The sequence below is a fragment of the Lissotriton vulgaris genome, chromosome 2_1, assembly GCF_964263255.1.
Source record: "Lissotriton vulgaris chromosome 2_1, aLisVul1.2, whole genome shotgun sequence".
Classification (NCBI taxonomy): domain Eukaryota; kingdom Metazoa; phylum Chordata; class Amphibia; order Caudata; family Salamandridae; genus Lissotriton; species Lissotriton vulgaris.
Window position 1 is genome coordinate 981,865,077 of NC_141687.1, and position 72,089 is coordinate 981,937,165.

A 72,089-nucleotide genomic window follows, 5' to 3' on the forward strand; every position below is an offset into this window, starting at 1 on the left:
TTTGACGCTGACCTGTCTCGGAGTACGGAAACCCCTTGTCCCAAGGCTTGCGACTGTTGTATATCCCCTATTAAGGGCAATAGCGGCGGGAGTGAAGACTCTTGTAATGACAGCGCGTCTGAGGGATTCGAATTTGTTGAGTTGGACAGCTTGGGAGATCCGGTAGTTCTGCCTGCCACCCCCATCTATGAAGACCTTGGTTTTCAAAGGATGCAAATCCCGAGAAGGGCGTCGTGCAGCCGTCGGGTACACCAGTCGAAGATGCTGGGTTTTCGGAGGACATTAGCAACTCTCAGGATTTCAGAGCGGCCGCCGAGGGATGCGCCTACGGCATAACCACTGTTCAAAAAGCAGTAGAACATCCTAAAACACCAGTCTATGAAGACATGGATCTTCGTGAGCAGACGAATGTTGAGAAGGTCGTTCTGCAACAACCTGGCACAAGCGTCGAAGATGATGGGGCTTCGCAGGACATTAGCGACTCAAGATTTCAGAGCGAGCGCAGAGAGCTGTGAAAATGCGGAGGTTAGTAAGAAAACTGTTATGCACTGTCTGGTATGTAGTGTTGTATTTTATTTCTCCAGCTAAATGAATGATCCGCCAATCTTTCTTCTTTTACCCCCTAGGACGGAACCCCAAAAAGAACTAAGGTCGGAGAGTCTCCTACAAAAACGGACAGCGTGAATTTTTACTGTCTATGTTGTGCAAACCAGGCTGAAAGTTCCACAAGTCAAAGTGCTGATGTTCCTGTGAAGCGGGTCATTGTCTCTAAGAGAGACGTTGTTGTAAAAGAAGTTATTGCAATAACATACGACGATTTGAAGTTTGTTAAAGGTTTCGTAGTGGCTGTGGTGCAAACGTGTGTCAAACATGACTATTACGATCTTTGTTACGTACCTAAAGCGGATGATCCTCAGCAGGACGCGCACAATTGTCTGCTCGATGCATACAGAGACAGGGTAACCCGTTATATATGTAGTGCGTTAGACCCTCACTGGATGTATAAACTGCTAAGGGTAGTTTACGGGTTGTCAGATGAAAAGAAATATGTTCACCCTGCTATGGTTAAGATCATCATTAAGATCATCACGGCGACACTCGCGGAAGCCCAACATGACCCTCATCCCGATTTAAAACTGCTGTGTGTGCGGGCTGTGTGCACGGTTAATGATAGAAAGACTCATAGAAAGACGGGTGTGCAAGCTGTATAAAAAAATTATAAGAATAAGGCCGCTGGCTCCTCGAAGACTATTTTAAATAAATAATGTCACACCTAAAGGACCCTGATAGCGTGTTTTTTAGAATGAAGTAGTAGAATGTTACACCTTGAGGTGACTAGGGTTTAAGTCGTTTACTGTGAAAATGTAAAATACCTTCTGTTTATGATTTGTTAAGATTCACTATTTTTTTAATAAAATGTCCTTACGCAGAACAAGTGTCATTCATTGGCTGTGGTGTAGCGGTTGATATCATGCCGGGGGAGCGGTTAAGAAAATTTTATCACGATACTGGCGGGGTGGGCGGCTTGGGAAGCACCGAAGCTCTGTATAGAAGGGCTGTAGCTGAAAACAAGCATGTAACAAGAGCCCATGTCAAGACGTGGCTTTCAGGAGAAGAGGCGTATTCCCTCCATAAACCAGCCAGAAGACATTTTAAGAGACGCCCAACAATCGTTAATGCACAATTAGATTATCAGTTGCAGGCTGATATCATAAGCCTTCAAGATATAGCAAAACATAACAACGGTGCCCAGTATATATTAACAGTCATAGATGTATTGTCCAAGTACGCCAATGCAGAAGCGTTAAACGATAAAAGTGGTACGAGTGTCACGGCCGCTTTTAAAGACATCTTCGCTAGGGGCCGAATTCCTCAAAAACTGCAAACTGACGCCGGCAAAGAATTCTTAAACAAGACATTTCAGAAATTATTAAACCATCATGGTGTTCAACATTTTGTGACACACACTGAGGTAAAAGCTGCTGTTGTAGAACGGTTTAACACAACTTTAAAGTCTAAGATGTGGAGGTACTTTACGGCCAACAACACCTACAGATACGTGGATGTTCTTAAGGCTTTTTTAGATGTATATAATGCCAGTTATCACCGGACCATCAAAACAGCCCCTGCAGAGGGGACTCCTAGTAATGTTTTAACTGTATGGAGAACTTTGTACGGGCGCAATTTTGCAACAAAGGTCAAGAAGCCTATTTTTAAAAAAGGAGAGCACGTCAGGATTTCAAAATTGAAAGGAGTCTTCACGAAGGGCTACCAGCAGACATTTAGCGACGAGATATTTATAGTGGAAAGTGTGGAGCTCAAAGAGGGCCTGTATATTTACAGGTTAAAACGCCGGGGAAGAGGTATCGGGTATCTTCTACAAGGAAGAGCTACAAGCGGTACCTGATGATCCGAACCATGTGTATAGGGTTGAAAAGGTTCTGAAAAGGCGGGGTCGAGGGGTTAACAGTCAGGCATATGTCAAATGGAGGGGCTGGCCTGAGAAATTTAACAGTTGGGTGTTGACCAGCTCTCTGAAGGGCGTGTGAGCTAAGGCCCTGTTACAAGCAGCTGAGAAGATGGAGACTAAGCCCTTTTATATCACCTTGCCATCCAACTCTTCAAAGGTCATGTTCCCCGACAACCACATTTCTAACTACATCGTGAAATTGGCAAAGCCGGTGGACCTGAAAGGGGATTGGGAGGTGGCCCTAACAGAAAAACAATACCCTAGAACCTGGAATACCTTGACATCGAGCGAAGCAAAAAGTTTTTCATAAAGCGTGAGGACAATGTGAACATGCACTCTGGCATCCCGATTGGCTAATACCCATCAGTTGCAAATGTTGTCGACGCCATCAACAAATCCATAGCCGCCCTCGAAGGATATGCGAATATTCAACTGATGCTCGATCACGTCAGAAGGAAGGTGTTTCTTAAAGCCCCGACTCGAGGCATGTCTAACTGCTCCGGTAAATTAAAAAGGATTTTAGGCACAGTGATGAATGCGGCTTCGAAAGGCCTGGCGGAACAGGATCAATCTTGTCCAGATATTAACGGTGGGTTCTATACGCTCTATGTATATAGCAATAGAGTAGAGGCCCAGAGGATCGGCGATAGCTACTCGCTGCTGTTAAGATGGGTCCAGGTACAAGGTGAAAATAATGGGCTGGTCAAAATCCAGTTTCATAAACCAGACTACGTCGCAGTTTCTAAAAATCATTGACACTATTTCAATTATGATCTATGATGATCAGTCTGAGCCGGTTGGGTTTAAATACGGGAAAGTTATTGTCAAGCTTCATTTAAGACAGAGACGCGACAGCGGCTATTAAGCAGGCATCATGGTGGTCGTGAAAACATACGGTGACCCTTCTATGTACCGGGACTATTACAGAAACCAAGCCGGCTATGGGGGTCTGCCGTACTGTCAAGGATCACCGGTTATGTACGGGGCTGGTTTAGGGGGATTCTTCAGGAGTCTGTTTAGAAGAGAGATGCCATTCCTGAGAAGAGGCTATGAAATTGCAAAACTGCATATTAAGACGGCAGCTACGAGCATTGCCGGGGACGTGGTGGGGTCTGTTACTTCGGCAGTTGCAGAGCGCATGAACAAGCAGCCGCAAGAAGGATCGGGACTGGTGTACGCAATGCATGTGCGTGTTAAAAGGAAGCGTGCTTCGAGCCGCAGGGGTCCACCGGCCCCCTATAAAAAAAGGAGCTCTTCAAAACACTCGGAAAAGAAGAGCTCCAAGACGGAAGAGAGCTGTGAAGGAGAGCAGCCTCTAAAGTAAATGTTTTTTAAAAGCCTCGAAAACTAAACCCTGGCCTTTGTACATTGCGCATCTGGCGAGTGGTCCAAATCAGAGTTAGACTTGTTCACTCTAAAACCAACGCAGACAAGCATCGAAAACAGCTTCCTCATGGAGGTATCGCCTTTAGCGGCATAGACGCCTCTGGCACCTATAGAGTTTTATGTGTCGGGGTCCACGGATATATATTTGGATCGACAACACGTTGTTGCATCTCGTCTGTAAAATCACGAAAGCGGATGGGTCCGACATCGCAGCAGCCGCTAAAGTGGCTACGATCGCTTATCCCATAGCTACAATGTTTAATCAGGTGGACATTACCCTGGGTGATCGTCTCATCACGCAGAACGACAACATGTACGCCGACAGAGCCTACCTCGAGAGTATTCTAAATTACAGCAGCGACGCCCTTGACACCCAGCTTTCAACGGGTCTCTTCTACAGGGATACACATGCCCAGTTTGAAATCACGGCTCTGGACGGCGCCATTAAGGGTTTTGTAAAAAGAGCGGGGCTGGCAGCAGGCAGTCGTAACTTTGACCTTCTGGGACGCATACATTCAGACCTATTCTTCCAAGATAAACTGCTCATCAACGGAATTGATCTTAAGATCAAGCTCAACCGTAACAAGGACTCATTCTGCCTCATCAACGGGGATGCGGAACAGTACAAACTGGACATACTGGCAGCAAGTTTGTTTGTAAAGAGAGTGCAAGTATCCCCTAGAGTCAGACTAGCGCACGCCGACGCTTTACAAATATCAAACGCCAAGTACGCTGTGGAAAGAGTAGCTCTGAAGGTATTCAGTATCCCAGCAGGAGAACCTATTTCTTGGGCAACTACCCAAACTCATCATTATCGGTTTTGTGGACAATACAGCCTTTAGTGGTACCTATGCCTCAAACCCCTTCAATTTTAAACACTACAGCATCAACTATGCCGCGTCAGTCCACGAGGGCAATGTGATTCCCGCAAAACCCTACACTCCCAGTTTTGTAACCTCCAACTACGTCAGGGAATATCAGGGATTGGTTTCGATAACAGGGAAGCACCAGAGGGACTGTGGCGTAGCCGTGTCACGCGAAGGCTATGGGGCTGGATACACGCTGTTCGCATTCGACCTGACCTCCGACCTGGAAGACAGCGATCACTACAACCTGGTCAAAAACGGAAATCTAAAAGCTGAAATATGATTCAGTAATCCTCTACCTACGAATGTGAACATGGTCGTATTCTCAGTATTCAACAGCATCATCCAGAGCAACCACGCCAGACAGATTTTGTTTGACTATCTTTAAAATATTGGCAAAATGGACACTGTGCAGATACGGGATGTCTTAAGCAGGCATAAACACGCTAGGAAATACTTTTTAGGTGTTTTCCCTAGCGATGGGTTACCGTCTGAAATAGGGGTAGAAAGACCCCGCACCTTGGTCTTTAACACTGATCCTCACAAAAGGGTGGAACACATTGGGAGGCCTTGTTTATAGAGAATGATCAGGTTATAGTGTTTGACAGTACAGCAGAGTTCCCAGAACACCGCCTATATACACAACCCATATTCAAGTTTGTAAAAAAAGTTGCAGAGCGAGTCGTGTATAATAAGGTGCGGGTACAGGATTCTGTAGCCATGACATGCGGGGAACACTATTTATTTTATCAGTAAAATGTCAGAGGGTGTTTCGTTTAGAAATTTCTTAAATTTATATTCGCGGGACCTTGTTAACAACGACAGTATAGTTGTGAAATATGTAAAAGAAAACACAAGGGTATCGGTCAGACCTGTGAAAACCGAATATGTTGCTTGTCAAAATTGTAAGAGCTTATAACCTACGTTTTTAATGATGAACGTCTAAAAATAAAAGACAATATTTTTAAAAAATCAGGCATTCAGTCTCTGTATTTTTATTGCTTATACATGCACCATAATTTAGAAACAATTTTTTTTAAAAAATAGGAGCGGGAGAAGGATTGAAAAGTTATAAAAAAATGTTTATTACAAACAGGACTGTAGGTTGAACATTACAATGACAAACTCTGGCGAATAAACGTAGGAAGAAAAATCAGACACACATACACATAAACTGTACATTTTTAGTTAAAAACCATTAAGGCTGAATCCAAGTATGGGTTTTGGACAAATGTCTTTTTCGCCGTACAGTCGGCACCACAGGGCTACTCCACGAGGGGGATAGCAGCAGCGGTACGTCCGAGCCTGCAGGCGATGGAGGAAGGGGTGTCTTTAAATGTTCAAGCAGACGACGGTGCTAGTTATTGCCCACCAGCGTGGATGGGATGTTGAGTTCAGCAGCGGCTCGTACAAACTGCTCCCAGCCGCGTGGGGTATTTTGAGGCATCAGGGTTCTGGGGTGTGTGAGACCTTTGACTAGATCATACATGTGCGAACCTGCAATAGGCTGGCCCCTGTAGAGAAATTCTCCTCGATCATTCCAGGATGTTAGGTCTTTAGAAGCGGCTAGTTTACTCATCAACATTTGGGCTGCCCCTCGGTGCCTTTGACTTATATTTTTTAGGAGGTCCCCCACAAAGGTGTCTGAGGGTGGCTCAGAGTCCGGCGGGTCTTGTAGGGGTTGAGGGGCATTCGTAGGGGCTGCTGGCTGCTCAGAGTCCGGGTTGTATAGAGCTAGCTTGTTTTTCTCGGTATTCCACTGCTTGTAGTAGCTTAAAAAGTTTTTAAGACTGCTGGTGTAAAGATTGGCCTTGTCGTAGGGGTTTAGATCAGTCCGATTCAATATAGCCTTAATTTCAGCATCCAACCGTAGAGTCTCATTTCTGCGTATATCCCATACATTGTCCGCGGTAGAGCCCAGCTGTTCCATTTGTTGTTTAGGAACCAAATACATTTTTGTGGCATGCTCCATCAGCATGTCGGGAGGAGGCTTGTGATTACAGGTATAGCTATACGCAGCAAAGCACCTATAAACCCCCCCCAGACTGTTTCACCAGCTTCTTCTTGGTAATGAGTGAGGCCCTTTTATTACTGAGCTTCTTGAGAAGACCCTTCTTCAGAACCTGTTATTGACCTTGTGATATAGGAACGTTGCCTTTTAGGGTATTTAGGGTTATTTCTGCAATGGCAGACACTAAGTCATCAGAAGCAGCGCACAGGATGGCCTTTCTGTGTTGGGGACTGGCGGTAACAATCATTTTCAGGAGAGCAAAATTACGTCGTAGACGGTCCGACATGGTCAACACCTTGTATTATAAAGTCCTGGCTGTAAATGTCTCTAAAGGTCATCAAACCTGCTTTTTATAGGACCTGTTCTTGACCCTTGGCGTGTAAACTACGGGTAGCTCGGGGGGAAAAATATCAGCCCTCAATCTATAGTCTTCTAGAGTTTCATTTTTTAAGTCTACCAGTAGGTAACCGTGGGGTTTTGCTGTCGCGTCGTTAAAGGCTTCCATGAAGTAGTGAGTGTTTCCGGGGTACATCTGTTTAGCTATGACGGATATTTGTTGTTTGTCAGGGGGGTTTTTAAATAAAACAAGGTACGAAGCAGTGAGAGCTATAGATCGGCTGTTCTTACCCTTGTAAAACAAGTTCTGCACAATATAACAGATACTTAGATTGCGATGTTGTGAATATTGAGTAAAAGCTCTCTAACTCCGGATGATCGCCCCCTTCACGCATAAGGTCATCAACAATTATCATGTTTACCCTGGTCGGTGGCAGTAACTCATCATCGTTGAGATTATCCGGTATACCCTCTATAAATCTGATATGGGGGAAACTGCGGGCTAGGGCTGTAGAAAGCGGCTGCCAGCATGAATAAAGCCATACAATGTTATTAGGGGTCTGGGATAGAACAGAGGCTGCGTTTTCTAAGAGCTTTTTTATAAAGTAGCTCTTACCGCAGTTTGAGGGGCCTGCTAACACGCAGGAGAATGGATGTTGTAATCTGGTGTCCATGTTAGGGGCGGTTTGTCTCTCTAATGGGGTCTAATACCTGTACGGCACCATTTTATAGTCGGTGGTCAGGACCCTTTTATCAAAAACAACGCGTAAGGTTTTATGTAGGGGCTGTGTTGTAATTTCCCACTTCTTTTTGGATCTGACTATGCAGGGCTGGTTCACAACTATAGTTTTTGCATTTTCACAATCGTCTGATGCCGCGTATTCGTGCACCAGATTCTTTAGACTGTCGAAATTGATTTTTAGGGTGTTGACGTTTAGGGTTATGCCTTTGACCTTCATACACACTTTGTTCTTGTTTGTGCGGTAGGAGTATGTTTTAGGCCTGGATGGGGTATATTCTATTATATGCTCATCCTTATCGAGCTCACTGGTCAAAATACCAAGATAATCTTCAAGGGGCGGGTCTTCACCCCCCGGCTTACTCACAAAAATCACTGAGTCGGTATCGTGATACAAACAGCGGTCCTGGAGTTTATCCATAACCCTGTAAAGCTCTAGACAGGCGTGGGCTGTCGTGAAGCTTGCTATGAAGATGTTTACGTTGTTACGCGTTGTGGGGTATGCTTTGGTGTATTTCCAGCATAGTGCCGCGGTATCGTCGTCGATAAACTCGCAGCTGGACACCTCGTAACAAGGGGCAAAGAGGTGCTTAAACAGTTCGTCAGGATCTGTTATTAAGGTCGTATTTGACAGATTTGTACGCTGAGCGCATTTTCCCCCATAAGGAATTAAGACAGAATTTGGCTAACTGTCGCCGGGCTGGGTTGACCTCTATCAAATGGGGTCATAAATGGATACCCTCGTGAAGGTAGTAGTCATCTATGTACTTCTGCTTTGCATCCTGACTAGTACACCATTTGGGATACCCTGAGGCTTCCTGCTGGTCTCTGAGAAACAGATTAATGTACTGGGCAAAGAGGCTTGTAGAGGTCCTCTTAAAATGCCACACCTCGTGTATCCTCCCGAGCCTGTAACCTCTCTAAGGCAGCTTCTACCTCGATGCTGCACCAGGTCCCTGCGAGCATACTTTGTTCTTCGGTGTGCCCACAATAACCAGCCTCTTTAAACACAGCACATGTTCGACAGAGGGGGAATATCAGTTTACCATCGACTCTGTATGGTAATACAGGAAAGTAAAGCTGTCTTGGAGGATAGATTTCACATTTGACTAGCCCAAAGTATTGGGATATGGGCTTAAAATCTCTATATATGATGGTTGGGTGTCCTAATGGGTATACCTTCATCTTGTTCACAAACGGGTACAGACTGGTGAAATCGTAGTAGTGTTTTTTCTCACCATCACCCGCTGCCCTGTACAATTGTATGGCATTTGTACGACCTCCGAATAAGGCGTCGCGAGGTTCCAGGGGTTCGGGTAAAGCACGAGTCTGTAGGAAAGAACAGAGCTTGGTGTCTGTTGCTAGCATCTCTAACCATTCGTGCTCCCAAATAGCCCTCATAGCATAGCCACATTTTTCCACATACTGGGCCTTCAACAGAGTACGTCTGTGTAAGTGTTCAAATTTGGCACCCAGCAATCTGTTAAACTCGTGAGGCTTGTAACATTGAGGACACCCGTGGTAAAAACAACTGTTGTATTCGAAGGCCGTCGGCACTCCATTAATTACAGCGTACCCATCCAGGTAGTAGGGACCCACACAGTGTTCACCGCCCTGTAAGGCGTGGTGAATCTGTATGTCTTCCTTCTCAGAGACGTACATGAGCCAGCGGATAGAGGGGTTGAATAACAATTCTGTTTCCCGTTATAGAGATCTGGAGGGACTAGAGTGATACTTTCAGGTTTTAAAAACATGTGTTTGTAGATGGCCATACACATGGAGGCCAGTGTGATGTTTTGAAAAGGGTCGATGTATTCGATCTCCTTTGGCAACTGATCCTTCTTGGGTTTCAAAGCCTTGCTTTTCTTTACCGTTTTAGGCTTCTTGGGTTTCATAGCTCTGACCGTCGTTGGTCTTTGAGGCTTCTTTGGTTTTAACAGCTTGTCATCTCCACCACAACATCTCTGAAGAGGTTGCACGCTTGTCGCAGGATCATTACATCCGCCTGGCAATAAGCTTTCAACTCGGTTTTAAAATGAAACTCCTTTTCACGGTTTTCAGAGTACCATTGTTGAAAGTTCTCTCTCAGAAGGCATCATGTACTCAACCCCGTAACTGTCAGGAGGGGGCATGGGACCCACATAATCCTGGTTAGCCCAGGTATTTAAAAAGTGTGGAAAATAACCTTTACACCCAGGGAATCCAAAGGCTTTTGAAAGCTTGCTCAGTTTCATGGGTAAAAAAATTCAAGGTGTCTATAAACCTTATTTGTAACTGGCCAGCTGTTAACAGCATCAGCTTGGACCCCTGAGTGATGAGGTCTACTTGTACCTTTTCACGAATCATATTTTGCAAAATAAAGAATGAATCGTAGACTTGAATTGTGGGCCAACATGGTGTAGCCTTTGAATTCTGTTTGAATGAAGGTGTTAAGGAAATCACCAACGCACGTTCTACCTTCAAACTCCCAGTTGTCGTCGGAAGTTATATGGTGGGCGTAAATATAGTTAGGCTGGTGTACTCCCGTCTCCTGCGTGCACTCTATATCAAACACAATGTATGCTTCCGTCTTGGTCTGGGCTCTGCCTTCAACTATGTAACACTGATGGTTGGTACCAGCATCAAAAGACACCCGACACCGGGGGCATTTCATACCCCTGCATTTGTGATCATCCGCCACATACCGGCCACACTCAAAACAATCCATTTTAGGGCTGCATCTAGCAGCTTTCCTGTGGAAGTTCTAACAGTCTTGAGAGCGACAAAACATCTTACAGGTGCGACACCTCACCTTCAGGACTGAGTCTTCGACGCAGCCATCCCTGGCACATCTGAATGTATTTCACACTGATGACGTTCTATATTGCTGTATATGTGGTCGCAATGTGTACACACGTATCGGGCTCCCAGAAAACCTTTAAGGTTCAAGATGCCGTAAAAGTGTTTGTCATGGTGAAGGACATATACAGTCTTGTTCCCCACACCGGCCCCGGTTGTAAAGTACTTCCTAGAGCCGTTGTGATAAAGAACTTTAACAGTCAGAGAAATAGTTTTCAAAAAGACTGAGGTCACCAAAGCCGACCAGCCGGTCTGGAGGTATTTCAAGAACCTTATGGGCTTCAGACGCTCTAGCCAGGATGACGGCGTCGGTGGTGTCGCGCCCCATTAGCAACCCAGCGATGCTGGCAGCAAGACATGTGTTGGTTGTGTCATTGTTAAAGTCGAGCAGCCAGCGCTGCTTCTTGCCTATTATCTGGCTGTATAGCACGCTCTTTAAAGGGCGGGAAATACCCCCCTCACTGCGCCATACAATAAGGGCTATGACTCTGAAAGTGCCAAAGGCGACTAGTCCAGCCTTGCTCTGTTAAAGCCACGACAGGTTTTCTAAAAAGTCTAAGGCGTCACACACATCTCACGATGCCCTTCTGGTGAACAGCGGACTATCAAAACCCTGCCCCTGGAAACGTAGCTGGGAAAAAAATCATTGGGCCCCACATCGCGCAACGACCTTTCAATGAGCGCTTGCACCGCCTGATGTATAGCAAAACACAGTGATCGGTGGACGTTATTCGGTGTAGGTTAGCAAACCTAAACTCCTCATAGTGCTCGGTGGCCTTAAATCTCTCCACATTGCACCTGTAGCTTCTAACGCTCTCTAAAAAGACAACTTCTGAATCCTCATCTTGAGGGGTTTGACTTTCTGGGGAGCTTGTTGAGGGTTCTGGTTTAGTAGGGGATCTTGTTGTCTTTTAAAGCGCCTTGTAGCACATATTCTGGCTTTCTTTAGCTTCCGGATTAAAACTCAGCGTTGTTTAGCACTATTGGCCCACTTGTTTTTTATGGGGCCCTGCTTTTCTAGGTTCCAGACCATCTGAGCAGTATGTACTGTACCTATGTGTGGAGTGTTCCTTGAGGCCTCTGCTATAGAACCACGCAACGACTGCTCTAAGGGTTCCGGTTGGGGTTGTGTTGGGGTTCTAACACCAAAACCCTTCAACCGGTCGCCCCTAGGGCTGTCCTCTCCTGCGCAAGTGTTCTGGTGTGTGTGTCTGGTATCGCGGTATATGATTCGGACTTAGCTTTTGAAACAGCATGCCTCTGTTTGCTGTGTTCTATACACTTTTTATGACCGCGTAAGCGTAAGAAACAAAGGGATTTTGTTAGAACTGTTTGGACCTTACGGGTATATTTTGAGGTGCGTATTTTACTAACCCAGAGGGACTGACGTTTCTTTAGGAGCTGGCGTCGTCCTAGTCACAGTTGTATAGTCCCTATGTCTGATCCTGCTTTCTGACAAGTTTGGAGGATCACTCTTTTACAGAGGTCAACCCTTGGCAATATCTTCTGTTGTGCCGCCACCATGGATCTGTCACAGCTACCCCCAATCCCCATTTTAAGGTTGCAGTGACCGCTTGGCGCTTTAGTTTTCTGACAGCCAATTGTATATCCTTTACATACGCATCTAGTACTGGTTTTGGATTTATAGAGTCATATTTTGGAAGGTTGGGGGTGAATACAGGGCTTGTGTGTGTAGCAACCTCTAACGCGCCAGGGGCCTCACTAGTGTCTTCAAAACCCCCACCATTCTGTAACTGTGGGCCTTAGGGGATCATGGAAACAGGGTCCCAGTGCGAACACCCCGGGGAATCTGGGGGCGGGATCATACTAAATGCCCCCTCTATACTATGATTGGACCATTCGCCCGCCCCTGTACTAGCAGCAGTGTATATTGCTGGGGGTGTCGCTGGGCTGGTTGGGTCGTAAACTCCCTGAGGGGGTATAGGGGACATAAGAAGGGGTGCATGTAATTGACTGTCCCAATAATCAAGGATGCCACAAGCTAAGGCCCTATCGTAGGGTTGGGGAGGCGTAGGTGTAACACACGTTTGCAAAACTACATTGTTGTTGTTAGAAGGGCCCACGTACGCTGCTTCTGAGGTTCCCTCAAGTCAGTCTACCGTTCCTCCTAATGGGCGCCCCTTTTCAGACACTTTGTCCCTACAAACGGATGGAGCGACTATCAAAGTTTTTAGGGTTTGGTGTAGGGGACACGCCGCTGCATGATTCGTTAGTTTGTTTGAAACTCCAGAAGGTTTCATAGGCGGATAAGGGGTCTGTGGTGTAACAGGTTTGCTTAAGGGGACCTCAGGTGTTTCTACTTCTGACACATCTAACCTATGCTTATTCTTAAGATATTTTCTTGAAAGCCTGCTGACTTTAGGGGTTTGTGGTTGTAACAGAGTTTCCGCAAAAGGCGTCGCTGGCAATGGGTCCTTAGAGAGCCCCGGGGTAGTGGGCTCGCTCCCCTGCTTAACAACATTTTTTAAAGATCGATCTAAAGGAGGCGTCAGGGATTCAGAAGCCACAGGTTTCTTGCTGAGGTCTAAGGGACCTTGTTGAGACATATGACCGCCCTTCTTCTTGAGGTTTATGGGCCCGGTATGGGGTACGGGTTTCAGCTGCTTTTTGTTAAGGACAGGCTTGGTTGTGACGAGCTTCCCTTTTGAGGCCGAGAGGTGTCAAATACGCTGAGGGTTTTTTACACAAAACTGGCTTTACAACGGCTGGGGTTGTGAGCACTACTCAACGGTGGACACCCACCCCTGGTAAAATAGACTGTCCTGTAAAAGGGTTCAACAGTTTGGTGGTGGGCTTGATTTTACATTTCTGAGATGTCCCTGTTCGCTGGTGTATATGGTTGTAATAAGAACAGAGTTTATCCTGGTGAACACGCCTACTCACACCTTTCGCTGTAGGCCCCTTGTTCAGAACGATCTTTGTGATATCCGCCAATGGATTCGTAGCTCTTAGCCTTATGAGTATCAGCGCCGATGTTCTTTTGAGCTGCTCCTAGAAATGTAAAATAAAAAAATATATATATTAGAAACACGCATGAATCTTGTATAAGATGCTTACACTACCCTCCGCAGGACCCTGGTACTCTAAGTCTGAGGCCCCTTGGTTTTGAGAGAGTAAAACTCAGAGTTTTTTTGTTTCACACCCTTTTGTAAAAACACACCTTTTAGATGACTTTTCCCAGATCCTTTCTTTTTCACAGGTCCATCTTTAGATGCTGTAGCTTTCCTTGTCACAGTTGTTTCTTTTGGGCGTTGGGGCGACTCTTGCACAATCACTATGTCCTGGCGTGACTCAGGGGGACCTGTAAAGAAAAAATAATCACATTTGTAGTATAAGCCAGACCTTAGCAGACCCCTCTGAGGAGCATTACTATAGTTCACATTTGTTTTTTAGGAGGTAATAGGCCCTCCTCCCAGGTCTTAAACCTCTGAAAACCACCGCCCTTTTGATTTACCTGTAGGAAGGGGATTAGCCTGTCCCCTCAGCGACATGTCTTGAGCCATGGGTAGGCGCTGTAGTTCGTCAAGAATCCGCTCTACTTCGGGATTCAGACCTATAAAAAGTATACATATGTGAGAACACATTAGGAAAACCGGGCTTCTAAGATACAAGGGTGTGCAGTAACTCGGAAGTAAGAATTTCTAAGTGCATATACCTGTCTCTATGGTTTGCATTTGCGAGTCTGTGAGGATTAATTTCGCCAGGTCAGAGTCTGTGAGGGTTAATACAGGCAGGTCTTGTGGCTCGGGGTAAATATATAAAATGAAAAAGGGGATGCTTTAAAACAAATCTCATAAACATGACGTTACAGTTACATACATTATAGAAAAACACATATCACACCTTGAAAATCAACACATGAGTATTAGCGTTTACTTAAGGGATAGCTGCATAAATAAACAAGCAGCGACTTAGGCGTGTATATAATATTGAAATAAAAACCACCAATTGAAACAGCCTGCACAGGCCTTCAAACTGACCTCAAAAAACCTCCTTTAACAGCCTCCTTCAAGGACACTTCCTAGTTTAATTCACACCCCACTCTATAATCTGAACGAAGTCCTGCCATTATAGGAAATTTTGTCCTACAGGGCTATAAAAGTGTCATACTAGGGGTTCTACCCATTTATGGCATTATTATACCTCTACTTGTACTTTGTATGCTTTTGTAACATACACACATGTCGCTTTATTCCTCCTGTTATGAATCGCTTGCTACCCCTTGTAATTTGTATGCTCTTGATACATGCACACTTGTCACTATTGCCTTATGCACCGTAACGTTTGCTTTTGTAACATGCTGCCTTGTATTTATTTTTTTCTCCTAGTTTATCACGACGGTTCCTATTGTGAAGCGCTCTGACACCTTCAGGTAAAGTCTGCGCTATATAAAAAGGCCTTAAATTACATTGAGGAATCCCCACACACTTCCCCTCCGGGGCTACGGAGGTAGGAACCGTCCTTCCAGTGACATCATTGGGACTCCCCTGATGTCACTGGAGGGGCGGGCCCTACCACAGCAGTCCCGGAGGGGAAAACATGCAGCCGCAAAAGTAGGGCACAGGAGCCCCCCAGAACCTCGCCACATGCCCGGAGCCTGTATTGAGCACAGTGGGGCTCGGGCGCCTTCAGCTTTAAAAATGCGGGCCTAGCGCCCCACCACTACTGCAACGGGGACACAGGAACCACCAACACAGTCTCAAAACCCCCAGAGCTCCGCCTTGAACACCTTGGGCTCCGAGGCTTAATTTTTAAAAACGGTGCCACTATGGGGCACAGGAGCCCGCCAACCTGCCTCAACACCCCGGAGCCCCCGGTATGGAGCACCACGGGGCTCCGAGGGTTTCATTTTTAAAAAGGGTGCCACAATGGGGCACAGGAGCCCGCCAACCAGCCTCAACACCCCGGAGCCCCGGCATGGAGCACCACGGGCTCAGGGAGCAATTTTGTTTTTAAACGGGGCCTTACGCCCCACCACGGACCCGAGGGCCTCGCTTCCCCAAGGCCACAGGAGGCCCCACCACCACGCCGCAAGCCCCCGGAGCCATGCATGGAGCCCAACAGTCTCCGGGAGCATTAACATTTTATTTTTGGGGGAAAACGAGGCCTCACACCCCACACGGACCCCGAAGGCCCCAGCACTGGCCATGGTGCTCAGGAGCCACCAGCAATACCACACGCCAGGACCTCGGCTACTCTGTGAAACCCTACAACTCACAAGCGCCTATGCAGAGCCCCCGACCCCTGATGGGGAGTACCAACATGTGTTATTTAATTTATTTGTAAAACCGTGCTTGTATGTGTATGGCATTAATAGCACATATGGGCCTTGTTTCTATACCCTGTTAAAGACGTTAGCTATTCTAGGTATTCACTCTTAAATGCCCACTTAAAGCACACCACACTGTTTAAAAATAAAAGGCAGCATTGTTCACCTTAAGCATTCTACCAACCCTCATTTAACAGGACTTAAAACAGCGTAAACATCCTCACACCTTGCTTTAAACAGCCTTTTAAAATACACCCTTGTTTATATTAAATACAAGCCCTGGGCGTTTTGCGCCGATTAAAAAAAAAAAAAAACTCATTATAAATGTTTCACGTTTCCCATTCTTTACATTTAAACAGCATAACACATAGCCTTGAACATGATTTGTAACTGCGAGCACCGGCCTATACAGCTAAAAAAACAAAACATTTTAAAATTCAACTCTGTTCACTTAAATGCAACCCCCATACATTAAATAAAATCAGCATACACCAACCACCCAGCCCCTTATTTATTTACCTTCCTTAAGTTGTCGCAGGCAGCATTAATCTGTGACAAGTTGCTCTGATCCATTATTCCCTTTAAAGTCCTGAGACGGGTCTGTACCACTGCAAATCACCAATACGACCTTCCAGAAGTGTGGCCTCTGTATGTGATTTGTGTTTGAGACCTGTATTTGTAGGGGGTTTACACTTTTTAATGGTCCGTTAATTATACATGCAGCATTTTGTGGAGGTGGCCTAATGGATGATAGTGCATTGATTTTGCGGCTTCATTTCCTGACACTGGCCCTGAGGACATACCTTTGAGGCCCTCTTACGGGCGCTTCACATGGCCCTAAGGGTCATCCTTTTGCGTTCATCTTATCACAGTATCTGTGGCTAATTACATTTCAGGGACTTTAAGTTGCTGGCCTTTGTGCTCATCTTGTCCTAGGCCGTAATTATCTTTCACCTGCTCTAGGGCGTCTCCTGCGACAGTGTAACTTATCCCCGGGACATCTGCTAATCCATCCCTTCACCTCCTTTTGGGGGCTCGTGTGCCCTTGCATCTGTGCTAGATTACATATCCGGCCTTTAAGATGCTTCCTTGTGTGATCACCTTGCACTTTACCCATTCTTCTGATGAGCAATATTGACAACCCATTTGCTGAAGTTTGCTGCAGCTGCCTCTGTGCTTAAGTTTGGTTCGCAGGTCCTTGGGGTCATCCTTTTGCATTCATCTTATACCTATACATCTGCTAATCAGGACTCTTCACTTTTTTTTTAGGACCGCATGACTCGGCCTCTGTGGCTATTACATTTCATGACTTTAGGAGATTCCTTGTCTAACCCTTTTGCAGCTCAATCTCTTTTAAAAAAATGCCACATTTAACTGACACAAACCCCATGCTGCACCCTTTGTAATTCCAGGGGGCTTGAGGCCTGTCACATTTAAGGACACGCAGATGGCATCTTTTTTTTCCCGGCCATGCATGCCACTTTTCCAGACAAACCACTCACTTCTCCGGTCACACCGAGGGGGGGCGGGTGTCCCTGGGAGGACCTGTCACTTTTACGGTCATGAATGGGGATTAATGGTATCAGCTTTTACTACTGGTGCGTTAGCAGCAGGAAATTAACACCTGCTCTGACCTGGTGTAAAGTTGGACAACACCCTGCACCAGAAAAGGGAGCCCAGCCCACAGCCACATCTGAAGATAAACAGATACCATGGCTCTACTGATCATGCAGCTCAGAGCCCCAACAGGGCCACATCACCCACCGCCGCCACCCCCAGGCCCGCCAACCCCTTGGCCCCTCCCCCCCTGACCACAACAGAGGCAGTGCAGACAAAGACAGCGGACCTTCATGAAATGCACCAGATCCACAGACTTAACACCAGAGAATGTCATTGCCCACTACAGGCTCAAAAGGACAACCATCCTCCGCATCCTGAACATCATTGCCTACAGGATGACGGTACCAACACAGCAGATGACCAACATCCCACCTCAGACAAAGCTGCTGGCTGTGCTGCACCTGTTGGCCTCTGGTACCTTCCAACCGCCAGAGTCAGAGGAGTCTCACAGCCAACTCTATCAAAGTTCCTCACACCTGTCCTGGATGCCATCATCAGCTTGGTACCCCTGTACCTATACTTCCCCCACACTAATCAGGAACAGTTGGAGACCAAGCAAGGCTTCTACGCCAATACTGGCTTCCGGCACGTGTTGGGGGCAATTGACTGCACACATGTCCTACTTGTGCCCCCTGCCGACACTGCACACAATTACCTCAACAGAAAGCACACTCATTCCATCAATGTGCAGGCAATAGTGGACCACCGGGGACTCTTCACCAATGTCGTTGCCAACTACATACACAGTGTGCATGATTCCTACATCTTCTGATAGTAGATCAGCAACCAGCGCTTCCAGGATGGCACCTACGGAAATGCACTGCTCGTTGGTAAGTACCAAATAAACACACCACACACCTCACTCCACAATCATGCAACTCACAACTCTGGGAATGCACACATTACAAACTCACATGCAACATGCCAAACATGCCCACCCACTATACACTCCGGTAACCTGGGCTAGCCATGTGCATGAGCCATCAACGGCATGGCACCTCAGCCACACAATAGCAGACTGTGGGGGAGAGGTGGGAACCAGGCATGTGTGTAGGAGGCAAGTGACCCATGAATGAGAATGTACACAATGTCAAGTTTGGCGTGGATGTGCTGGACAGACTGCAGTATGCAGACCACAGACATATCCATGTCGACATATACTGCTGGTGGTGGTAGTGTTGTGGGCAGTGGACGCAACCATGCCACCCCAGCCAGTGGGGAAGATGTCGGAAATGTAGCTTGTTATGTAGCCCTGTAAGCGTATGCGGAGTGGGCTGGCCAGGCATATGCCAGGCTACCGTAGGGGTGTGAATAAAAAGAACATGGCCCTGGGTGGGGTTCTCTTTTGAAATGGCCCGCGTGTCTGTCAGGGCAGTGTCTCTCACCCTGCCATGAGGCCGATGCCGTGAGCGGTGTTGAACGGTGATCCTGTGCGTCTGCTGCACCCCGGGCCGCAGGTCCCCGAACCAGTCTTGTCCACCCCTGCGCATCCAGGCCGCACTGCTCATCTGCCGACAACGGTGTGTGTCATGGAGGGCCCACCATGTGCCGGTGCAAGCGCCAAGCATGAGGCCCGTGACCCTGGCAGCCTCCTCAGACCATCATGGCCTCCGTGAGCAAGGCCCGCAGTACTCTTTTCTCATTGGCGTACTCCACCGGCATACACCGCGGACGAGTAGGTCACACATTTGGAAGTGAGTCTTAATTACACAATGGCAGAGTACATATTTTATGGCAGAGTTTATATCACTATACTTCCTTCAATGTGGTGCCACCAACTCTGTGCATAGCATTCCAACCACACATGTCTGTGGGCCCTTGCTGACTTCTGCCTTCGGCCTACACTGCGGTCCAGCAGGCCTCACACCAATCCAATACAGTCTGTACCAGGCAGGACACGGCATCGTCGCAGGGTGCTCTCCCGCTCAGCTCTGGTGCCTCTACCTCCGTCAACCACACATCATCTACACATGCCATTTCAACGTCGTGTGTTAGAGATCCAGGAGGAGCTGGCTGCACAACGGTTGAACCGCGCTGACCGCTGCCTCCGGCCGACACTGCGGTCAAGTTGGTCACACATTTGGAACAGAGTCTTGAATTCGTCATGGCAGAGTTCATATCACAATACGCAAGGAGAGGAGTAAGATGAAGACGCAGTTCAGTCCGGAGGAAAAAAGGATCTCCGTTACGAAGGTGATCAAACACTACCAACAACTGCACTGGTGCCACTAACTCTGTGCACCGCAAGCCAACGATACGTGGCTGTGAGCCACCGCTGGCCGCTGCCTCCGGCACACACTGCGGTTGAGTAGGTCACACAATTGGAAGTGAGTCTTGATCTCTTCATGGCAGAGTTCATATCATTGTACAGGCCTCATCGCAGACTGAATCCCCTTCCAGCTCTGGTGCCACTGACTCTGTGCCACGGACGTCATGGACATTCTCTGGTTGAACTATGGTGGAGTCGGAGTCTATGGCCTGGGGGTTGTCTTCATCATCACGTAGCTGATACTGACATGGTGGTAAAAAGGAGACAGTAGCACTCAACTCCTCCATATTGCATGTTACTGCTTGCTTCTGCCATCTGCATCATGCCCTGGAAGGACACCTTCCACTGTCCCCTCTAACACTCCAAGACATTCTTCTTGGACATCAACGAGCCCCCACTCAGCTCTCGTGGCCCTACCTTAGTGCTTCACAAGTCACCGTCCCGTGGCGGTGTGCCTGTGCCGGCCACAGTGCATCGGCGGTCCCTAACTCTGTGCAGCTTAAGTCATGGACCCTTGCTGCTTGAACTTTGAAATTCTGATTGTCTGATCACTGTTGTAGTTGTTGCCAGCACCAACCAACCCCTGAGGGATGGCTAACACTCCCCAACACCCATCCAGCACGAGCATCACTGGACATGTGACCCTGGCAATAAAAGTTGCCGGGCGCACAGGCCCGTAGCCAGTTCCACAAATTGTTGCAGTGCCAAAGTCAAAGGTGTCCCCCTGCCGACTTAGGCCCCCTGTATCTGAGAAAGAGATTTACCAGCTATGCCCCCGCACGCACCCTCAGATCTTCCACTCTGTTCAAACTGGCCCTTCCCCGCTTTAAGCGAGCAAGACTCGGTGGCCAATCGATCTCTGTGATTGTGGCTCGGGCCTGGAATGCTCTCCCTTTTCACCTGCGTTCCATGCCAACAGTTGATGCATTTTAAAAACACCTGAAAACACATCTGTACAAGAGTAATCTGAGATGCTTCCTTCTTGTTTTGCTGTCTGCCTCTCCCATACCCGCGCCAGGATACTCTCAAGTAACGGAGCGCGCTACAAAATGGTTTATAACATAACATAACTTGGAAAGAACCTTTTTTGCGGAGCATTCCAAGTGACACTGCGTTCCATGTTTTCCAAAAGTCTAGTGTCATGTTTTAACCACTATCCCAGATGCTTGGTGATAGTGCTCTTTTCACATATACTTGTCATTATACCTTGCATTGAATGTTTAAAGCCTGAGGTGTTGCCAATTCACCTATTATCAATACTGACTCACTAGAAACTGGGGGCTGATGTATTAAGGGCTTTTACCCATTCTCTGTGGGTAAATGTGATGACACATTAGGAAACATTCTTATGAAACCAGCCATTTTACCTATCAGTGGAAGAATCAAATATGATTGATATTTCCTGATTTTCTACAGTTTATAAAATAATTAAACAAGACCTAAAACATTCTTCTAAACTCTGCATCTTTAGACCACAGAACTGAAAAAATCAAAAGGAAGAAGAAACCATATTGTAGTGGCATCCCTAAACAACAAAACTCAAGAAGAATAAAGTTAGCCCAGACTTTCTTACTGCTAGCTTGTATAACAAAGTATATGAATGGGCCACTTCAGGAAGAAAAAAATGACGCTTTCACTCCTTTTTCCTCTCTTTGAATGGCATTTAGTTTGTGGTTGTGCAGGTGTTTCAGTGTTTATATGTTTTCACTGGGGATGGCTATTTCTCTTTCAGCTGGGTTTTATCAGTTATTATAGGTTTAAACCTAAAACCAGACAGCCTAAGCGTGCGCAACCTTGTCACCTCCGGCAGTGTCGTAGACTTGGGCCACGTAGCCCCATGTGAGCATAAGCAGAGTGGACCGGCGTACGGCAGTACAACGTAGGGGTGTGGTTATTCAACACATGGCTCTGGGCGTAGTTCAGTTTAGGGCTTGCCAAGGTAATGACTAATGTGTGTGTCTCTGCTGTAGTGTCAGCGCCACCCGTCATGCAATATACAATGTTGCTATGTAGAATGCCCCCGGAGTGCGGGCTCGGCCAAAGGGTAAATGAGGGAGAGCAAGCCCGCTGGGAGTCAGGGATCAGACATGCCAACTGTTGTGTGTGGCGCCATTATCGCAGCATGAGCCACAGGTCTACCCTCAACCACATGGCGAGTTCAGCCAGTCATGAACTCTGCATCTGCGTCCGCCCTGTCCTTACCATAGGCCTCCAAGCACGTGGCCGCCCACCTTTAGCGCACATCACTGTGTCGTGGTCAGGCTTGTGGACATGCGCAGACAGGCATAACAATGGTGTGCCGTAGGGGTGCAAGTGATGCAACCGCGCTGCGCACACTAGTGAATAGGCTAGGGGGAGGGAGTAGCAGCAGTGAGACTACGTAATACACATTGATGCTGCTCATTTGCAGCAAGCAGTACATGTCATACAGGAATCACTAAGTCAAACATATCACACACCAATGAACCAGTGAGCCTGCCAACACATCATGGAGAACCAACTATTGACTCATGTCTCTCTGCACTGTCACAGGTGATCACAGGTGATCAAGGATACGCACTCTGTGCTTGGATAATGATACCCCTCTGAGCCTTGAACACACAGGTCCAGAGGCAGTACAATGCAGCACACAAATGCACCAGGGGCATTGTGGAACACATTTGGCGTGTTGAAGTCACGTTTCAGGTGCCTGGACATCACAGGTGGAAGGCTCCTGTACAGCCCAGAATTCTCATGCAAGGTGATCGTTGCATGTTGTGTGTTGCACAACATGTGTATGCAGCAATGCCCCATGGATACAAGTGCCAGATGCACCGGATGATGATGAAGATGAGGCAGGTTGACCACACTCCACTGGAGCAGGAATAGCCCATAGGAACACCATCATTTACAATTTCTTCACATGAGCACATCAAATTGTGACAGTCCTTGGCAATCATGGGACAGTACAAAATGACCACAGGCACAGCATGTGCAAATAACTGCATTCCAAGACACATTCTCTGAGTGCATGTCACTCATCAGTACTATCACATCACTCAGACAAGTGTGAGTGCGACATGTAGTGTATCACCTCTGTGCAGAGAGGCTGTTTGGGGTGTCACATATTCAAACTGCCAGTTCTGTGTGTCACAGTTAGTATGGAATCCCACTCTTCGGGGTTTCCCAGGTGTCCCAAATCATTTAATTTTGGCTGTCGTTTGTGACCTACAAGTGACAACAGGGCTCCTTTTGGGGTCAGATATGTACCACCATGATGCTCGGGATGCACCCTGTGACTCAAGTCCCACAACATGGGCAGCATGTACATAAGTGGGAGTCACTGCCCCTATATTCACCCATGCCTTCATAATTGCTTGATCATGTACATGGCACGTCTGTGTGCAGGAGGGGTTGATTGTCCCTCTGCAATGTGAAGGGGAGATGCGGTTTCACAGTGTGTTCCATGTATGTTTCAGCATTGGCGCAGTTTACATGCAGACTGCATGTTAATGTAAATTGTGACTGTTTGTGAGGAGATACCTATTTGATGTGGGACAATGGTCATTTATTCTACGTCACAGATGTGGGGTTGTGCTCGTACATTGTCATCTCACTGTTTTTTTACATACTTTTATGGTGCATTTTCCCTCATGACGTTTAGGAATTGCAGGCCTGTCGCTGGTTATTGCTGATTTTTGTATTGCGATTGGCCTCATCCCTACTATTTTTGCGTTTTGCTTTTTTTCAGCGTTGCGTTGATTTTAATGCGGTCATTTGATGCGTTATCGTGAGACTATCGCATGGTACCGCTGTGTTGAGAATACCACGTTAACACAGCGTTATTTTCCCATGATAGACTGCGATGTGAAGAGTTGGGTTAAGCTAACTTTGCGGTAATTTTCACACGTCCTTGAGAATATACCCCAAAGTGTATGGCCAGGTCATAAGTTCTAGTTTCCACATGTTGGAATCCCATCCAAACTGGTCTGGCTGCAATGAATCTAACGGAAGCCGGTTCAGTGCTGCAATTGACCAGCTCTGACAGGACCGCTGTTGGCATTGTGACGCTCAAAAACGGTTTGGTAAGAAAAAGAAAAACACCTCCTGAAATAAATTGTAGTTGTGCAGGACAGAAGCCCGTATGTTAAACATCTCCTGCCTTTCAGAAACACACTTGCAGCCTACCTTTCTTTCTGGCACTTACCATACAGTTCTTTTATTTACCTTGTTGGCAGTGCTGGAAAAGGAAAAGACTTCCTCTGGGAACGCATAAATTGGGGGTCAAAGTGTGATAATAAAAAGGGGGTGGAGTCATTAGGGCAGAGTCACGAGGAGCAGAGTCATGAAAAGCAGTCTAACAGCTTATACATTGGGGGGAATATTCACGAGCAGAGTTGTGGGGCTCATGCACCACGCAAGGTAGTGCAAGAGTGACTCAACAAAAAAGAGATTTATGAAGCCACCTAAGGCCAGTTTGCCTGGACCTGAGTGGCTCCATAAATCTGGAGTAAGACAATGCAGTGCAAAACGCAGGACCGATAAACCTGGGAATGCACCAAAAAGATATGCCTTCCCAGGAGAGTTATAACAGAGAAAAATCTTTATTTTTCCTTGTTACTTCCTCTATCTATGTGTGCTGCACTCTGCAACACACATAGATAGAGGAATCTGCTTCTCAGGATTGTGTTTTGCAGGAAGGTGTTCCTTCCTGCACAAAAACAATCCTGCATGCAACGCAGCCACCGGCCAAAAGGGCACCAGCGCAGAGGAAAGGGCATTTTTTGCCTTAAATAAAGTGCATTCCTGCCCTATCCCTGTCATGCAGTACAGCGCAGTAAGGTGACTTGCTGCCAGGCGGCACCACCCATTGGGCTGAATGGGTTTCAGCTCCACCCTCCTCCCCTCATCGTTGGTCAAAGCCCGGGCTGCTATCTTTGAGGGTACTTGCCCTTCCCAGGTAAAGCCTTGGAAGGGCAGAGCTCTGCTTGGGAAGCCGTGTCGGAGGAGACTCTTAGGGCAGATTTATGTTGGACTTGCGCCACGTTTGCATCACGCAACGGCGGCATAAACGTGGCGCATCCCTGCGACCTATTTACAACATGACGCATCTAGGCAGATGCGTCACGTTGTAAAGCCCTGCGCCACTTGTGGGCGTTCCGGCGTAGGGTGGGCGTTCCGGGGCAGGTGCGCCTCGCAAAAGTGGCTGAGTGAAATCTCACTCAGTCACTTTTAGGCCAATGCTGCGTCTGCTTGAAGCAGGCGTAAGGCTTGACGCAGCATTGGACAGATAGGGCACCCCCGAGCCTTGCTGGAGCTGCGTCACGCTTGCGACGCAACTCCAGCAATGTGCCACCTTTACGGCACAGATGCGCCTTTTTGCCCCATGGTGCACCGCATTGTAAATGTGGCGCACAATTACTGGCGCATCCCTGGGGATGCGCCAGTTATTGTAAATCTGCCCCTTGATATTATTTAAAAAGACAGGTTCAGCATCTTCTGCTGACTCAGAATGTTTCCTCAGAAAGGGGTAGAGGCAACTGGTGATTCACAGTATCCTAGGGCGCAGACCTCATGGTAGGGGCTCTTGTTGTGCAGGGCAATGTTTGAGCCTTCACTATTGTTTTAAAAGAGTGCTAATGATTACCGATCAGCACGGGGATGGAAGAAACCATCTGCACTTAAAAGGTGATCTCTGCCCCCTCGCCATATTGACTGATAGATACGCTTTGAATAATAAAAAAACAAGGCAGAAAATGGCAAATTATGTTGCAAGCATTTGCATTTATATATAGAGCTTATTACCCATGAGGAGCTGTAGCAAGCACTATATAAACATAATAAAGGGGAGAATTTGTTTTCTTCTTAAATAGATATGCACAAAAAGACAAATTGGCAGAAATTAGCAGTAAATGACAAATTGTATTGTATGCAGTGGCATTTAGATAATGGCGTTTATTACCCTTCAAGAGCTGTAGTAAGCACTAAATAAACGCAATAAAGGTGAGTATTTCCTTTCTTTTTTTCTTTTCAAAAGGGTTTGCAGTGGTTCAGTGTCCAATAGACAGTCCAGACTTATCTATCAATAGCATGACATATTCCATTCTGTTGGGAAGGAGGAGACTTATGGAAAGGGGCGACCACTCGGTCCCCCCGAACGTATGGTTGGGGGCCCCGATCCCCCCGGGAAACCATTTTGGGCGGGAGGCGTGTCTCGGCTGGTATGCCCGAAGCGGCGTAGCCGGGGCGCGCCTTTTCCCGCCCAAGAGGGGTTGTCCTAGACACCTACACCGATGGCCACGCCCAGTAGGCGTACCGGCGGAGGGTACACGCCCTCCCGAAGAAGAATAAAGAGAGCGGGAATCCGAAGAAGCTTCCTCTTGTTCCTGTGCTTGGAAGGCTGCACCCACTCGTTGCTCGTGAGCCCTCGACGGAACAAGGAGCAATTTTGAGAACTTGTAATTCTTGTGTTTCTCTTTCAGAACTTTACAGCGGAGGATCCAGGGCCCTGTTGATCGGCTAACAGTTGATAACCGAAACCATGTCTGGCAAGAAGGCAGGAAAGGGCTCCGAGACAGAACAGATGCTTCGCATGTTGATGACCAGAATGGCGAGAATTGAACGAGGCTTCGGAAAAGTCCCAGCGCTTGGTCGTGATGTAGCGGATGTTAAGAAACAACTGGCCGCGATGAACAAGCCTGGTAACCCGAAGAAGGTAATAGGCCCGGCATCGCCGGGAGTCGTCCCCGAGGGTAGAGGGAAACGGGCCAAGAAGAGGGCGGTGGCGGGGGAGGTTCCGGTCCCCGAGGTGCCCCCGGTCATCCCTGCCATACCAGCTGATGGCCCTTTACCGAATCCAGACGCGGGTCAACCGATTCCGGTTGTGATTACGCCCGCTAATGATGAGGATATGCCTCCTGAATTGGCCACCCAGTTGGTCGCTTGGCTCAATAAGAAGGCAGGGGGTGCTACGGCGCCAGGAGACACCGGCGAAGAGGCCAAGTTACTAATTCAGCAGTTGCGGCAGTCGCGAGATGCCGCAAAGGCGAATCTCCCTCTTGTTTCACCACAGGCGACACCGGAAGGACCGACAGCTGATCTTGGAAAAACGGCGGGAACAACGACCGCACCAGGTAAGCTCGCCTTGCCAGTGGCAGGGGAGGGGGAGGGCTCATTACCCTCAAGGAGGGAGAGGGTGGTTCAACATATCCCGATGGCCACAAAAGAATTGATATGGGCAGACAAGTATGTGAATATGTTTTCGTTGTTAACCGACCATCGTGAGATGGAATATGCTAAAACGCAGAAAGACTTGTGGCACCCGAGTGCCTGGCGGGCCAAGATGGCTGAGTTCAGGGTTGATGAAACAATAACGAATTGGGCGAAGGCCTTTGCAATGTTTACTGCGATTATTGGTGAACGAAAGCCCGAGGTATTGCCCGAATTGTCTTGTTATCAGGCACGTATAATGGATTTCTATGAAACGTATGAGGGGGAAGAGTGGAAAGGTTACGACATGAAATTCCGTAAAGCAAAAGAGTATGATTCCTCTCTGACATGGGATTGCCTCGACTCAATTTCTTGGCAAAAGCAGCTCCTGCCTGGGACGGCGAAGACCTCCTCGCCAGGTGGGAATGGGTCGGGGGTTTCCCGCCAGAAGCCCGCGGTGCCCTTTCGAGCGGGCACCGGTGGCGATTACCAGCCGAAAACCGGCGGGAACGGTGGAAAGCGGGGGGTCTGTTGGGGCTTCAATAGAGGCAACTGTAACAGACCGCAAGGTTCATGTAGGTTTAAACATGTGTGTGCAGGTTGTGGGAATTCCTCTCACCCGGAGAGTTCATGCAGATCGAAAAATAGCGGGTCGGGAGGTAAAGGAGGGTCCAAGCAAGACTAGGATGGATTGTTGTGTACAATTGCCTACTCCCGTTGATCTCATGGCTATGACCCCTTGGTTAAACAAATACCCCGATTATGTCTCTGCTGGGGTGTTGAGGAAGGGATTCTTGTATGGCTTCCACATCCCGGCAGGGGATTTTCGTGGGGAACCTTTTTATAAAAAACAGCTTTCGGCACAACATAACCCAGGTGTGGTGGAGCGAAAAAATTGCTAAAGAGGTAAGCCTAGGCCCAGTGGCCGGGCCTTTTCAGAGCCCGCCGGTAGCAAATTACTTCTGTTCCCCATTAGGGGTGGTCCCCAAAAAGGACCCGGGAGAGTTTAGGCTGATCCATAACCTGTCTGCTCCAAGGGGTTTCTCAGTAAACGAGGCTATTGACCCAGAAGTCTGTTCGGTGCGGTACGCATCGTTCGATGATGCCGTCGCCATGTTAAATCGCCTGGGCCCCGGAGCGCTGATGGCGAAATCAGATATCGAATCGGCGTTCCGGTTGCTCCCGGTACACCCACAGGATCAGCGTCTGTTAGGTTTTGCGTTCCAAGGAAGTTATTACATGGATAAATGCATGCCGATGGGTTGCTCCATTTCTTGTGCCTATTTCGAGAAATTCAGCTGTTTTTTAGAGTGGGCATTTACAGAGGCCACGGGCCATAGGCATGTTATGCATTACCTAGATGACTTTCTGTTCTTGGGAGCAGCCGGCGACACAGGATGTGCGCAGGCGCTACAGGATTTTTGCACCCTCATGAGAGAGTTTGGAGTGCCATTGGCACCAGGTAAGACGGTTGGACCATCTACTTCACTGGAGTTTCTGGGAATTGAGCTCGATTCTGTGGAGGGATGTTTCCGTTTGCCAGTGGGAAAAGTGTCTAAATTTAGGGCTTCCCTGGAACTTTGTCTTGGTAAGGCGAAAGTGACCCTGCACCAGTTACAGCAAGCAGTGGGTCAGCTTAACTTTGCCTTGAGAGTGATACCAATGGCCCGCCCCTTTTCACGCTCTATTGCACAAGCTATGGTTGGTCTCAAAGAAGGACACCACCGCACGAGACTGTCTGCAGAGGTTCGCCAGGACATGTGCATTTGGTTGGCGTTCCTGGCGGACTTCAACGGTCGAGTAGTGTGGAACAAGCCGCCAGCGTCTTAGGACGAGCTGGGTTTGTGGACCGACTCGGCGGGGAGCGTGGGGTTTGGCGCCATCTTCGGTAATCGATGGTCGGCGCAAACATGGCCGACGTGGTGGCACACCAGTGGTCTCACAGGTAACATAGGGTTCCTTGAGCTATTCCCTATTTTTGTTGCTCTGATGGCATGGCCAGACGAGTTCCGAGACCGCGCAGTGGTATTTTGGTCTGATAATATGACTGTTGTGGAATGCATTAACAATCAGGCAGCACACTGCAAATGGATCTTGCGATTGTTGAAGGAAATTGTGCTGCTTTGCATGAGACTGAATGTACAGTTCAGGGCGAAACATGTGCCGGGTGTACTGAATCATGCGGCTGATGCACTCTCTCGTTCACATATGCAGGCGTTCAGGGGTTACCTACCTACAGCGGACCTATCGGCGGCACCATTCCCCGAAGCACTCTGGCTAATCGGTGCCCCGGATTACAAGACCTCGTGGCAGCAAGCTTAGCCCCCAGGACGAGGAAGGCATATTGTGCATTTTTGGGTCCGACAGGGAGTCAGAAATGGGGTCAGGAGGATTCCTTCCTGGGGTTTCTGGTAGCACTGCACAGAGACGGCCGATCAGCGGCAACAGCCAATAGGCATAGGGCGGCCATCTCATTCATGGCGCATGTGCATGGCATCAAAGACCCGACAGGTTCCTTTTTGGCGCAAAAAGCCCTTCGCGGCTGGCAGCGCCTCGAGGGTCGCAAGCAGGACGTGAGGCGCCCGATTGGCTTAGACAGGTTGTCCCTACTCATGGCGAAATTAGTCACGACATGCTCCTCCCAATTTGAAGCAGTTCTGTTCCGGGCAGCTTTCGCATTAGCGTTCCATGGGGCTATGCGGGTGAGTGAACTGGTCGCAAGGAACAAGAAAGATGTGGAGGGAGGCTTGTGCAGGGATCACATCCTAATTAGGGGTGATTCGATGGTAGTCACGATAGTTAGGTCCAAAACGGACCAGAGAGCTATGGGTAATAGTGTTGTTGTCCAGCGCATGCGAGGGTCCCCCACGTACCTGATAATGTGTATAGAGGAATACTTGGCACTGAGGGCAGATACATGGGGGGGGGGGGGGAGTTTGCTGAGACACATCGATGCCACCCCACTGACGAGGTTTCAGTTTCAGAGGGTGCTAGCACTGACAATCGCTGCGGCGGGCATGGACCCGTGCGATTTCGGGACCCACTCCTTTAGGATAGGGGCTGCTACTGAAGCTACAGCCAGGGGTCAGAGTGCGGAAGAAGTGAAACAGTTAGGACGATGGTCCTCAAATTGTTTTAAAAGGTATGTGCGATTGCTCATGTTGTGAAGTCAAGTTACATGCACTCACGCTTCTTGTCTTCTGTTTGATTTACAGTTTCGCGAGCATATCATGCGGGCGGAATTTGCAGTCGACCCAGTACCAGGGGACCAGCGGTCATGGATCACCGTCTGCAGAGAGAGTGGTTTGGGTCGTGGGTCACTCATACGTGAGGCGGGCCGGGGATGTATTCAAAGCAGGTGACGCGACTCGCGCAGCTGGGGAATACGGGTACAGAGTGGCCTTCCATGGAAGGGGCGGGCTCTGTATTGACCAATTCGAATCTTTTGTTGAGGGTCTCTTAGGGCGGCAGAGGTCACCGCCATCTGTAGTCATAGTACACCTGGGGGGCAATGACTTGGTGACACTAGGGAGGACGAGTTTGCTCGAGCAAGTTTTGTCTTCCGTTAGCTGGTTGGCAAAAAGAATCCCGGGGTGCACAATTGCCTGGTCCCACATGATTCCCAGAAAGGTGTGGCAGGGGGGGCCTTTCAGTGTCAGCACTGAACCATTCGGTGAAGAAGGTAAACAACAAGATTGGTAGATTGTTTCGTTCGGCGCAGTTGCATAGCATTCCTCATGGGTGTATTCGGGGTGATCACATGTATCTGGATGACGGGGTTCACCCGTCCCGGGAGGGGAATGTTTTACTCATAGGAGACTTCATAGCATGGCTAAGGGGTTTGTAGAAGCATGACCTTCAGGAGGAGTTTGGGGGGGGCCGGATAGCCGGTCAACTATCCGGCCTGTGGCGGTAAGGTCATGATCGGTGAGCAGTAATTTCAAGGTCCCTAGAGTGGGGGCGCCACCCACTATGGATGGGAGTGCCCGGGGGGAGGCGGCCATTGGCCCCTCCCACTGGGAGGCGGCACCCACTAAGGATGGGTCGCCTAAGGGGAGACGGCCATAGGCCCCTTCCAGGGGAGGAGGCGGCTAAATGCCCCTCCTACGAATTTGCCGGGGCCCGGATATCCGCAACGGCGGATGTGATAGAGGGGCCCCCGACAAGACAAGGGAAATTAGAGTTGGCAAGGAGGGTACAGTCCTCTGCGCGGCCGCCACTCACACCGTGAGGGCGAGAGTTTTGGTAGTAGGGATCTGACACCGGTTAAGACCTTGCCGTTGGCCCTTACTGCTAGGATGTACAATTTTAATTTAGAATGTATGCATTTGCAGGATGTTAGACTCGGCTAGGAAACATTTGTATTAGAGATTTGTTAAGGTTAGCCAAAGAACATGTCTTCATCGAAATGTAATAAATGAAAATTGTACATGATTATGAAACCTTTTATTTAATGTTTTAATTTTGTTTCATATTTTAATAAATACGGCCGGGAGGGTGACTCCCTCCCGCCTTCCAAAAGTTCAGAACTGCGTCCGTCTTCCCATCCTTGGGGATTGTGTTGGGAGGGGGTAAAGGGAATCCCGGCCATATGGTTTTTCTTCTAAAAAATCCAAGTAGTGGCTAAAAAGATAAGAACCTGCAAAGTGGTTTCGGCAAATAGGCTTACGGGCAGTACTTTGCATCGTGGTTGCTGGTGGTTGGCAGCAGCACTTAAAAAGGGCCACTGGAGTTAGGCGACAGGGGATGACCAAATGTTGTGGCTGGGTTGCCAACATTTTTCGGCAAGAATAGGGATACTATGTGGTGTAAAGTGGCACATTTTTTTATAGTTACTTCATTATTTCGTGCTTTCTATGTATTTGGGTTAAGGCTTGATTTCACTAGTGCTAGTTTAACAACCAAATACAGGAAAAAGCAACTAATGGTAGCAAGTCAACCTTTGTGTAAGGCTTTTCACTGCGTGTCAACTCATGTTCCTGCATTTTCAGTATAATTTTATCCATTCAAACTGGAAACCCATTTTTCTGCTAAAATCTGCAATATGTGGCAAATGCAAATCCATAATGATGCAAAAAAGGCTGGGACCACAGAATGAGATAATTCCAGTGGCCCTCCTCATTAGTGGGGTCAGGGTCTTTTAAGAAATGGTCCATCAGGCAACAATCTAGATCCTCCGAGTTAAATATTCTCAGAAGGAAGGCGAGCTAAGGCCCAATCACTGATGCTGCTTGTGAGTCTGTCATGCAGTATTTCCTTTAGGGTGATGACTAGACAATAACATCATGTCACACGGTTACTCTGACAGTCAATAGTCAGGCAGTGGTGCAGAGCAGCCCGTCACTGTGCTCCTCTGCCTCATACTTGCTCTGTGGCTAAGTTTGGCTAGAGCAGGATATGCACGCTACAGAATGGACACACACAAGATACATTCCCTATACCTTTGTCGAGGACTACTGGGGGTTAACCTCTCATAGTCCACTTAACAGAAGGCCTTTTTTTGCCTGTCGCTTACTGTGTTTAGAAGACGGACACAGACTAACGAGGCGGATCATTTTGGCACTGTGCCTGGAGAGAGCCTGGCACTGCGCCTACTGAAGCTTTCGGCTGCAGCAGCATGGTATGCCCCAGACAGCTCCACAATTTGTGGGGTCTACCTTTTGGTTATCTTTCCCAACTCTGCAGGTGACAGCTTGTATTTGGAAAAACTTGAGATGAAGAGAGAAAGAGGACTGAAACACACATACATTTCAAAAGCTCACTTAAAAGGCAGTTTGGCTTCTCAACCTTGCTGCGGTTCCTCGAGCTGATCCATTTTTGCAATTAGCTGGTGCCTGCTTCACCTTCTACAACCCTACGCCAATTTCAAACCAGCCTGTGCTGTACTCAATCCAGGTACCGTGCCTTTTTTAATGTCCGTATTAAGAGTATATTTTAAAGCTCAAGCTTGTGTTTCTCCCTCCCATTGCCCATCGATCAAGTACATTTCCTTACACTGCTCCCAGTTTGCAGAGCTCTTTTTTACTTTGTTTACAAGCACTCCTGAGTACTTGTGTTTTCAGGCTGTCTCCCATGTTCACATACACACATACCACTAAAATGCAAGTGCGTGTACATAAACAAATGCATTTCTGAAAAAGTGGTTAAAACACAAATTTTTCTTTTACATGATCTGATGGTATTGGATTGTTCACTCCCTTGTCCGTCTTGCCATAGCGCAAACTCAAGCCGATGGGATTGGAGCACTTTAAGTGCTCACGAGTCACATTACACAAAAACACATTCATTTTTGTCGCTGATCCTGCTTCAATGAAACATTTTTTTCACCATTGCTGCTTGCCCATCTCCTGCTTCCCTACTTGACCCGTTCCCCCACTACCTCCCTCGTCACTGCTGCTTTTTATTTTTACACGATCCAATGGTATTTGTTTGCTTGTTCCGTCCTCCATCCTGCCACAGGTCTAACACCAGCCCATGGTGTTGGAGCACTTTCAATGCCATTTACATTTCACAATGATACATTTGTTGTCCCAGGCAAGGGTAAGTGATTTGCCCAAAATTGCAAATTGATCAGCTGACCTGAGATATGAACCTGGTTCCCCAGTTCCTTTGTCGGCAGCTCTGGCTGTTATGCCATATCCTCAGTTCACTTCAAAGCTCCTTCACTGTTTCTCACTAGCACTTCCACATTTGTACAGCAAGACCCCGTCAACATCGAACAAGCACTGGCAAAGCCAATATATCTCAGCAATGCCCGAGCTATTGGCCTTGTCAATGTGAATGTCTTTTAGCCATGTTGCGTAGCAGCACATGTGCTGTTCAGCATGGCTGAAAGTCACTGAAAAAAGCACTATGACCCGGCCAGCACAAAGCACATCATAGAGCTTTTTCGTGTTAGGAGGGGCAGGACAATAAACTCAAAATGGAGGCAAAGAGACTCTACATCGGCTCAACATCCTGTGATTCTGGACTTTCAGTAACATTCAGCCATGCTAAACAGCAGATGGGCTGCTTGTTCATTTACAATTGTCTCCATCCCACTGCCTCTACTTTCCTGCTCTTTCTAAATGTCCTCACTACAAATGTAGGCCAAAAAGAATACAAATTGGCTTAAACGCAATGACTGTCAACATGGCATTCACAACAACACCTGGATGGTGAGGAAGGCAGAGGAGGAAGAGAGTATGCAGTAGTGAGTAGAATAGAAGACCAGGTAAAATATAGATGAGAGGTTCAACAGTAATGCAACCCGTCACATGTCTAGTGTATTGCTGCACAACATACCAATCGAAGGGTTAGGACTGCTTGGGTTTCTGAAACACATTTCAGTGCCTGTTATTTCAAGGAGAGGAACCTGACACTAAATATTATTATTCATCTTAAGATAGGGATAAAGATCAAGTAGAAATAAAGGAGTTCCTGCCATGATAAAAATTGTCTCTGCACATTTAGAAAAAGCGAGACGCTGTCATAAAAAGGTCCCATTTTCTCATAGAATGGAGCTGGAACACAGATATGGCTGAGTCCCTGCATACATAGTGCTGAACCCCTGTCCAGATAGATCAAAGTCCAAGCACAGATAGAGCAATGGTCATGTAAATATATTGTTGGGCTTATTTAAAGACAATTGATTTGTTGCACTACACTAGAGCCGATTCCCTGGTATACATAGAGAGCCAGTTCACAGGCAAAGTTGAGTCTATAATAGGAAGTGAGGAGAAGGTGGGAGGGAGTGATAGAGAAGGGATTGACGAAAGAATTTGTGGAAGGAGTTAGAGAAGAGATATAGACTAGTGAAAAAGAAGAAAGTTAAATTTTGCGAGAATATGGAGGGAATAGGGAAGAAAAAGGAGAGGGGAATGTGTCTGAGACATCGAAGAAAAGAGAAGTGTGAAATGGGAGATGGCAGAGTGAGTGGTGTGTGAAATAGCAGCCCAATAATGACGCTAAGGCAAATTATACAGCACATTTAATCTATTCCTTTATCTCCCTTCTTCAGCAGAAGTCTGAATGTCACCTTATCAGTGGGCAATCACAGTGCTGGCACTGGATGCCGCAAGAACCATTCTACAATGTAATATTTTGAACACCAGCACCTTAACAGCTGGAGATCTGGGTTTCAATCCAGATCGGCACTTGACTGAAAATGGTGCAGTTCTGGGCAAATCACTTAATCTCACTGTGCTTAAACTTTACATTTGTGAGATACTAGTGCAAATGTATGTAATTCAAAGATATAGCCCCCACTTGAGACTTCTTCCCATAATATATAGTCTTCAGTGCTAACCAGCTAGGTCCATGCAATATAAATATAAAAAAGACTTGTTTTTACATTTGTCAACAGGTATTCCACTTATTCTGCTTTGTGAATGACCTCACCGTTTAACTCCTTCCATGCTGATGACGGAACCGCTCCGTCATCAGCTGCGGTTGGGCTGTGCTGATGACGGAGCGGTTCCGTCATGGTCCGGCCGCCGCGCCTGCGCGGCGCTGATTTCGCGCCTGCGCGGTGCGTTCTATTGAGCGGGGCGGGCCATGACGGAACCGCTCTGTCACGAGCACAGCTCAACCGCGGCTGGTGACGGAACAGTTCTGTCACCAGCATGCGGCCGCCCCGCCCCGTTAGCGCTGCGGCGGAATAGCACCACAGCGAAAGGGTTAAGCTCTTGGTGACCCATCCTCATTTTGTGACAGGCTGATCTAAGCCCTCCATAATTTTATTAATCCCAGTACATGCTCCACATAAGTAATGGGATTAATACAAGTCTACTTCTGTGTCTGTGGAAGAACATTCATGTGCTCATTGGGAGTTCCTCACACAAAAATCTTGTTTTGTGGAAGTGTTTGTTTATTACGTGGCTCATGTTGCTTTTAGGAAAGAAAATAAACCTTTCCAAAAAGGCTTTAGTGTTTTTATTTCTTTATGTCAGACATGAAGACAGACACAGGACTCTCTTGGTACCATCTTGCAGATATCTGATGCTCATAGGCCTGGTGGACACTTTCGAAGCTCCAGAGGTTGCTAAATGTCTCAGGGGAAAGCAAATAGATTTGGCTTGAAAGAAAAAAACCAAGACACGGGGAGCCGGCTAGGGTTCCACCAAGTTGCACAGCCAAACACTGTATGAATCCAATGAGTTAAACTCAAAACCTTGTTTTAAACTATTAACCTTATTTTCATCATTTCTTTTTTTTCTCCTCTTTACTTGACTGTTGTTCAATTCATTTTATCCATAACACATACTTAACGTTGATATTAGCAGAAAGGCTCAGGAACAAAAGAGGTTCCACATGTCATGATTTTATTTAATCAATCCAATGCATTTCGGGAACTGAATTCCCTTCGTCAGGGGCATTTAGAAAATACAAACGCATGAACTTAACCTATCATAATCAGAATAAATAATATCTTTTTGTTAAAAACCATTTAAATACAACTGTTCTCTTCTATTATAGCATCGCGCACTTAATCAGGCTTTTTCCCAGCACATTTTAGGTTAGCATACATATATCTATTCCTTCAACATCACCATTTTCTTTAAAGTTCCTAATATTACATCCGTAACCAAATCTTAACAGAAATGTAGACGCTCTTAAAAAAGTCCTAATCCCTTTCCTTCAAAAGTTGGTGCCACCCGTTCTTTAGCTCAAAGACTAAATAGGAAAAAACTGTTTTCACTCACCATAACACGCAGGCAGTTGCATATTTAAAAACTACATTCCCAAAGGTTCCAGCTTGTTTTAACTTGACTCATGAAAGATTTGCTCATCGCGTTTACATTTCCCTGCGTGCCGAGGACCGCATGTTTCATTAAAATACTAACTGCATGACTCCCAGGAACCCTTTATATGCAACCATTTATATGCAAGCTCCGCCCTCATTAACCATAGTCAGGTGGTTACTGACTTCTCCCTCCTTCCAAATAAAGCTCAACAACGGACTAACTTCTTGCTTTTCACTCTCTACATTTAACATTGTTTGCATAATCACGACTACATTACCCAAGAAGCAATATCCCACATATCTGAATACACAATCCCTGGATCAACGCCGGAGATCCCATGTCGTTATTCATGTGATATTTATGGAAGTTAAACCCAATTTAACCCCGCGTTGCCCAAAATCAATAATAAATTACAAATTTCATAAAGTTAGTTTATTTTGGTGGTAAAGTCCCTTATTCCTTCTTTGGCGTTTGCAATAGGATTCCTCTTGCTCATTAACATCCATCATGACGGGAGACCCGATTTCTGAGCCACTCATCGTGATCTATGTGCATTAACCGCTTACTTTCTTCAGTCCATTATTTTTGTATTTTATCTGATCATTTTTCACCCTTTTCATCATGGGTGCAAACTCCCAACTTTGAAACGAACAGTTCATGCAATGAATACGAGGGGGTGAGAGATGCACTCCTTCATCCTGCCATTTAATCCGTATTAACACTGATTCGTCACTATATCAGCGTGCAAACTTGTACGCGCTTCGTCCCATTGCGCTGCAATTTAAACCAAGACATGGGGAGCCGGCTAGGATTCCACCAAGTTGCACAGCCAAACACTGTATGAATCCAATGAGTTAAACTCAGAACCTTGTTTTAAACTACTAACCTTATTTTCATCATTTCTTTTTTCATTTTCTTCTCTTTACTTGACTGTTGTTCAATTCATTTTATCCATAGACATACTTCACGCTGATATTAGCAGAAAGGCTCAGGAACAAAAGAGGTATCCACATGTCATGATTTTATTTCATCAACCTAATGTATTTCAGGAACTGAATAAATGCTGTTTGCAAGTGTTAGTACATGAAAGGTAAACCTGTTGGTTTTGTAATGTATGTTCCCATACTGGCTCTGAGGATACCTTTGCCCCCATTGTGTTAAGTGGTAACCCCACCACCGTGGTTAGAACTACTACCTCTTCCTAAACCTAAAGTCTAGTTGAGCCCCAGTTTACTGCACTGCATGACTTTTTCATTAATAAACCCCAATATTTTTAGTTAATGTTCTAATCTAGCCTAATTTCTATTTTGCCTTTTACTATAGTGTCTACAAGCTACATATTCTCTTTCAGCTTATAGTCACTCAGAGTTGTTTTATATACTTGTTTTTATAGTATAACCTAATTGACATTTTTGTAAAATCTCTTTTCTGTTGTCCAACTTTTATGTCAATAGCTGATAATAACTGTGTTCCAGTGCAAATCAGAAATCTCTTAATTCCCTTCCACTATCAGTACACAAGTTTCAATAATGGCTACCCTTCCCACTGTGCTCTCAATCATATTCCTGTACTTAGCAAATCACAGAGTGCCTTTCATTTTAAATGTTTTGATAATACTCCTAAATGGTCACTATTTTATAACCCTTCCCATGTTTCCTGTAAAGTAGCCCAATTTGATATGTTTTTTAGCGGATCTGTGGATCCATCTTGGCACTGTGTGGCCTGCAGTGTAAATCCTCAATGTCTCAGTGGAGCCACATGGAAGCCCTTAAAAGCATTCAACAATTTGCTGGTAATGCTTTGCATTTATAGTTCTGTTTTAAAATATTACTGATTACAATACATACACACCCTACTGAGCAATTTATGGATACCAGTCTGCTTTTCAGTTTCACATTGCAGTCTCTTTTGTTCCCTACCCCTACACTCTTTTAGTGTGGGGGAAGGGAACAATAGTTTCCAATAGTCTTGGCCTACCAGTAGGTCAAAAGTTTACAAGAATTTTTCACAAAAGCATGCTAGCTTCACATCAACTGTAGCAGGTGTAGTTGACTGTTTGCAATTCCATTCATAACTAAAACAACAACATAGCTTTATTTATTTTTCAAAAGCCTATCAGAAAATTAGTTCCTTTTTTGTTAAAGTCAATACCTAATTTTACTGCCATGCACATCTCCACCATCCGATCAAATATCTTCTTATATATTTTACGTGCTATCCTCCATTTTAAAAGCTGCCTCATTCTGCTGCAGCCTTTTCCTGTGTTCTGCTCCTGCTTGTCTCCAAAATGGTCAGAGTCGGGACTGTGGAGGCCATAGATATGTGTTTTGGCCCAGAGAGACTGCTAGAAAGAGTGGCATTGACAGGGACTTAGGTTTACCTCATGTAGGTATTACTTGGGTTGGTCAGAGAGGGTTAAGGTGGCATCTATTGCTGCCTTTGCTTGAAAGCATCGCGGATTGACAACATCTAGACCTCATGATTATGCACTGTGGTGGCAATAACCTAGTCACAATTACTGGGGTAGGACTGGAAATCCTAATGAAGGATACCATTGCTAAATTAATGTTACTTTTCCCACATAGGGGGATATTCTCAAGAATGTGTGATAATTACTGCAAATTTAGCTTAACGCAACTCTTCACATTGCAGTCTATCACGAAAAAATAACGCTGTGTTAACTAAGTATTCACAACACGGAGGCATCATGCACTTGGCCCATGACAACCCGTCAAATGTCTGTGATGAAGTCAACGCAATCCCACAAAAATGCAAAACGCGAATGCAAGAAAGTTGCAATGAGGCCAATCGCGATACAAAAAGCAGCGAAAACCAGTGACAGGCATGCAAATCCCACACGTCATGCGGGAAATTGCACTATAAAAGCAACAAAAAGAACACACCAAAAACAATCCAAAGTGCATAGCAACATGGTTGCACCCGGACCGAGTGCAGAGGTCAACGCCTACCCCTCAAGCCCCACAGACCACCAGCAAGGAAGAAAGGGGTCGGGGGAAGGCCAAGGAGAAGAGGGAAAGGAAGACAGGGTGCAGTCCACAGGAAAGCCAGATCAGGGTCATGGAGGTGACAGAACACTACTATCAACTGACCCACAATTAGACTAACGTGAATGCAGGCGGAGTGTCGAGGAGGTCAATGGAGGAATCCAAGAGGCGCTGGCATGGTATGAAAATCGAAACCAAGCAAACACCCGCTGCCAACAGGAAGGCAGCAACGGTGACAGGAGGTGGGAGTCCAGCACCACAGGAGTATCTGGAGGAAACGGAGGCCACAGTCATCAGTGTGGAGACAGTGAAAGGAGTTGGGAGTCCGGACACAGCTCGAGAGGACCTGACACAACATCAACAGGGTGAGTAATGAGCAGGGACTGGAGGGCCGGGGGAAAATGGGCACAATGGCACACATGCACAGTGATGTGTGGCACACTGTACACCCACAGTGACCCTGGATCATGTCCCTGATTTCCGTGGCACACTGCAGCACACACACATAGCAATCACAGCACATCCACATTGACGACAATGTGGTACAATGTGCAACCCCGACATTGAAGAACAGAGGACACAACTGGCTCTGCACATGCGCAGAAACAGACCAACTACAGCTAACAGAGCAGGAAACTGTGAGATGGAAATGTACGCGTACAACCTCACATCTGTCATGTAGTCCAAATGTACACTGACCCGTATCAAAATCCAGCACCTCCCAAACAGTCACAATGTACATTGCCATACAGTCTGCATGTAAACAGGAACAATGCACCAACATTCATGTCAACATAATGTCAACATGCATCTCCCCTTCACATTGCAGAGGGACATAAAACACCTCAGCAGAGCAGAGCAGAGCAGACAACTCATCAGTGATGCTGGAGAGGACCACTACACCTTCGACACCGATCCCCTACAACAGCTCATGGACATCCCAGGCAACCTACCACCAGGACCAGGCCAGCCAAGCTACATAGAGGAGAACCCAGCCCTGCACAGACCACACAGCAGGAAGCACCCGCCCGCACGGCTGGCCCCTAACACTTCACCAAGCCACACATGGCATTCCAATGCCAGGTGTCAGAATGCCAAAAGAGGGTGGCCCAACAGGTGCTATGGGGTCCGAACCCATGTAAGATGAACTAGAACACATACGTGAGTGTATAATTCCCTTCAGGGACCACCTACACCCAACAAAGGAGACCCACACTGCAACAGAGACACATGCATTTGCACATTTCCAGTACAGAACCACGCCCGGAGGCACACAATTATCATTCACACACCCACGCAGGACCTGTGTATGACAGCCCAGTCTACTCCTCTTATGTATTGAGTGGGTAACTACAAAGCTACATGTCCAAGCTCTAACCCGCTGCCTGCGATGACATGTTTGCGTCCGCTGTAAACAGCACAATGTAATGTGTCAGGGCCCGGGGCCCTCATGCATCCAATATGACCACAAGGACACACGCAGATAGTTTGTGGAACTGGCTACGGGAACGTGTGCCCGGCCACTTTATTGGCAGGGTCACATGTACAGTGACACCAGTGCTGGATGTGTGTGGGGAGAGTGTAAGCCAGTCCTCATGGAGTGGTTGGTGCTGGCAACAACTTGAACAGCAAACACTATTAAAATGGAAACCGAAAACACCAGCATCACAGAAAAAGTGCGGAGCATCATGGAGGTAGCCAGAGCAAGTACAGAGGTCACCCAATATGGAAACAGAAGTGTCCCTGAGTTGCAGTGCAATGAGTTTAGGGCACTTGAGCTGATCCCAGAAAAAATCCCAGAAAAAATTGTCTGGGATTGTGTCCCTTCGGGATATACCTACACTGCCTGAGTTGACATTGCAGCGTAACCTCTCCACAGCACAAAACTCAATCAGTAACAGTCCATGGGTTGCGGTGCGCTGAGTTAGTGGCATCTGGAGTGCTGAGCAGGGTATCAGGCAGATGATGGCATCCACGACAGGTGTGAGCAACTCCGTTAGTCTGCCAGTACGACTGTTTCAACTCTGGCAGTTGGCAGTTGGAGGTGGTCCTGGCGGTGGTAATGTGTGCCTCCTGCAGTGATGCAACGCCGGGGCCGGTCAGGACTCGATTTGATGTGTGAGCCCTGGTGGACTGCAGTTGAGGCCGGAGGCAGCGGAAAGCGCATGGCGACAGACACATGGCATTGATGACCCCAAGGCCATCCTCTCAGAGGCCATCCAATATCTCAGAAGACAGGGTCCCTGACTTGAGCTTCACAGGGTTAGTGGTCCCGGATGCACTGCGGCCGGCACAGGTGCATCGCCACAGGACGGTGACTTGTGGTGCACTGAGACAGGGCTACGCTGACTGAGTGGGTCCTCATCAATGTCCAAGGAGAATGCGGTGGAGGGTTGAGGGGGACAGTGGAAGGTGTCCTCCAGGGCATGATGCAGAGGGCAGAAGCCGCCCGGAAGCAGCAACTAGAGGAGTGAAATGCTACAGGTTTCACCACCAATTCGCCACCAAACTTCAACCAAAGAGTGTCTAGGAATGTCGGGGAACAGACTTAGTGCCACCGGGGCTGAGAGATGCCGGCACAATTATATGAACTTGGCCATTGCTAAATCAAGACTCAGTGCCAAATATGTGACCTACTCGAGGGCAGTAGTCGGCGTGTGCCCACAGACACGTGTGGTTGGAATACTATACACAGACTTGGTGGCACCACATCGAAGGGAGTATAGTGATATAAACTCTGCCATAAATAATGTTCTCTGCCATAGTGTAATCAATAATAAGTTCAAAATGTGTGACCTACTAGTCCCCTGTGTATGCCAGTGGACTACGTCAACGGGAAAGGAGTACTGTGTGCCTGTGTGCCTGTGTCGCGGAAACCGTGATGGTCTGAGGAGGCTGCAAGGGCCACGGCCCTCGGGCTTGGAGCTTGCACTGGCACGTGGTGGCCCCTCTTTGCACAAGCCAGTGTCAGTAGGTGAGCATTGAGGCCTGGGTGCGCAGGGGTGGGCAAGACTGGTTAGGGGGCCAGCGGCCCGGGGTGCAGCAGGCACACAGGATAGCAGACAACACCACTCACGGTGACAGCATCGGCCTCGTGGCATGGTGTGTGGCACCTCCCTGGCAGAGACGTTGGGCATTCCGGAAAAGAACCACGCCCAGAGTTACGTGCCTTTTATTCACACCCCTGCACTAGCCTGGCATACGCCGGGTCAGCACCCTCTGCTCACGCTTATGGAGGGAACGTTGTTATGGCAGAGTTTTTGGCTTTATTTAGCAGTGGTATAGACCTTAGTCTTGCTCACATCTAGTATAGGCATTCTTAGCCTGTGTTGGCCCTTTTAAGCCCTTTTTTCCAGACCTAGAAGAGGATAGCTGCTTAATATGATGATAGATCCTTTATTCTTGACTTTAACCTGTCTATTGCCTATTGGCTTTGACATATTAGATGGTTTATGTAGGTATTCTGACAGAGCTAAGGGGCATTTCATCCCTTTCAGGCCTACAGGCCTAGAGCTAGAGGGACTCCATCTTGATGAAGCTGAGAGGCTTTTCAGGGTAAAGGCAAAGTTTATAGTTAAGGCTGTTTTTCACTTGGAGAGAACCGGTCTGGGCCAGCCCTTATCGGTAGGCTGTATTATTCTCTGTGTGGAAGACACAACAAAAGGCCGGCCGGCTGGGTGTGTGTCCTTGATGCGAGGTGATGCAGAGACCTGGTGGGCGGCAGGCTGATGGCTGGAACTTTCCATGAGGAAACAGCATTCTATATCAGTGAAGTGCAGAGGCGGAGCCAGTCGAGTCGAGTAGAGTGAGAGTCGAGTGGAGGTGGCGAAGCCAAGCAGTCGTGTTGAGGTGGAGGAGTGGTAAGCAGTGGAGTGGAGTTGGCAGAGAGAGAGAGAGTTCAAGCTGGAGAGAGCTGAGTTGAATAGTGAGCTGGAACTGAAGGAAGCAGTCAGAAGCAGTTACTTATCAGGAGGAGGTGTGAATAGCTGGAGTCTGAAGTAATGCCTTTTAGAAGAGGAGGAGGAGAGATCGTGGACTAACCTGTGGGAGCAGAGGGAGTTAATTGGACATTGGCGCAGAGACAGAGTGAACAAGCTAGTGGAATGAAAAGCATCAGAGCGGCAGGAACCATTAGATTGAAGCTGGAAGGTGGAGACAGTTCGTGGGAGAGAGGAGTCCAGTGCAAAGTGATCAGCGCAGAGGTGTACCCAAGAGTGCAGGAGAGAGAGAGAGTCTGAGATGAGCCAAGGCACAGATGAGAGAGGTACCCAGATGACAGCTAGAACAAGACTACACACTAATAAGGTGAAGGCGCTCCTGTTATATTAATTTACTTTACACTTGCATCTTAATCTTATCTTTATTCCCTAGGCTTTTGCATTGCTAATCTTTTCTCTTTCAGCGGTGTGTTCTACCTATAGTCTTTGTCAGTTACATGTGTTAATTATAATACAGATCTGTGTATGTATCTATATTGTTGTGATTAAAGAAACCCCCAGTTTATTAGTGAACTGCCACGCGCTTCATATTTTTGGTCAATCTAGGTAAATGTATCTTCTAGGTGTTTACTAGGTACATGAATGGATGAGTAATCCCAATCAGGTAAGTGGTGATCACATAAATAGGGAGTGAGTGGACCTATGATGCCAAGAATAAGAGGTACATTATATTAATTGGCTAACTCCTAATATTGTAGTAGCAGACCCTTAGTGAAGAGACTTCCCAATATATATATATATAAAGGTGTTCATAGGAATGTGGTCGTCGTTGATATGCGGCGTTAGTGAGAACGTTGGGTTGGATACCAGCGTGGATACCCACAGGATTGTGGCTTGAATAAGTGAGAGCGTCAGGTGGGAGACTGGCGTGGAGGTTTGCAGGATTGCGAACCGTTTGGAAATAAGGGAGAGCACTGGGGCTGCAGACCCACGTGTGTAGACGCACCGGATTGTGTGTCATATCTGCCCCAGGGTAGATTAGTCTGGGTCTGAGTGGCCGCGAGACTATAAGTTATCCTTAGTAATCAGTGAGTATTCTTAGTATCCCTATAGATTTAGTGGTGTTTTTAATAATATGAGCTTGTATATTGCGAGTTCCCCATCCTCAGGTAGGTACCCAGGTGCCTGGATAGTTGGTCCTGAGGAGGGATGTGATTACGTTCTGGCTGGGTTGGAGGGGCCCCTAGGGGCTGATCCCATCTAATCAGAAAATCCAGCCATAACAAACGTATCAAACTACATTTCCGTCTTCTTCCCCACTGGTTGGGGTGACATGGTTGCGTCAACTTTCCACAACACTACAAACACCAGCAGTGCATGTCGACATAGATATGTGTGTGGCCTCATACTGCAGTCTGGCCATCACATCCAAGCCACACTTGGCATTGTGTTCATTCTCATTCATCAGTCACTTGCCTCCTTCGCACATGCCTGGTCCCCACCTCTTTCCACAATTTGCTATTGTGTGCCTGAGGTGCCATGCCATTGATGGCTTATGTGCATGGCTGGCCCAGGTTCCCACAGTAAGTTGTGCGGTCATGTCTGATGGGTGGGCATGTTGATTGGCATGTTGTATGTGAGCTGGCGATGTGTGCATTCCCAGTGTTTTGAGTTGCCTGATTGTGGAGTTGAGATGCGTGTTGTGTTCATTTGGTACTTGACAACGAGATCCCTTTGGCGTTTGTCTTACAGTGACCATTAGGGCGTTTCAGGGCTTGGCAGTTGGAGGCTGGAGATTTTTGCTCAGTAAGGGCTAAAGCGGCACGCTTGATTTTTGGACAAAATTCTGGTTTGGTTTAGGTATCATGTGCGTTGCATCATACATAGGCAGGCAATGAGGAGATTTTTCTCTAACTTGTGACTTCTTGAACTGTTCTGTATTTGTGATAAGTACTATTTTGTTATAATATTATATTTATTTTAATATTTTTGACATGCCTGTTTCAAGCACGCTTTGAAGGATGTGTTGCTTTGGCCACCCTCTGGTTCATCACTGTGGATTATGGGGGGGAAATGCAAGCACACCTGCACTGCTTCAACTGACATGAATTAATTTGGGGTTGATTTATTAATGTGTCATTGTTTTAAAATTCCAGTCTGGCACCTGCTTCCTTATCTGTAATTTGCTTTCTGTTGCAGTGCAATTTTTTTTCCAGGACCTTTGTGGCCTACTTGTAGCTATTCTATGAGCCTGCTGTGAGGGTCAGAGCAGGGTCATAGAATTGTTGCAACTAGCAACTGAACTCTGGAGGGGCCCCAGTCAGGAAGCACTACAGGGAATGGTTACTAATGATGAGTTTGAACTTTTGCACCTGCTGAGTGCTTTCAGTTTTGCAAAACTCGTTTTTCTGCAGAACAGCAACTGTAATGCCCCAAACAAACATAGGCAACTGAACTCTGGAGGGGACCCTCAGGAAGTACTACAGGGAATGGTTACTAATGATGAGTGAACTTTTGCACCTACGGAGTGCTTTCAGTTTGGCAAAACTCATTTTTCTGCAGAACAGCACCTGTAATGCCCCAAACAAACTGACTTGTGAAAGTTGATTTCTAATCCAAAAGGGATCCAAAGAAAGTCAAAAGGCCTCAAATCCCAAAAAGTGCAGGCAAATGTCAACCTGAGGAGTTATTCTGATACAAATCATCATTTTCAGAAGGTCTAGGCTGCTTGCTAGTGGATTTCTTGTGCAGAATTGCAAATTTTGTAATTTCGCGAGTGCGAGATTGTTGCTGCCCGCCGCACCTACATATTCGCAATTGCGAACTCTCGCGATGCGTCGCCAAACTCCCGCGGGATCCCGCAGCAAGATCCAAAATGGCGCAGCACTCGCAAAATATTGAGAAAAACAACTCGGCAAACGCTGAATGATGGTAAGTGAACGCCGCAATATTGTATCACCAAGAAAAAAAATCCGCTACGTGCGAATTTGCGGATTTTCGGTAAATTCACGAGAGTTCGCGGATTGCGAATTTACCGAAAATCCGCAAAATCCGCGAGCGGAACGGATTTCCGCCCATGCTTAAAGCTGACCCTCCCTGCTGACGCACTGAGAGAGACGCTGTCTTTTCTCCTGCCGAGAAATCCAGCTCCAGTGTTTCCCTGACACCCTCGCGGGTTGCTGGGAGATCGAGTCCTGAGAGAGAGATACAAGACCTCCTTCATTTTATACCCAAGGGACGGAGCTGATTAGACCCATAGAGAATTCTTGATTCAGATTCTTGGCAACAACTATAACTCATATACTCCTTCCCTGTACTAGCCTTAGGTTAGGTACACTGGGGTAGGCATATCTTAGAAACACCAGTTGAGTACGTTTAGTCATTATTTTATCATTGTATGTATTTTATCCATTTTAAGTATCTTACGGCTTAGAAACCATGTAAATGCTTTAACAGTATTATTTCATAATACTCCTTTTACTGTACGCACTTTACTTTATGATAAGTATTCCAATTGTGGCAATTCATTTCTCTTGCATGAGAAAGAAGACTGCTCAATAAATCACCCTTTTATTGAAAACGCCCGTCTCTGTATTTCTCTGCATTTCTGGTGAAACGAAGCATGCACGATTGACTGAGTAAAATAGCTATCTATTGTTTCCGCGACTCTGGAGATATACTCCTTATTCTGGAGGGAGCAAAGTTGTTATGTTTATGCGGTTGTCAGAAACTAATCCCTTGAAATGAATGAAATGAAATGAATGAATGAAATGAAATGAAATGAATGAATGAAATGAAATGAATGAAGTGAAAAGGGATTTATAAAGCGCATGGCTGCCCTCGAGCGTCCCAGAGCTAAAACGAAACACAGGACCACCACCAAATGTAACTGAAGAGAGAGCCTACAGGGGGAAAAGGTGAGTCTTCAATGCTTTGCGGAATCTCGCTAGGTTAGGTTCTTTCCGCAGGGCCAGCGGTAGAGCATTTCATAATTGGCCTGCGTTAATGGAGAGCCGGCGGCCGCCGGACCTCACCTTTTTTGCTCTGGGTATCACCACAAAGTTACCATCATTCGAGCGAAGGGCTCGCGTTGGTTTATAAGTGCGAACCAGGTCCCTAAGAATTGGAGGGCCCTATCCTTGCAAAGCTTTAAACACAATGCAGAAGGATTTGAATGTTATGCGAGCTCTGATTGGAAGCCAATGCAAGGCCTTAAGTGCAGGCTTGGCTGAGGATCTTTGGGCAGTACCAGTGAGCATTCGTGCTGCCGCATTCTGAGCTCTTTGGAGCACATTCAAAGTGGATTCTGGTGAAGCAAGGAATAGGGCATTGCTATAATCCAGCCTTGATAAAACTAATCCTTGCACCAGTAGTTTCCGGGAATTTTCAGGGAGTAGCGGGAGGATCTTCCGCACCGACCGGAGCAGTACGTAGCAGGTCCCTGCCACTCGTTTAGCTTGAGTACTCATTGACAGCTCAGGTTCCAGCCAAACCCCAAGACTTTTTATTGCTTCTTTGGGAGCTGGGGGGGCACCTAGACTGGCCGGCCACATGGATTTAGGAAGTGTCGTACACAGGTTGCCAAGGAGCATCAGCTCCGTTTTAGTCCCATTTAGTTTAAGCCGGGAATCCGACATCCATGACATGATGTTAATTCAACAAGATGCAAACTTTTCCCCCTGGCTTTCCAAAAGGGACAGCGAGACGATCAGTTGGGTGTCGTCTGCATAGGTTGCGATTTTCACCCCGAAGGGTGAAACCACCGCCTCCAGTGGGGCCATATAGACGTTAAAGAGCGTAGGGCTCAATGAAGAGCCCTGCGGTACTCCGCACTGAAGGGGGGTAGGCAAAGATCTGAAATTGCCTTCGCAAACCTGATATGTCCGGTCACTCAAGTACGACGAGAGCCATTTAAGGGCAGATCCTCTCACTCCAATCTTCCCCAAACGGTGGATCAGAATATTATGATCCACCGTGTCAAATGCAGCGCTTAGATCCAGGAGGACCACCGCAGCGGATCCTCCCGAATCCAAGATGCATCTGCCTTCCTCCACCATCGAGATCAGGGCCGAGTCGGTTCCCTGGCCAGGACGAAAGCCCGTCTGCGTCCGACCCAGTAGATCGTTGGATTCCAAGAAGTGCGAAAGCTGGCGATTAGCGAACTTCTCGGCGATCTTATTCAGCCAGGCAGGAGCGAGATAGGGCGGTAGTTAGCCAGATCAGCCGGGTCAAGGCCTGGCTTTTTCAGAAGGGCCTTGACAATGGCTTGCTTCCAGCTGGGTGGTACTATGCCATAGGTGAATGAGGCATTCAAAAGATCGATTGCTGGGCCTGCAATGATATTCGTGAATTGTTTGAGGATCCGAATGGGCATGGGGTTCGAAGGGGAACCACTCTTCAGAGTTGAGAGCTCCACACAGAAGGACTCCCTTGAAATGGGGGAAAAGCTGTCAAACACCTTCTCATCCGAAGCAGCCTTCAGGACTGCTTTGTCAATCCTCCCGGTACTCGGAGGAAGACTGGCTAAGATGTTCTGTATTTTGATGTAAAAAAACTGAGCCAGTAGATTGCATTTGTCAGAGTTAACCTCTTGGGTTACCGGGGGAGTGGGGACAGTGAGAAGCTCTTTAAGGATCTGATATGTTTCTCTAGAAGAGTTATCTGCCATTCTTATTCTTTCCTCAAAATGGGGGGCTTTGGTCAAATTGCTGGCCGCCTTGTATGCTCTCATCGCTTCACGGTAGTTATCTTTGTTGTTAGCCGCCCAGTTCTTCCGCCATTCCCGCTCCAGTTTTTTACATTTCTTTCTCATGCATCCCAATTCAGGGGTGTACCAAGAGGACTTGGGGCCACTCCTTATGTTTGAAGTTGCTTTAAGAGGTAGAACAGTATCTAATGCTTGGCAGAGCCAATCGTGGAATGCGACATCGGCTACCAAAGGATCACATCCGGATGGGGGAACTGATTGTTCAAGGGTACGGGAGAGACTCTCGGCGGATAATTGAGACCAAATTCTCTTGTAGGTGCGTGGTGCCCTAGGACCTGGAGGAGAAAAAGGGTCCATAGTGAAGTTCAGTTCAAACGGCACCAGAAAGTGATCAGACCAGGGCATGGGGAGGGGAGGGCTCGTCTGCAGATGCGAGGTATTAGAAAACACGCAGTCCAACAAATGGCCCTTCACATGCGTAGGTTCCAGATTATGTAACCTGAGGTTGGCTGTCATGAGTACAGATCTAAGGTCAGATGCTATTTTCTCCTCCTGCAGGTCGAAATGAAGATTCAAATCCCCTAGTAAAACAAAATTAGGAGAGGATGCTGCTAAGACGGGAACATGGTCCAGAATGGAGGTGGAAAACTGTTTTATCGTTCCCGGATGGCAATAGACCAGAAGTCCCGATAAGGAATGATTCGGCGACAGCTGAATCCAAAAATAACAGCTTTCTGCGTCTTGAATGGGCCCCTGATCTATTCAGGTAAGCTAAACACCTTCTTGTTTACTCGAGAAAGTTTCTAGTGGCCTCTGAGCTAGCTGGCACACACAATTAAGTCCAACATATTCAATAGAGACCTAGTCGACCTTAGTCCTACGTCTAAACTATCGTTTATGTTATTCCAATGCGCAGAGCCTATTGGGAATATAGGAACTACACGAACGTTTGACAATTTCCAACAAGAAAATTTCAACGCGTCCACCAATAATAAGCTAGTAGTTGGCTTTTTTGATATGATAGGAGCACTTACCATACCGCTAGTGTTTCAGGGACTATTCTGCACATATAGAAGTATGGACAAGAGAAATAGGACATTGTTGATTATCTGCCTATGTCCCGACTCGCTCTCTCAGATCTCTTGGGCAATCTCTTGCGGTTATCCCGCGTTTTAGGCTTAGCCGGATGGGCGGTCGTTCTTTTCGTGTGAGAGCTGCGGCTCTCTGGAACTCCCTCCCTTTGGAAATCCGCCTGTTAGAGGATCTATTAGCATTCCGTAGGGCCGTGAAAACTCACTTGTTTTAATTTCTCTTATACTGACTTCTGCACTTTTCTGTTTCCTTTTGCGTTGTGTTATGTTCACCTTTTCCTTGCGCCAGGACGCTCCTTAGCTGGAGCATCTGTGCGCAAAATAAATGATAATAACATAACATAACATAACATAACAGGTGCAGTTCGACTTTCCACATACCTCAGTCCGAACAGAAGTTGAACCCCCAATCCCCTGACCGACTATCTACTATGTCTGACCAATGATTACGACCCAGAAGAATAGAAGAAGACTACCGCCGAGTCCCTACCTATCAAAGTCATGAAAACATGCCTGCAAAGTGCAGTATTTCAAACCCTTCCACTCACTCACTCGTGAACAAAAACCACACAGTGTTTGTTAGTTTTAAAGTTTTATTTTCAAATAAGAAACAAAAAAACTATTTCTTTATTTTTAATAGCGCAGTATTCCGAGCGAGCACTGGTGATAAATGATGTTAAAGTTTAAACTAAATCCCCTTGAATCAATATACTTCAACTTAACACATCAAATTATTAGAATAACTGTGCGGGAGCCCCCACCTTCTTTAAAGTGCTTAAAGTACTGCTGATGATGAGGAGTAGGTGGTGAATTGCCCTGTTGGAAGTAGGGCAATGGAATCTTCTTTCTGTGATTAGAAAAATGGTGCACGTTAAAAAGCAAGCATTCATCAGTTGTCCTAAAGAGTGTAGCATTTAATGGCTAACCATATAAAAGGATAACACCCTCCCCAAAACAGTCCCTTTTTTTCATTCCCAATAATTAAAAATTGGTTTTATATTAACATTTTCTTCCATTACGAGACAAAATAGGGGGTGGTGTATGGCATCTGAAAATATGACATGCTGTTTCTAGACGTCACACAACATCGGATGCGGCCACTAACACCATCAGTGCTGGGGCCAGCAGTGGGGAGGGGTCCACTCCAGGGGGTGATGCGGCGGCGCCACAAGTGCCACCAAGAGGAGCTGTGGGGGATGGCTCAGCGGCGTCGGACCATGGTAAGTTATTATACTCCTTACTTATTGACATTTTTGAGTAGGCTCGCAAAGGAGTGTATGATGTACTGTACAGTAGACTGTACACTAGTACAAGTACACTGTACTGTTAAGAACAGTTACTAATTTAGAACTACATTTTTGCCAATCACGGAGAAGACAGTCAACCTTGATGTAGTAATAGCATTAGCAGCAGTAGTTCTCGGGCAAGCAATGGCCCCCTCTATTTGACTTCCACTCAGCTGGGATACTTTTATCGTGAAGCCAAGTCATATCAGATGAACTTGAGGGATGTGAAGAACGAAAAGGGAAAGAAGGGTGAAAGGAAAGACGAGCGAGTCGTAACATTTATGACTGTAAAGAATGGCACGTGTTTTTGAATGCAGGCAGAGGTGGCTGATAGGAAGGAATCAGATGCATGGCTGCTTGAAGTAAGGATGGTTGGAGGAGAAAGAAAAGATGACTGCCTGTGTGGGTGAATCAGAAAATGCATGTGTGGTGTGCATTGCAATATATATCATTTAGGTCAAACTCAAATGCAAGTCAAGACGGTGGTTTACCAAATAAAATGAAAAGGGTGTTAGTTGGTTGCTGAGAAAAAGTAAACTTGGTACAGTTGAGACATTAAAAAGAATGATAGACGTTTACTTTGGAAGCCTGGATGGTGTCTTCTTCTTCCTCATAGATAGCAGAGGTGTTTGTAGCAGAGCAGACGCTCAGTGGATGAACAGTGTTACTTTGAACAGCATGTCCGTGCCAGAGTAGGAAAGCTGAGGAAATCCAAATACTAGAGGTTGTGATTGTTCAGAAATACTCCCTTGACTAACAGTACAGTAGTTTACTTTGCAAGCACAGCATATATTGTGTATGTATTGTATAGTTGACATTATATCAAGTCAAGTCCCTTCCTCCGGCAATTATGGGTACCACACTCACTCCCTATGTTAATAATTTTCTTTCAGCTGTGTCCTGGGTGGACTATCGCTGTTGTTCACTCAATCTATCAAAACAAAGCACCTAAAGTCATCCATCATATAAGCAAAGATCATGTGATCGGCAGGGTATATGATCAGAAATGAATAATCTTCCTTTTCCTTTTGTAGTAGTCAAGGCTCGAGGGGCAGTGCGAAATATAAATTACATTGAGCAGTAGCCCTTGATGTAACCTAGTATGGCCAGTGCCAACCCTATAGAAAAGTAAGAGCTTCCTATCCCCACCTGCATGTACTGCTTAAAGTAATGCGAGTCTGCGTCATCATGGCTTGTGTCTGTTTTTCTTGGGTGCAAGCTGAGTGAGCTGGCATTATGTCGGCTACCACAAGTTCACGTGCAAGTAATTTCTTTTGCAAAACAAGAGAAAAAAAAGAACACTGGTGTAGTCTCTGACTCTCTGACTATGTAGTAGTGCTGCTAGTAGAATTCCTGAAACTCCCACTAATGTCACAGGCCTACAAAGACGGCGGAAAGATACATGCCAAAATGTTATACTGTGCTTGCAATATGCTAGTGTTACTGTGAGACAACTTTCTGTTGAATTATTTTGACTTAATGTTAAAGACTATTGGCTACAGTATTTTTCTTTCTTTCTTCATATAGATGCCCAGCAGCAAAAAAAGCTCACCCACAAGTAGATGGCTGTCCGGGCCAGGGCCTCTAAGCTGGAGGCCATTTGCGCTGAATATCGTCGGCTGTGGGCTCGGGAGCAGGAGGAGGAGGAGGAGGAGGCCGCAACTACTGCATCCTCCTCCAGTGCCCCCGGGGCCACCAGCCTCCAGCGAAATGGCGCTGTGGCCCGACAGCCTCCTGCCGCATCCGCACAGCAGCAAAAAGAACAGCTGCCCCCCAAAGCCTGGATGGCACGTCTGCGCCACCTCCGAAAGAGAGTGGACTACCTGGAGCGCTTGGCAGGAAGCAACAGCGCCAGCTCCGGGAGCTCCGCAAAGAGCTGCGGGACCATCAAGTCTCTATGCACAGTTCTGTGTAGGAGCAGAATCCCTGCGACATGGCGGACAATCGTTGGTGGTCTTATTACATGACACTCGAATAGTACTTCATTCAGTCCTTAACCCCTTCACTATTGTTTCCTGAAGACAGTGGCGTCGGACAAGCCTACCTATAATTATATAGGTCTTTTCAAGCTTGAGTCTGTTCAAACGTTTTTCTTTTGAATTACTACCCAGTTGTGCTACATAGTTTTTGTTGTACCTCTTACTTACTGTGTCACTATGGCTGACGTTGACATACCGCAACATAGTCGTATTGCGGTGCGCAATCATTTGCAGACTTATAACGTCCCTGTTGAAGGCATGGCAGTTATCTTGGTAGTGAGTGCAGAAGTAGCTTACCCATACAAAATTTTCTATTCGTGGGTGACCTTCCCTGCAGTGAACGCAAATACTGGTGTGTTCAACACTTATACTGCTACTGCCGTGCCTCAGGAATATATTCCATATAGGACACAGGAAGTTCCGATTAAAGCTTGGCAGCACCGAGTTTGGTTTCATGGCACCCTACCCCACTGTTTGTTACCTCCAAGGTTAGGTCCTTTCTCCATTCCAGGCGCTACTTGGCCTGTTTTGGCTGGATTTACACCGCATCCTCGACATGGAGCGGTACCCGTTGCTGATTTACGGCTGCTACATACAGTTGCAATTAGGGTAATTCGGTCGTTAGTGCAGTACATTACCCGCAACTTCCCGGGCGGGGCCCCAGGTGGTGCGGCGCTTCCAGCCGGACCAAGCGGAATGAAGCTTAGTTTTGTGTTGGTTAATGCAGTAATGGGCAAACTAGACGATATGAATCGTCTGGCTTGGAGACAAGAAACAAAGGATTGTTCATGGACAAGGTGCATGTTTCAATCACCCCCTGGAACTCAAGTTGATCTAAGATCTCCATGACTAGTTTTTTAGCTTTTTGCTTAACCGGATACTGCCTTTGTGCAGTAGGTTGATTTTTTACTGGATTTTATGGTGAAGAGAATCCTCATTCCATCCTTCATGGTTTTTATATAATGCAGGAGCTTGGGCTACTGACCATTTTCTGGCATATGTGTATTTTTATTTATTGGAATGTGATTTGAGAAGGCAGGCATAATCATTTCTTCGCCATGTGGGCACTCCCTGACAAACTCTGGTGGCCAGTCCTTTTCTGCTAGAAGGATATCATAACCTTTTCCCAAAAGAGACCTCTTATTTTCCTAGTTTTGTCCCCCTCTATACGTAATGTTATTTCATATAGTTTATGGGGCACGCTAACTCTGGTACAAAAGGGGATGATGGACGGAGCACTTGAGCAAATCAAACACTCACCCCCAGTCAACTGATCTGGGTTTAATCCATCACCATTCTTTAGCTCACTCAGCCACCCTAGTTCAGACATGGCCATATGCAAATCAGTCTGACCCTGTGCCCCATGGGAACAGTCTAACCTGAACTGCCAAGCCATGTCTTCCCTGGACCGGAAACAAGCATCCTGGGACCGGTTTCGGATTTATAATCCTCATCAGCCAGGCTATCTTGAATCCAGTGGCCAAGTGAGCAAGGGACTCACGTCTGAGCATACCCTGCCAACTTAGGGCGAACAAAGCGATACAAAAGGGGATGATGGACGGAGCGTTTGAGCAAATCAAACACTCACCCCCAGTCAACTGATCTGGGTTTAATCCATCACCATTCTTTAGCTCACTCAGCCACGCCAGTTCAGACATGGCCATATGCAAATCAGTCTGACTCTGTGCCTCATGGGAACAGTCCAACTGCCGAACTGCCAAGCCATGTCTTCCCTGGACCGGAAACAAGCATCTGGTGTCTGGAGTTTCCTCTTGAATGTATTCATTCGTGTCCACTGTCTCCAGAAGATTCATCAGGATCTTGCGAGCTATGATCACTTCTGCTGCGCTGTCTAGCAATTTTTGGGCCCACTCTCCGTTCTTGAGTTGTGTCCTCAGGATCCTCGGCATGTTTTACTTTAATACTGCCTACCTTCTTTTTGGGAAATTGTAATTTTTTACTTTGATAAGCAGGTTCTTTGTCTTTGGACTTGACGCGCTCTTCTTGATGTTCTGACCGTCCTCTTCTTTCCAATTTCTGTGAGGAAGTCTGAAAAGATCGAGAGGGACGTGTATCAATATCTTGATATCTGTCAGGTTTTCTCAAATTATCCCTATTTCTAAGGTTATATTTTTTTTCAGAGGGCTCCCATTGTGGAGACTTGCCCCCCCCTTCTTGAGATATATCTCTTCGTTGGGGAGACCTTCCTCTGGTCTGAAAATGTTTTTCTCTGGAAATGGTTTGCTTATTACCCTCCCACTTCTTCTTTTGAGTTATTACATTATTTTTAATGAAAGTTTTTTCAGGATTTTCTGTTAGTTATGGTTTTAGTGGTTTCCCACCCAAACTATCTCTACCTAATTCTTCATAGGATTTTTCAATTATTCTGGCAATTTCAAAAGGTTGGTCTGCTATATCTGTTTCTTTAAAGTTCTGGCGGTAGGTTGTACCGTCAATTGTCAATTGAACTAATTGTCTATATGCATTTGTTAATTCTTTTATTTGAACTAAAAGTTCTCTTCGCTAGACATTTTTTCATTGTCAGGATGTGGTGTATAGCTGGCTAGAACCAGCCATGTGGCTCCTGGTCTTCCTAGCGGACCGAGCCTGGTAACGTGATTTTGATGTTTTAGGGCGCCTTTAAACTAGAGCTCATGCTCTTGGTAAGTTAGTGGAATTTCAACTTCCTCGAAAGGGGTGTATTCCTCTGGAGGTTCCCCTGCTTTGTAGTAGTAGAACTCGTGTGTTACAGCATTTGCTGCTGGAAAAGTTATCTATGAATAGAATACCTCTGTCTGCCGATATTCATGTGCCTCGACAACAAATAGGACTGTACCACCTCTTGATGGTACTCCATTTTCTATAAGTTTTATAGTTAAGGTTTTCCTTACATTTACCGGGATGAGTATTGCATCTGGGTCATTTTGTTGGAGACTTGTTTCTTCCGTCAAAAGTTGAGCTGCTAGTATAGCTCTCTCCCTTTCATCGTCACTCTCTGACATTTTTGCTGACAGAAAGTTTGCAGAGCAAGTTTCAAGGAAACAAAGATTAGGTGCACAATATTTTGGAACACTATATCCATCAACGTTGACTAAACCAAAAACTAATACATAGGAATCTCTTCCTACTAAGTTTTGGCGGATATTAACCTTTTTACACACTCCAGACGTCTATCGGAGTTTTTACGGGAAAAAGGGTCTGTGTGAAAAGCACGACTGAGTTACTCTAGTATCTAGAATTAAATTATCGCCTTACCAAACGTTGGGCGCCATGTAGTGTAGTTCCCATTTTCCCAATAGGCTCTGCACATTGGAATAACATAAACAATAGTTTAGACGTAGGACTGAGGTCGACTATGTCTCTATTGAATATGTTAGACTTAATTGTGTGTGCCAGCTAGCTCAGAGGTCACTAGAAACTTTCTCGAGTAAACATGAAGGTGTTTAGCTTTCCTGAATAGACAAGAAGGGATTAGTTTTTGACAACCGCATAAACATGACAACTTTGCTCCCTCCAGAATAAGGAGTATATCTCCAGAGTCGCGGAAACAATAGATAGCTATTTTACTCAGTCAGTCGTGCATGCTTTGTTTCACCAGAAATGCAGAGAAATAGAGAGACGGGCGTTTTCAATAAAAGAGTTATTTATTGAGCAGACTTCTTTCTCATGCAAGAGAAATGAATTGCCACATTTGCAATACTTGTCATAAAGTAAAGTGCGTACAGTAAAAGGAGTATTATGAAATAATACTGTTAAAGCATTTATATGGTTTCTAAGCCATAAGATACTTAAAATGGATAAAATACATACAATGATAAAATAATGACTAAACGTTCTCAGCTGGTGTTTCTAAGATACGCCTACTCCAGTGTACCTAACCTAAGCCTAGTACAGGGAAGGAATATATGAGTTATAGTTGTTGCCAAGAATCTGAATCAAGAATTCTCTATGGGTCTAATCAGCTCCGTACTTGGGTATAGAATGAAGGAGGTCTTGTATCTCTCTCTCAGGACTCGATCTCCCAGCCCCCCGCAAAGGTGTCAGGGAAACACTGGCGCTGGATTTCTCGGCAGGAGAAAAGACAGCGTCTCTCTCAGTGCGTCAGCAGGGAGGGTCGGCTTCCTTCGGCACTCGCATCAGCAGGGCATCGGGCAAGTAGATAGCCGATCTGCTCCAAACCACCGTGTGTTGCTTAAGGCAGATGTTGGTATATTTATACCTGGAAGGTGCCGAGTTTGACGTAAGGTTGGACATAAGACGTCACTAAGAACTGGCAGTTCTTTCATGACTCCACGAGTTCTAGGACAAATCAAAACAGAAGCAGGGGGAATTCCCGGGCTGCTGGAGGCTTGGTTTGTTTAAGAACGCGTTTTGCTTTGTAGGAGTCTGTGGGAGTAGCCTTGCCGTATTTGGACTGCATTGGCTATGACTTAATATGGATATGATTCTTATGCCTTTATAAGGATATGATTTGTTATAACCACATAAGGGCATAAATCAGGAATGTCTTAATTAGGGTCCTAGATACATTCACAACAAAAGCACTTACATTAAGAAGACCAGAATAGACAGCAAGGGCAACACAGAGGACTGCACTCAGTGCCTAGAGCTTAGGGACCTACACAGACCGACTCATAATAATAGTAAATAGTAGTAGCACTAGGCCTGGGCGAAGCACTACGCTACGTTTGCGGAATTTGCGAAGTTTGCGCAACTTCGCACTACGCGAGCTGCACGTAGCACAGTGCGAACACGCGTAGTGCAGCGTAGCGTAGTGCAGCGCTCATTTTTTGCTTGTTCGCGGTCCTGAACGTCATGTTCGCGACCGCGAGCAAGCAAAATGACATCCCGGCGAGATTCTCAACGCGGGGAGGTAAGGTTTCTCATTGTGAGTGGTTGCGCATGCTCGCGACCGCTCTCAATGAGAAACTACCAGTTCGCGTTGAGAAAGCTGCAGCTCGAGTAATAATCTACTCGAGCAGCAGAAAACTACAGCTCGCACTGTGCAAGATGCTGTTTTCAATGATTGCACAGTGCCGGATGCTTGTCCGCACTGTGCAATCATTGAAAACACATCTTGCACAGTGCGAACATGCTACTACGCAGCTCGCGTAGTGCTACGTGAAGTTCGCGTAGCGCTACTTCGCGAACTACGCCCACCCTTAAGTAGCACAGAGAGTGATGGTAGAGGCACGATAAGAATGTAGAAACAGTCTAGAAGAAGATCAAAGACTATTTTGTAAAAAATAGAATTAGGAAACAGTTTGTAATGAATAGGAGCTGTAAAAGTTAGGGAAGTATAAGTATTAATATAACAATAGAACAACTTACTGGGGCCAGCAGAAGAGCCTGCAGAGGACCGATCCTGCTGCCCACCTTGTTCCGCCGGAGTCTCTGTTTTGGTAGTCTCCTTGCCCCTGGGAGGTAAAGATGATCATGAAATAAACACAACATGGATGATTGTTTTTTTGAAATATTTGATTTCTTTGACCACAATCTAAAATTATCTCAGGGAAACAAATTACCAACAATTTCACTACATGTATTGACCTCTCTGATCTAGTCAACTAGGAGGATAGTACAGTATTGCTGGATTTGCAGACCGTCTACTAGGAAAGTTATGCAAATCACTAACTACACCAACAACAAAAAGGTTCTACTACGACTGCCAGCACTCAGCAGCACGCGACGTAACAGACACAGTCCGTCATCATGATTGCAGACCACTAAAAAATGTCCTACTACTAAATAACAAGTCATAAATAATATACTCAACGTATCAATCCACCACTATCTCTTCTTAGTGGCAGCAGAAGTACAAAGGAAGGACTAGACTTGAGTCTCTATTCTCTCTAGCATTACGCAGCTCTGCTCTCAAATGAGCACAAAGTTGCAAACAAGTAAGCATAGTAGCAACGCCACTGAGCAGGCGAGCACCTACAATGGCAGAAGCTATTTAAACATTAATTTACCTGCAATGTAATTGAATCGGCAGCATTCTTGCTCTTCGGGAAAAACATATATAAGCAATATAACACAGAGCAGCAGAAGAAAACAAAGTAGTTATTAAATAGCTACTCACCAAGGCCAGGGATCTCCACACCTAGCAGGTGGACCAGGTCCTGCTCCCGGTCAAGGAGGTCCGACCACCGGTGCGTCGCTTGCTGCTAGGTGCGCCGGACCACCGACTCCCTACGCATGGCCCGGCACACCTTATCCCACAGCTGGCGACGCTCCTGGAGGCCATACCCTAAAGCAAGCCTGCCCCCTGCTGACATTGTCTACGGGAGGTGGAGGTGAAGATGAGTGCGGCCACCTCCACCGCAGTAAAGACTTCCCTGGCCTGTACATTCTCCGCCCTCAAGCACCCGCAAGGGAGCCGGCTACTGGATGCGGACCCTTCCTCTTTGACTTGCCGGCTCCTTTGCCATGGTCCCGGGCCAAAGAAGAAAAAAATAGGGGGAAAAAAAAAAGAAAAAAAAAAGAAAGAGCTAAACAAAAAAAGTCATTATTAAAGTAACAAAAAGTTGAAAAAAACACAAAATATAGATGTAGAAAAATAGAGAGATAGATAATGAGCAAAAAAGATTTTTAAAAAGTTCAAAGAAACAAAGGATTGCACAGATTAGGGAAGGATTGAAATAGCATGCCCAGAACCATAGCAATGAATGAAAAACAAGATGGCCGTGCCCATAGAGGACCGCGTGTGTGAGTTTGAGCGATTTTCCCCCTGCAAGCACACAAAAACGCCTGCGACCACGTAATCGCGCCCCGCGCACAACGCGAGCATGCAACTAGTGCCCGGAAACGGAAATACGCAATGAGGACAAGATGGCAAAGATGGCTGCGCCCATGTACGACCGCATGGGTAACTTCGCGGTCAGTGCGCTGCAAGAGGTCCGCGAACACGCAAAGTGCCCCGCGAACACGCAAAAAAATCTGCAAATTTACACAAATTGGTGGATTGTGCGGACCCCGAATTCGCTTTCGCCCATACTTAGATGTAATCTCTCACCTCATTCAATCACATCGATCTAATTTTAAGGACCCACTGGACCATACTATAGACCTCAGCCAGCAACAAGCGCTGCTCTACAGACATGTGACGTTAGCTTTTAGGACACTTTAGTTACTTCCTTACTGAGTGTACATGCACACATGCTCACGCCACTGCATTACATGCGAATATTAAGCTTCTAGCGTACGCTCTATTGCTATGTATATTATCATTAGCATGATATATTATAATTTAACCTTGTGTTTTATTGTCAATTCCAACTCCTCTTTAAACCACGATTATCACTAACGATTAATTATACTTAAAAAACAAAGGATGCACTCAACTCCTATTTTCTACCAAGCATAAAATAAACATTCATTTACCTGAAAACGTTTCCACCATTAAATTACTTCTCTCTTTACAGAGATTAATTGATTGGCTGAAAGGGACTGAGAGGGAACTCTCTCCTGCCATGATGCCCTGAGCATTCTAATACCTTTCATGGCAGTATCAAGACACCGTTCCATTGTGGAGACCTGCCCTTCCATACAAATACATTTCGGACTCCGAGCTTGCAGCAGCCTGTCTTGGGACACACCAGTGGTGGCAGGTGAGCTGTGAAGCCTCAGTGTGCAAGACCTACAATTGAGCACATTGCGGGGTAGGGACTGGGGTGCAGCACTCTGGGTGCACAGGTGCATACAAGTGATTTTCCAGTAAGTGATAATGTTAATATTATCAAACAACAGCGAACTCTGGCTTCATGTATTTAATTTTAAGGATTTCTTAAACCACACTCTATCTCGCAGATCCCTGCGTCCTAGACAAACGAATGATGAACAGTAAACACTAAAGACTGAGTGCAATAAGCCAACGCTCTATCTACTCCTGCCTCTCTCCTTTTACCTCTCCCTCCCCTTCCCACTTCCACCCACAACCCTCCCTTCCGTTTTCACTATGATCCTTTATTTCGAACTAGCTTTTTTTACCTCTTCGACATAGCACACATACTTATGTTTCATTTTGTTCTGCAGGTTGCCTAGGCTGCTACCACTGGAGACCTTCTCACTTTTTGTTTATTATACTGTTCTATTAAAGTTACGCTTCTATTTGTTTATTTCTGTTTTAAGAAAGGATAATAAAAAATAAAAAAAATAATTGAGTGCATACGTCTTCTTTTTCTGACAACATTTGACTATTATTTAGTGTGATACTCATCTGCTTAGAAAAGATTTTAAAATCAAAACTTTTTAACATTACAATGCACCTACAAGAAATAATGTAAGTAACTCTTAGGCACATAAATCCTGAGTAAATATACAACTACAAGAGTGTATCACTTTATAACACCATAAGTACTGTCCGTGTGATAACAAAACAAATAAGGCACTGCCTAGCACCACCAAGGCTTCAGAGACTGCCGAGGCACACCCTGCATATTAAAATAAAGATCCTAAGTATGACAATTCCCGGACTTAAATTGCCTCGAACTCCTCGAACAATTAGTAAATAATTATTTGGAAGATGGCCATCTCCTAGACTACAAAAAGTCTCTGTACCCTTCCGCGCTCAATTCACATGTGACATTAAAACAGTACTTGGGGGCATATTTACAAGGAAGCCGTTAAAATTATACCCCTTAATTTGTAAAAGAATAACTGATGGGGCTCAAAGTTTTACTAAGAAAAGAATGATGTTTATAACTAGAAGTGTTATACCAGGGCTAACTCTTTACCAGCTTTTTACCAGAGTCTTTAGCTGCGATTAACGGTTCCTATATACATTTTTTAAAAGTCAAGCATACTTGCTGTTTGGATTAGCAACATTGTGTGCTGAACTTGTGACCTGTGTGCTCAATTGAGTGTTCAATGAACTGTTACTATGGTAACAGGCAGTAAGCAGTTTGGGGGTAGGGTTCAAAGATGCTGGCTGTACAGAAACCGTTATTTGTACCCAAAGTCCTCTACATGACAGAGGAGATAGCAAACAGAGACGACAGAACACTGTGTACATTAGGAGCAAAAGAAGTACACAACTCTTCAAATTAACCTCAAGAGAAGCGCGAGCAATAGCCACTGGCGTTACAAAACCCCTTGTACAATTTGCCTACTCTGTACTCAACAATGGGCAATTTATATTGATCCCAATCAGACCCTGCTTCTTCACGTTTCACAGTGTGCACTTCACTGAATACTTTGTGGCAATTTAAATGGGAGACTGAATTGTCGACATTCCAAAACTTAGAGGCATATTTACAAGGACAGAGTTAAAATTATCGCCGCTTTAGCGGCAGCAAACTGCTGGTAAAACGGCGATAATGGAATTGAAAATCCTTTGTTCTCTTACTGGAAGATTTTTTCTACACTGCTGTTTGCTATGGCAGGGTGTGAGCCGAAGTTCCCGCCCTACCACTTGGTTTGGATTTTGAAAGAGAGAACAGGGAAACCTGCTCTCTCTTTCAAAATGCACAGCAGATATCTTTTCCCCACGGGGAGCTGCATATTAGCAGGTCTCTGTGTGGAAAAGTAATGGCGGCTTCAGAAAGACGAAATGAGCTGGCTAGGACCATAGAGACATTGGGGCTCCACCAACGTTCCCCAACCTTGTATATACACCTAAACAGTAAACAAGGCGGTAACATTTTCACAACATTTTTGGCTTTTTTTTTAAAATGTGGCCCTTGTTAATATGCCCTCAAGTTTGCTATGACAGAGCGGGAATCTCGACTGCCATACCAAACAGCAGTGTCCCGGGGGTAGGGACACCGAGACACAGCAGGAGACGATCCTGGGTAGTGCTGTTCCCCAGAGCCCTCGACTGCTCCAGAATTGGGGCCACGTGACTCCCCTCCCACAATGAAAAAATCCCCAGAGGGTTTTGATCCCCGGAGCTTAGAGGGACCTTTGAGCCCCCCACCCATTTTTTTGAAAGCCCCAAAGAGTAGCGGTCCCCGGGGCTGGAGAGGGCCTTTAAGCCACCCCTACTTAAGAATTTTACTGGGGGAGTACCTTTGAGCCCCCCCACCCATTTATTTTGCAGCACCGAGGGATGGCGGTCCCCGGGCTACAGGGCCCATCTGGACCCCCATCAAATTTAATATTTTAGGCTCCTTGGTATGGCCTCCCTAGGTAGCTAATTTTTAAACAAGCACAGTAGCCCGTGCTTCGTTTTCATTTTTTTTTACGGCGAATCCATGCATCCTGCGCACATTTCTCTGTTTAAAAAAAAAACATTTTTTTGGGCCCTAGCAGGTCTAGAGGGTCAAAGTATTTCTAACCTGCCCCCTTTATAAGTTTTGAACACTCATTCCACTGATTTCTAGACCCTCGCTTCTACCGAGGCACAAAATAGATGCCAACACTTCCTGTTTTCGAATGTTGACAACCACTTGACAGCCAATTAGCATTCACCGCGTGATCGGGACGGTGCGCTCCGGGTGCGCTCAGGATGTGCGGATCCACCGCGGCCATAGATATATATGTACTTTTAATTGTGATTTTCTCAGGAACTAATGAACGGATTTATACCATTTAAACAAAAGGCCTGAGTCTGAACCAAGGACTACCTCTTTGCCAAATTTGGTGTAATTCCGTTCAGCAGTTTGGGCAGTAGCCGCGATGAACGGTTCCTATGGAAAATTGCATGAGGGAAACACTTTTTGGGACCCCCTTTTGTCTCAGCCCCCGCTTCACGAATCACCCCCAGACTTTCGGGATAGGAGCGGACCGGAGCGCCCCACTAGTTCTGAAAATTTCGTCTACCGGCGGCAAAGTTATTCCAAACAGAATGTTGCGGATTTCTTATGGAAAATAGGTCCTAACTATAACTACCTACTGGCGACAGCCAGTAGGTAATACAGCGTATATATATATATATATATATATATATATATATATATATATCAACACACTTTTCTTGTAGAAGAAAATAGAAGCCACAATGGGGAGGTTCCAGGGAGCAACTTTTATTCTCCAAGCAACAGGCAAATGCATTTCGGCCGCGAGGCCTTTCTCAATGCCCACAGTTGCAGAAATGAACACGCCTCCTCCCCTCGGACTGCTATCAATTTCCGGCTCAGTCTTGATTGGCTGTTTTCTCCATTCCTCTCACTCTGGCCGGAGTGGGCTGCCCAGCATGCAGTTCTCACCAGATTACTGGACTGCATGTCCTAGAATGCCACGTTCCAGCGAAGGGATTCCAAGGTTAGAGACGACCGCCCATTCAAGTGTGTGACTGGCAGGTGAGTCCAAGAGTAGAGCGTGCCTCCATTTCCATCATTATAGAGTTAATAGTACTCCCTCGAGTCCCCAAGCCGCAGCTACCTTAAACGCCCAGGTTGCGTTTTTACGAGGCTCCGAATGGCTCAGCATCCGATCCACAGAGAGGCGGAATTGCCTCTACATCGCATCTCTTCCTTCTGGGGTCACCAGGTGTACACCGGAAAATCTACTACCGCAGAAAACAATCACACACCAGCCGGAGCTGCCCCTGCCAATGGTTCCGGTGTAAATTGCGCTGCGGGTTGCTTCTAGACCGTGTCACTGGCGAAACACGGTAATTGATATCGACACACTTTTCTTGTAGAAGAAAATAGAAGCCACAATGGGGAGGTTCCAGGGAGCAACTTTTATTCTCCAAGCAACAGGCAAATGCATTTCGGCCGCGAGGCCTTTCTCAATGCCCACAGTTGCAGAAATGAACACGCCTCCTCCCCTCGGACTGCTATCAATGTCCGGCTCAGTCTTGATTGGCTGTTTTCTCCATTCCTCCCACTCCGGCCGGAGTGGGCTGCCCAACATGCAGTTCTCACCAGATTACTGGACTGCATGTCCCAGAATGCCACGTTCCAGCGAAGGGATTCCAAGGTTAGAGACGACCACCCATTCAAGTGTGTGACTGGCAGGTGAGTCCAAGAGTAGAGCGTGCCTCCCTTTCCATCATTATAGAGTTAATAGTACTCCCTCAAGTCCCCAAGCCGCAGCTACCTTAAACGCCCAGGTTGCGTTTTTACCCCCAGGTGTGTATATATATATATATATATATATATATATATATACACACCATATATATATATATATATATATATATATATATGAATACACACTTGTTTGGCGTTTAACTCTCGCCTCTTTCCTCAGCAGGCTCCCGGCGGGATCGCCACCTCCCAAACATAAACAGATTCCTGGCAGTCAAATCGCTAATAAATCAGCATAACACCAGAGTCGGGGCCCAAATGTTCGTTCAAGGTGCAATATTTATTGGCACACGGAAAACCCAACGCGTTTCAAAGCTTTCGCTTCTTGCTCACGGGTGAAATATGGATGCAGCCATGGTCGCCGAGAGGGAGGTGTTTCGCAATAAAGGATGTCCTAAAAAGTAGAGTAAAATCTGGGGGGCATGGAATAACTATAGAGGTGATATTTGAGAACCTCCTCCGGACAGAGAAGATGATGATTCAAGCTCGGATGAAACGCTTTGACTTATGCGTGGATGGTAGGGGTCGGGTGTCAGTAACTGAGAAATGGCGAATTGATGTCTTTAATTGGTAACTATGGTGCTATTGTGATGTGCTATGCTGCTTTAAGTTGTATGCGAACAACTCTATGTTTTGTTGAACTGAAAACCAGTAAAAACTCTTTTTTTTTAAAGTACAACCTTTAACACACTGGATTACCAAAATCTATCCTGACTCCCTTCGAAATGGTTGCACTCAGCTGAAATAATAGTCACAAAAGCAACAAAAACAGAACGCGTCAAACCCGTCCTATGGCTATGCTCTCTAAAATAGCTTTCAGTAGAGAAGCAATGCATTTTAAGGTAGGTTGCTTAACCTAGGACAGTATAACTTCCCACGATACTTAGAGCAGAAACTCACATCCTGGTATCTGAAATCAGTAAATACAACAAGGAGAACATATTCAACCAAATCCTCTCGGGGTAAACCGAGAATCTGAAATACCATTCCGAAAGAGCTAAAGATGGCATTCTTATATATCAACTTTAAAAGAGGTGCGAGGATATTGATGTTCCTTGAATGAGGATTCTTAACTGACTCAAAAACTACTTTCACCATTGTCCTTACTACTAGAAGCCAATTCAGTTTTCTCTGGCTTTCTGCACATAATGTAATAAAAATATTACGTGATACACTCATCCATTTATGTATTCTCACAGGATATACATTTCTAACGTCAATGCATAATTTTGTTTTAAATATGCACAATGTGTTTTTCATTACATCAATTGCAAATCAAACTGTAAATAAACCGTAAATAAAGGAACTCATGAACACAAACTTTGTCAAGTAATAAAATGAGTGGGAGGTAAGGTTGACTTAGTAGCATGGGTTTGGCACGCAAGGATGAGGTAGCACTTTAACTTGAGTATTTCTTAACTGTTTATGTTTTATAGGGGCATCCACTATCAACATTCCTCAAAATTAACTCCCTTTCGATGTTTCGTTTTTTTAGAGATTTTTTAAAAAAAATTACATTTTGTAAATGAAAAACCTAAACCTCGTGCCATAACCCCACGGTGCTAAGTTAATCTTAACCAGCAACCCTATTATGACTTGCGAAATTCTTGTTTGCAATTTTGTTTGCAAGAATTATTGATTAGGTGTATAAGCCTTTAAAAGACTGCATAATGGCATGACTATGTTTTTGATTTATACTATAGAGCACAGGCAAATCCTAATTGTCTGGGTGCATGATTGTCGGTGAGTCAGTAGTATATGAAGGTGGATGTGTGGATGCTTGATGGTGGGTCTAGTAGATGCTGGAGGGGTTTGTGGATGATGGTGGTGCATGTACTATGGTAACGTGTTAGTGTATGATTGTGGCTGTATGGGCATCTGATGTTGGGTTTATGTACATATGTTGGTGGGCATGGACATATGACTGTTCAGTTTTCTAATGGGGTGGATATTAGCATTTTTACATGTATTTAAGGAGGGTGCAGTTCTATATGGCGTGGGGTGCATGGACATACGGACGTGAATCTGTTGCCCTATGACTGTGGGTTAATATACAATTGAAAGAGGATATGTCGGCATATGATGGCGCGTTTGTTGGCATATAACACTGTCTTTTTGGATGTATGCGAACATATGAGAGTATGTTTGTTGGCATATGTCAATGGGTTTGCTGGCATATGACAGTAGGTTTATTATAGTACGATGGTGGGTGTAGTGCCATGCGGTCTGGGTTTTGGGGACGTATTATATGTGGATGTGTGATGGTTGTTGTTTTGTCATTTGATGTTGCTTGTGTATACGTATAAAGATGGTTGTGCAGATGTATAAAGGAGTTTCATCGATGCTCAATGGAGGATGTTTTTGGCTTAGGAAGGTAGTGATGTGGATGTACTGTGGTGGAATGCTTATGAGGTGGATTGTGTGCATGTGTGATGTCAGATGTGTTGAGTTATCGTGGTGAGTGTTGGAGTAGGATAGCAGGTATTTTGACTTACATAACATGGTGGCTATCTTCTTGTATGATATTGATTTTGTGGATGTATAATTATGGGTGTATTGGTGTTTAATGGTGCATGTTTTGGTGGATGATGTTGGTTTGGCGGATGCGTCTTGAGGTTTTGGTGTCTGATTGTGTTGCTGTGCATGTACTATGGGTTTCTTGTGATGAAGCCTGGTGGTGGATGTGTTGGTGCCTAATGTTGGTTGTGTGGATGTATGATGGGGGTCGTTGGCATAGTACAGGAGGTGACTTTATTTATTTATTTATTTATCTTAAACAAATGTTATTCTTTATCTCCAGTTGCAGAACATGGAAAAGAAAAAAAAGGGTTTCTTCGAGAGTCATTCTCTATATACCAGGATCACATACTTGTACATGGTGGTGACATTATTCACATAGTATTATATCGTAAGGTAACTTTATACCATAATTGTACTCCCTGCTCCTTGGGACCAAACTCGTCAGATTATATCCTGCCATCCTGCTGTTACAAGAGTTGTACTATATTCCTGGACCAAGATGTAGCTAGTAATAAACATTTGTATTTACACCCCACACCCCTTTCCTGCCTGGATGGGTTAGGTAGTCCCATCTGTAAAGTTGAACCTAATAGGTACTTTACGACCATGAAAAAGTATAATCTATAGGGTCTACAGGGGATGCAGGTAAACATGGCTGAAGGAGGTCTGGACCACTGCAAATACCATGTCTAGGGTGCTTGCAAGAAGTCTCGCACTTGAGCAGGAGCCTGAAAGTGGAGTATAGTGACATTTGCTGTGCCTCATGGGGTCAAGGCGTCAGCCGCTTTAAAGGTTTCTAGCAGATAATCCCATCTCTTTGCGATTAGTTTCTTTCTGAGGCTTTTCCTGTCTGCGAATAGCTACGACACTCTCCGCTAAACCCCATTTTTCCATTTCTTCCTTCCAACTGAGCACTGAAGAGGCCACAGGAGACTTCCATCTTCTAGTAACCCCTCGCTTAGCAAGGAGTTGCACCAGATCTGCAAATCTGGCTTGTACCTTTTATTCTTTGCATCTTCTATATAATCCTTATATACTTGTCTTTACTTTATGCCATCCCATATCTGCCATGATTTCTTTTAAGACTGTAGTGATTCGGTTCCTGTATCTCCCCAGACTAGGACAAGACCAAAGCATATGTGATAGATCTGCATCTGGTTCAGGACATCTAGGGCAATGTGGTAGTATGGTAGGACGATGGCATGTATCCTGTGCTGGGTCAGATATGCTCTCTGTGTTATCATATACTATATATATTTAAAGCGAGTGTTGCAAGAGGTTTGTTTTGGATATGCTAAAATCATTGCCCAGTCTTAGTCTGATAGTAATCTGTCCAGGTCCTGTTCCCATCTGGCATGTGTAGCAATTAATGGAGAAGGGTGGTGTGAGCGTATGCCCCGGTAGAACCAGCGGATTAAATGACTACCTGTCCACATAAAATACACTAGGTGGACCAGCTTGTAAGTGTCTGGTTCTGCCCCATTAGGCGCCCAGTATTGCTTAACATATCATAACAGACTTGCATGAGTCATGAACAATGTCTCCGTGACCCCTCGTTTATCTGCAAAATCTGTATGCCGAAGCAAGATATGATCCCCAAAAAGTTCCCCTATCGTTGTCACTACGGCTTGCAACCATGGCTCCAATTTACGGGTGGGAGTGTTCCTAGATTAGTGGGAATACCCAGTAGTGGTATATTTGGAGCATATGCAGCAAGGGTGTTTCTGTACTTTAATACCTACTTCCAGTATGTTGGTGCAGTTCTACTAAGAAGGGTTCCTGCCCTGTGCGGTATTGATCCGCTTGGGAAGAGTAGTTTATTCAGCATGCTCTGTGCCAATATGTGTTCTGAGTTCACGATTTCCTGCAAGTTACGGCCTGCTAACCAGTACGACAGCCACTGTAATTGTGCTGATAGACAGTATGCATAGAAATCTGGGGCTCCCTTCCCCCGGCGTCTGAAGGAAGTTGTAGCTTTACTAAGCTCAGGCACCTATGGCCTGTGCCCCAAATTAGAGTCGATAAGAGTGTATTTAGGGTTGCAAACACTGTTCTCAGAATTACCACTGGCAGATTTGTAAAGAAATAAAGCAAGCGCAGGAGCATAACCATCTTAGAGCTTGCTAATCGTCCCACCACTGATACAGGCAGTGATTTCCAGACTGTAATTTGAGACTTCAAGGAGTGGATCGCATTATGTAGATTGCCCTCAATAAGATCAGCTTTGGTTCTGTATATCTGAATCCCTAGGTATTTGAAGGTACTATGGACTATTGTTATCTCGCGACCTCCGAATGGTATAACCTGTTCTTCCATCTGTGTACTGAAGGGGAAGGCATAAGATTTCTCATAATTAATTGCTCATCCTGCTACGTGTTCGAATTGTGTGAAGAGTTGTGCTGCAGTGTACAAGTTGTTTCGGATTTTTATAGTGTATAGGATAATATCATCTGCCTAAAGTGATAGGGTGTGATTAGCATCATTTATATTTATACCCCAATCCGCTGAGGACACTCGTGGTTTGTGGGCTAGTGGTTCAAGGGCAAGAGTAAACAATATGGGAGAAAGAGGGCAGCCCTGTCTTGTGCCCCATTGTATTTGATATGATTCTGAGATGTGTGATATTCTACGTACCCTTGCTGTGGGATGATGATACAGTTGGATCCAGCGGGTGTAATCTTGTTGGATCCCAAATTTCTACAGAGCGGCCAACATATATTCCCACCTGCAGCCCCTCATTCTGAAGCTGGTACATATAGACCAGTGTGGCTTCGTCCCGGGGCGTAGTACATCTTTGAATATATGTAGACTGTGTAATGTCGTGTTTGATTATACCACAGGGGAACCTGAGGCAGGCTGTTTAACGCTGGATATTTCTCAAGCATTCAACTCATTGGAGAGGCTGTACAGGAGGAGAAGCCATTATGTCCCCAACATGGGAGGGCACCCAGAGAAAGCAGATTACCACGTATAGTGAAGCCAACAACAACGCATGTACCATTCTCTTTGAGCAATTTCCTTGTGAACTGAACCAAGACCTTTACAAGAACAAATAATACTGCGCTGTCTAGCTGTCTGCTGTAACCGTAAAAGACTGGTGTTTGTCGCTGCTGTTGAACTGGAAAGCCCTGCCCATCTCAGATGCTGCAACTGACATGACACCCTGGATGATGTTTGTTTGGATGCTGCATCTAGGTAACCTGAGAACTTGTCTATACTGCACCTAGCCTGGGAGGAGTCATGACAACTTCATTCAGTTGTCCCTGATCCTATGCGACATCATCACCACAGGCACAGAAAAATAGGAGCTGCTGTCATAAGGTTGGGTGCGGGAACTGTACCTGCTGCACCACTAGAACTGCAATTCCAACCAGCAGGTAACAGTCGTACCTAGCCTGCCACCAGAATGAGAAACTAGAATACGGAGATGAGTTTGCTGTATGGACTTGAATCTTTGTTTCCCGAGTGAACACAAAGGGTAAAACAATTTGAATTGACTTGCGTAATTGATCAGTGAGAGCAAATGAAGTAATCAGTATCTGTCCCTAATCAATGCCTAAGTCCACTGTGTATTGAGGACTGCAGTCATTAGGTATCTCCTATAGAGCAGAGAGAATATACTGGGAAAGGGGGTGGGGTGATCACCTTCCTGAGAGTCATAACTAATGACAACCCTGTAAATGTATTTCGATTAAACTATGTAGTATTTGAATGTCTGACAAAATATCGAGAACTAAAATATCGATGTACAAAAATATTGGAACAAAATTATCGATGTCAAAAATATCGGGATCCTATACTTAACTATATATCTACACAAATATCGATTTCTTAATATCGATATACAAAA

General features: G+C 46.0%; 1 protein-coding gene across 2 annotated transcripts; it reads right to left on the reverse strand.

The window, feature by feature from the left end:
• Window positions 1–5,832: 5,832 nt before the first annotated feature.
• Window positions 5,833–36,830, reverse strand: LOC147731509 (uncharacterized). 2 transcript variants are annotated; one of them, XM_086956554.1, is made up of 4 exons: window positions 36,697–36,830; window positions 14,122–14,220; window positions 13,828–13,968; window positions 5,833–13,658 (listed from the first exon to the last, which is right to left on the reverse strand). In XM_086956554.1, the coding sequence occupies exons 1-4, from the start codon at window positions 36,716–36,718 to the stop codon at window positions 13,543–13,545; spliced, it is 378 nt and encodes a 125-aa protein (XP_086812680.1). In that variant the 5' UTR covers window positions 36,719–36,830; the 3' UTR covers window positions 5,833–13,542. The 2 variants fall into 2 exon arrangements, with proteins under 2 accessions (XP_086812680.1, XP_086812681.1); XM_086956555.1 differs by lacking the exon at window positions 36,697–36,830 and adding an exon at window positions 14,323–14,399.
• Window positions 36,831–72,089: the final 35,259 nt, after the last annotated feature.

Excerpts from the sequence above, each read along its gene's own strand:
- LOC147731509 (XM_086956554.1), bottom strand. The coding sequence starts at position 36,718 with ATGCAACTGCCTGCGTGTTATG. Across the intron at positions 14,221-36,696 it reads GCAACTGCCTGCGTGTTATG|GTCTGAATCCCGAAGTAGAG; the intron begins GTGAGTGAAAAC and ends TACTTTTTATAG. Across the intron at positions 13,659-13,827 it reads TGGGAAAAGTCATCTAAAAG|GAGCAGCTCAAAAGAACATC; the intron begins GTGTGTTTTTAC and ends TTACATTTCTAG.